A 72,089-nucleotide genomic window follows, 5' to 3' on the forward strand; every position below is an offset into this window, starting at 1 on the left:
CATAATGTGGGGCTCCTGGGTGGCTTAGTCGGTTAAGTGTCCGACTTCAGCTCAGGTCATGATCTCACAGTCTGTGAGTTCGAGCCCCGCGTCGGGCTCTGTGCTGACAGCTCAGAGCCTGGAGCCCATTTCAGATTCTGTGCCTCCCTCTCTCTCTGCCCCTCCCCTGTTCATACTCTGTCTCTCTCTGTCTCAAAAATAAATAAACGTTAAAAAAATAAAAAATACATAATTTTCATTTGAAGACATCTTAGAATCTTTTGGTACATTTAAAAGTCTTTCAATTTTTTCTTATAATATGTGCAAAATCAGATTTTCTTAGCAAGGAATAAACGCACATGACTCTTGGATAGACCAACAACATTGTCTGCCACAGTTACATTGCTGGAAATTAGAGAAATAAACATATTCTAATTTGCAATGAGACTTTCACACCTCCTTACAAGGATCATTTTGGAGGTAAATGGTGAAACAGGCAGTTTTGGCTGAGGCAGAGAAAGCCTGGTGATTTGTCCTTAGTCTAAGCCTGAGCCTGCAGTGGAATGGAACAGCAACTTGGTATCTTCATTACTGAGGAGTTAGAATTGCACACTAGGAATTGCAGCCAGAGACACTTCTGCCATGAGGGACTGGGCCATGAATGATTCCCTTTTGGAAGCTGCAGAATTTTAATTTTTCTAATGTGCATGACCAGTCTTTTCTCCAATTCCACCCTCTTCCTTGGTTCTTTCTGCATTTAGTGTAAATTGAATTCCAAGGGAATTATACCAGGGATCACATACTATTCATTTCAGTCTGTTGACAGGCAATTTTTTCTGTAGTATCCTGCTGGGGATTTGATAATGAGAGGGGGTGGTGTGAAAATGTGATATCTGGTATTCTTACAGCTTTTGTCCCCAATCTGGTGTTTATGGGCTGCTTTATTCCTGTGTCTTATACAGTTTGGAATACTATATTTTTGTACCCTAATTAGTTTCAAAATTAATAAACCTTTATTTTTTTTTTTAAGTTTCAAACCACCCAGTGTGCTTGTTAGTGGCTCAGCAAGCCTGTCCTGTCATGGGAAAGAAATCTAGTCAGGCTTTTGCTAACTGCTGCATTTCATACATATACATTTCACACATATACATCAGATTTTGACTGTAAGTAAGTTGCTGCTTAAGAAAGAATTGCTCACACTTTAGAGGGATAAAAAAAAATTCACTCTGTTTTATTACAACTATATAATGCCTGTTGACCATTTCCAAGCCAAAGTCTAGGTCTACCTTTGAAAATACTGATTTCTCTAGGCTAGTGGTTCTCAAACTTTAGCCTGCATCATAATCACATGGGGGGGGTGGTTATTGACACATAGATGTCTGGGAGTTTCTGACTCAACAGGTCAAGATAGGCTTAAGAATTGACATTTGTAAGAAGTTCCCAGGTGATGCTGATGCTGCTGGTTTGGGAACTACAATTTGAGAACCACTGTTTTAGAACATGTACCTTCAAGACATTCTTTCAGTCTCAGAGGCATCCCAAATGTACATTTGAGAGATAAGGGAAGTAATTTTATTATTTGTAAGAAATCTTTTTTTGCCCTTCAAAGGAGCGTATGTGACTTTCTATTATTGTCATCCATGAAAGTATTGATGTGAATAATCAAAAATGGCAGACCATTAAAAACTCATTGGATAGAAATCGCTCTAGTACTTCGAACTCTCTGTCAATGCATGACATAGATAGGTGAAAGAGTCTAACTGAAAATCAGCAGACATATAAACCTGAGTACTGTTCTTAGCATGCATGGCTGTGTCACTTTGGCCCATCACTGATTGTCTGTAAATTTTATCTGTAGACAAAGATTGTGGATGTGTTGATTGTTAAGTTCCCTTCCAGGGTGAATTTCCCATGAATCTGATCTTAAGCAGGTCCATCTGCTGGTATGAACATCTAGAGTAAAGGAATCCAGCAGGAGAGGGGCAGTACCTGTCTCAGAGTCCACAGCTATGGTTATGCCAACCCTGATAACAGAGAGTGAAGAGAAGAGCCCAGTGGAGTTACAAAGGACTCAGGTAAAATTGATATGATTATCATGATATTGACCTGCTCATTTGATAGAGCTGTCATCGGATTATCAATGATCTCCAACTGCCTGACACAGTTTTACACCTTCTTACACCTGTGCTCTGAGAATTGTTTCAACACCAAAGCTCTTCAATGGAAGGAAAATCACCATTGCTTCTTTTCAGTAGAAACTCTGGGGGATTTCCTAGGAAGTGCTATGGATAACTAACAAGACTGCCTGTACTTCACTTTAGGCATCTGAAGGGTCACAGAAGAAAGGCAGAACACCTTCGGTTTCACTTCAGTATCCTTGAGTTCCATGTACAACCTGTTGTGAGTAGACAGGAGGTCAGAGACCCTTTGAAAGGATATGTATTGTGAGTCTTGCAGCTATTGCATATATGTGTATATGTGTTTCCTTTGCAAAACTGTGGGCTCTTAGGCTGCTGGCTATGCTTCCTCCATCACTGAGTGTGTCTATTGACAGAACCTGGAGCAGAAGTGCTTTATACAGGTATGCTGAATGGATAAACATATGGATATACATGTTTGCATGAATAAAATGCTTTATGTGTGGAGGTAAATTTAAAGGTTGTTTTGTTGGTTTGTTTGTTTTTCTCAGAAAACTTTTCAGAATCAATAAAGCTATGAATGAATGAATGAATGACTTTTATATGAAAACAGAAAGTTACATCTAAGGCAGAACATCTGTTGCCTCAATAAAGAGTTATTGAATGGATGGATGAATAAATTCTTCAATAGAAGTTTTGATGAAAACGGGATTTTTTTTGTGACTTGCAAAGCTAACATCTGCATATCTAAGTCTTGATAAACTTTCAGTGGGTCCCAAGATAACTATGCAATAAAAAATAAATAAGTAAACAGCTTCTCCCTGATCTTCACATGAATCATACATATTTTTATGTCTCTTCATTTTTTGGAATATTAATTTTATTAGGAAACCGTTTGATAGTTGTATTAGATCATTTAATCAGTCACTTAATTTTAATGTGGCCTGAGGACATCAATTAAAATATGGATTTTTCATTGATTCCATAAACATGTGAGCATCTCCAAGTGCTAGGGAATGGAGATTCAGGCTAAGATCCTTGCTCTCAGGGAGCTTACAGTCTAGCAGGGAAGCAATATTAAAGACATATTTATGTTTCTCATAAATACATAAGACAGAGAAAATGGTTGGTGCTTTTCAAGAGCACATAGTGTCTAACCCAGCCCATAGAAGTCACAGAGACAAAAAGTAAGTGTTTCAGAGAAAGTACAGGCAGAGGGAATGTTAGGTGGTGGACCCTAAAGTGGGAAGGACTGTGTAGGTTTGAGGAGCTAGAAGTCTAGAACAGATGGAGCACTGAGTGTGGGGAAGAGTCAAGGAGATGAGACAGAAGAGGGGATGTGATGGTCACAATTATGGAGGGCATGAGGGGTCTGGTACTTCTACAGGGAACCCATGTGACACTGAAGCAAGGGAGCAGCATGACCAGGTGTGCACTTAGAACGGTCATCCTACCTCACAGTGATGGAGAGGCAAGACTAGCTAAGACTAGAAGCAGGTAGATCACTTCTAAGTCCTTTGGAGGTGAAAGACAAAGATAATGGGGAATTTAAGAGATAGTGAGGAGGCAAAATCAATCAACCTTGATGACTGAATCTGAGGTTCCTAAAAGACCACCAGTGCAGATATCCAGTAGACCCAAAAGATACACAGGTCTAGAGCTCAGGAAGAACAATGTCGACACAGTAATCATCTGCATTTAGATGGTTTCTGAAGCCATAAGAAGGGCTGAAATGACCAAGAGGGAATAAACCTAACCATGAGTAACATATACATTTAAGAATGAGCCCGGGTGGCTTAGTTGGTTAAGCATCCAACTTCGGCTCAGGTCATGATCTCATGGTTCATGAGTTTGAGCCCCACTTCAGGCTCTGTGCTGACAGCTCAGAGCTTGGAGCCTGCTTCAGATTCTGTGTCTCCCTCTCTCTCTGCCCCTCCCCTACTCAAGTGCTGTCTCTCAAAAATAAAAACATTAAAAAAAAAAAAACTAAAAAAAAAAAAAAAAAAAAAAAAGAATGAGCAAAGTGCCAGAGGAGGGGAAAGAGGGCATGCAGAGTTACTATTCAATAACAGAGTTCTGTTTGGAATGATGAAAAGTTCTGGATATGGATGGTGGTGATGGTAGCACAACGATGTGAATGGACTTAATGCCACAGAACTGTACACCTAAAAATGGTTAAAATGATACATTTTATGTTCTATATATTTTAACACAATTTTTTAAAAACAGAACGAAGGGATACTTTCATGGTATCTTTGTATCTTTTAGAATAACGATCTATGTATGTTTTGCTAATGAAAAATCAGGACAAATAGTAAAGGGAGTAGGAGAGAAATCATCAGAGGAACAGGGGCAGGCCAAGGGAGATGTAACAAGAAGGGCCAAAGAGGTTGGCAGGAAACCTAAAGTTTCGGTCTGGAAGCTAAGGACAGCATGGCAGGAAGGAAGTATTCAACTGCACTGAATGCCTCAGAGAATTCAGTCAGATAAAATCAGAAAAGAACCCACCGAGCAACATGGAGGTAAACCTTGGAGAGGGCTATTGGCAGGGGAAGGCAATGAGGAGAGGGATGGAGAGATAATTGGTAGGAAATAGACCCCTGAATGCAGACAACAAGTCTGACTGTTAAGGGAAGGAGTAGTGGCTAAAAAGATGAGTAATAGATGCTTTTAAAAATTGTGTGTGGTAAAATATCACCATGCATAATCAGCAAAGCAATCATTTCAGAAGAAAAATGACTTTCTGTTAATAATCTCAATCATACCTGCAGTGTATAGGTTATGGGACTTTTCATGCTACTTGTGGGTTAGAAAGGATAACCGAAAGTTATTCTTTTTTTTTTTATGGGTGGGAAAGCTGAACCACAGAAAAGTTTCTGGAAGAAATAGACAAGGAATTGAAGTTTATAAATAAATATCTTCATTGATTTTTGTTTAATGCAGAAAAGTATGATGCACTGTGTTAAGAAAACAATTTTGCCATAATAGTCACATGTTGGAAAAGTCTAAAATTTTAAGGCTACTCGTATATTAATTTTGGCACATGTCCAATGGAAGATGCTTCACACTCCAGTAACATCCTCAAGATACTGAAGTCAGTCTTCTGGATTGGTGCGTTGAAGGCTGGACTAATACTGAGACCCAGGACCAGTCTGGTGTCCACTGGATCAATAATCCTGTCATCCTACAGCCTTGCACTGGAATAGTAAGGGTTTCCTTCCTCTTCAAACTTCTTAATGATTGGCTCTTTTAAAGCTGCTTCATCTGCACTGGAGAATTGTTTTCCTTCACGTGCTCTTTGGTCCTTTGCTACTGTGGCCAACACATTGGCTGCCTGCTCTCCTCCCATCACTGAGACATGAGCGTTTCGCCACAGGTAGAGGAATCTTGGGCTATATGCTCTGCCACACATCCCATAGTTTCCAGCCTCATAGGATTCCCCCAATGATGACAGTTATCTTAGGCACATTGGCACCGGCTACAGCAGCCACCATCTTGGCACCATCCTTGGCAATTCCTTCTGCCTCATAGTCTCTACCAACCTAAATCTGGCAATATTTTGAAGGAACAGCAGAGGAATATTCCTTTGGCAGCATAACTGGATGAAGTGAGCACCCTTTTTTGCAGATTCAGAAAAGAGAACTCCGTTATTTCCGATGATACCTATAGGGTATCCAAATATTCTAGCAAATCCTGTAACTAATGTGTCTCCATATAAGGCTTTTGAATCTACTTCCATCCATGATTCTAGCAATGACGTCTTGGATATCAAAGTTCCTCTTAAGGTTAGTGCCAACTATTCCATACAATTCATTAGCAGGAAGCAAAGGCTCTTTAGAAGACTCAATGGAAACATCCAATTTCTTCTGATAATTTAGATTCCTCACAATTTTCCTAGTTATGTGAAGGGCATGAGGATCATCCAAAGCATAGTAGTTAGTTACTCCAGACTTTCTGCAGTGCAGATTGGCACCTCCAAGATCCTCAGCTGAGACCTCTTCTCCAGTTGCGGCTTTAACCAACTGGGGTCCTCCCAAGAAAATGGTACGCTGCTTGCGTACAATGATGTTTTCATCAGCCATTGCAGGCACATAAGCACTACCTGCCATACAGGAGCACATGACCACCGCTATCTGTGCAATATTTTGAGAAGACATAATTGCCTGATTATAGAATATACGGCCAAAGTGATCTCGATCTGGAAATATTTCCGCTTGCCAATGTAAGTTTGCGCCTCCTGAATCAACCAAGTAGATGCAGGGGAGCCTGTTTTGCATTGCAATTTCTTGTGCCCACAAATGCTTCTTCACAGTCACGGGATAGTGGGTCCCTCCTTTGATGGTGGCATCATTGGCAACAATTATAATTCTACTCCTGATACTCTCCCAATGCCTGTAATAATGCCACTGGCACGCACCTCCTCATTAGCATATAACTGGTAACCTGCAAACGGATAATTCCAGAAATGGAGACGCTGGGACTATAAGACTGTCCACTCTTTCTCTGGCTAAAGGTTTTCCTCTTGATATGTGGCGTTCTCGGGCTTTCTCACTGCTTCCTAATCTTATTTTCTGTGCTTGTTCATGGAGCTGATTTACAAGTAGTTTCATCTGTTCATAGTTTTCCTGGTAGATGGCAGAACCTGAGTCCGGCTGGGTACCCAGTGTGGCCACTGAGTCCCTGTAATAAGTGCGCGGGCCCGGGACAAGGGTGCAAGCGCACCGCTGCAGGGCTAACCTCAGGGAAGCCCACCTGACAGCCTGTCCGGACGGAAGAACTAGCGCAACACAGCGGCCCGCGCAGGTTCAGAGTTGGCTATTTCCCAGCCGGCTTCCCTGATTCGGGATACAGCTCAGCTCACGTCCTTACAGGCCTGAAACACCGCAAAGTCTCAGGCCAGCCACAGTGTGTGTCTCTTCATTTGTAACAATAATAACAACAAAAATAATGAGTTAACCCTAACTGGGCATTGTGCAAGCCTTCTTTTTTGTTTAAAAGTCATAGCAATCTGAGAAGTAGTCACTAGAATTATCCTCAGAAAGACTGTATAACTTACTCAAGGGCATCTAGCCATTGATGGGGGGAGGCAGGATTTTTGCCAAGGAAGTTTGACCACAGTGCCATGCTTCTCACTGTTGCACCATACTAGTAGCATTTATGATAAATGAGCCTGTGGGGAAACAGCTTGTGGCAGACCAAATAATGGCCCCCCAAAGATCTCTATATCCTAATGCCTTAAACCTGTGAATGAATTACCTTACATGGCAAAAGGGACTTTACAATGGTAATTAAATTAAAGATATTGAGATGGGGAGATTACCTTGGATTATACAGATGATCTTAAAATAATCACAAAGGTTCTTATAAACTGGAGGCAGGAGGATCAGAGTAAGAAAAGGTTATGGATAACAGAAGCAGAGGTCAGAGTGATGAGCAGAGGGGCCATGAGCTGAGGAATAGAAGCAGTCTTGAGAAGCTGGAAAAAGCAAGGGAACAGATTTCTCTCCTAGAGTCTCCAGGATAAATGAAGTCCTGTCAACGTATTTTGGACTTGTGACCTCCAGAGCTGTGAGATAATAAATTTACATTGTTTTAAACCACTAAGTGGTAATTATTAGCAAATATTTAGTTTTGGCAATTTGTTACAGCAGTCATAGGAACTAATACACAGCTGATGTAACCTGATGATAGTTACACCCTGCCCTTGTTAGGAAGATACCTACACAAGGCCTCAAATCTGCTTAACTGCTCCATAGACCTTACTCTGGAGTGAAATGCCCTGTTGGTTTTGAGGCTCCCAGATTTGCTTGCTGCTTTATTTATCAGTACATAAATACATGCCATTTCAGAAAGTGGATGCCATTCCCCAGCATATTCACAGCAATCAAAATAGCAAACAGACTGAAAATTGCCATAATAGCGCTTATTCTTGTCCTCACTTTGACTTATAAAATGACATGCTTACAAGATTTGTAAAAATCTCAGTTTTGCTTTGCTCCCTCCCTTTTTTCTAGATCTTTCTTTTCCCTCTCTGCTAATAAATTTAGCCTCTTAGCATAAGGTTTCCTTACACTGACATATATTGTGAGCTTTGTTTTTTTCTTTTTAAGTGAGCATATTTTTCTCTTTTAATTATTTTTATGACATGTGTTGGGTTAGCAACAAAAGGGAGCTTTGAAATGGAAAACATAAACATGAGGAATGCAGAGTCTAAATTAATTTCCCCTCTGACTTAGGGGAAACCATTGTTAGTCTCTATTTGAGTATATCAAAATTATGTGGTAAAGAAAGCAGGATTATTTTAAACTTTAAAAAGAAGAGAAGGACATTAATATCCTTTGGATACCTACTATATGTCTAATGCCTTATGCATGCCATCATATTTACTTCTAATAATTTGTAAAGGTTAGGTATTTTCCCCATATTTTGGATGTGGAAGAGCAAAATAGTTTACACAAAGTCTCACAGATTTGAAAGAGAAGAGCCAGATATTACATGAGGCCTAGACTATTATAAACCCCACAAAGAACGGTTTTCCTTTCTGTGCTGCCTCCAAGGCAAAGAGTGCATTTCCCTCATGGGTCACCATCAAGTAGCTTTCAGAGAATTTCCTGATACCTGGGAGCAGATGTACAACTATGGGTCCTACTTCTTCTGTTCATGCCATTTTCCTCCTACTTGGAAGTTTCCTGTCTGCCTTCAGTATCCCCTCCACTTCAAAGTCATCCTCCTGTTCTCTGAGTTCCTCATTGACTCAAATCTTTTCTTTCATTCTTTCTTTTCATGAGCTTGTAATGTTTGATAGAGACAGAATGTTTGGCAGAGAAGGCCTTTGCAATATTACTATGGCAAACCTAGTCTATCCACAACACACTTCACCCCAAAATATCATGGTCTCCCATACACTTGGAAAACTGGATTGTTCCCTTGGCCATTAATTTCAAATGCTGGTGTCTGTTACAAATAAATCTGGTAAAGATGACACTTTTGTAATGTTATCTGATATAGGTAATATACAAAGAGGCAGAATATAAATTTGGATAATCAAGTATAAGGGGAGAGAAACAGAATAGTGGGATGAAGAAAGATCATAAATAGGCACCTTGGAAAAAGAAAAGCTTCCATGATTTTATGTTAGGCAAAGCTAGATAAGTTAAGACTGAGACACTTGGAGTTGTGGCAAATAGTCCCTTGACAAGCATGGGGTTTTACATTTCCACTGCAGTTTGCTGGTGTAGGCCTCAGTGTTGCTTAAAACCAAAATACGATCCTGCTGAAGACAGGAAAAAGAACATTTGGTGGACAATAGCCTGCCTCAGCATACTGTCTGTTTCCTTTTTTTGTCCTCCCACATCCCCCTGATTCATGTTCTGCTATAACCTGAGCTCCTGCAGACTGAACCTATGGGGCACATCATCCAGGCTCCTTTGAACTCTCTTCTCATTGGGTTCAGCCATTGAAGGCACCAGCAGGAGATTTTAGCTTTGGAGGGCAAAGAAGTTGGGGCATTTCTTTCTTGCTGCTTCCTGTTCCATGCTATGGTTCTGGTAAGGTCTATACCTTTTCATTACTATAGATACTATAGATAGGGACCGGTATATGAAGTCTCACTGGACTTCAGTAACACACTTTTCTTCCTTTGCCCCATCATATGTAGGAGCAATAATGACTCTCCACTCTTGCTAACTTCTGGGTGCCTCAACCTCTTCACTGGTCAGTTTAAATCACCCACTCTTAATATGAATAGTCCCCTCATCAAAACCTCTTCAACTCAACCATCTGTGTATAAGTCTATTTCCTGATGTTACCCTAACTGAGGACAATTTCCTTTTCACGACCTCCTGAATAGAGAGCTTCCCTGAAACCATGATTATTTCATTTTTCATTTTGTTCCAGTACCAGAGTCACCCATGTTTTTAAATCTCAAGATCATTTGTTTACTTGTTTTCCTTTGTATATAGGGAAATAATCTCACCTGTTTCACAGGGGAAAATAAAGTAAAGTAGTACCTCCTTAAAAGTAGCATGGGTTTGTTCCTTTGGAGGATCAAATTAGTGCCTCCCTAGAAATAAAATCCACTGTTGAAACAAGACCCCACTTTATTTCCTTAGTGTAAAGTCTGACAATGTTTTCCTTATCATAGAACATTGGAGTCACAATGGGGTTCCACTGTGCTTGTTTCTGAACCCTACAATGTCACTCTATGGGTGCACAATATCTATGTCCCTATATGTTCTAGACATTTTTAGAAAATTTAACATAGCTATCTGCAATAAAATGTTATGAAGAGTTGGAGTCTTACTTCAACCAGGCAAAAGCCTGATTAAAAAGATCTTGTGCTGGCCCTGAAGGTCAGTATTTATAGCACTATATTATTTATAAATAATGTGAGAATTATTATAGCAATAAAAGTTGGTGTTCCAAAGAATGGGCATATTAGGGATGGCTAAATTATGGTGACATTGAGACCATAGGTCACATCTGAAGCTTCCTTTCATACCAGTGGAAAATTACTACCAATTTGACTGCAAAGCTATAGGAAAGTCTTGAAAGACATAGAGAGCAGTGGGGAAATTTATATACATTTAACTAGGGGGAGAAATGAGGAAGACTAGGTGGATCCAAGGGGGCTGGAAGACTTGAATGATCCAGCATTTTTGCTCAGTCTCAACGTTTCTGCCTAACTTATTTTTTCCTCTGAACCTGACTAAAGTCCTGCTTTCAAATAGAAATATGCAGCTGAAGAAACTCCTGCGAGAGGATGAGATTGAATACTGTGTCTTCTACTCTCTCAAAAGAGAACGTGTCAGGTTAATCATAAATCATGAATCAGACCTTAATCCCCAAGCCCCTCCACCCCTTCCATAAAAGATCAGACAACCTTGTAGTTCCCTGTTCAAACCACTGCATGGCCAAGGCTCAGACAATTGACAAATTTAAGAGACAGCTATAGGAAAGTCTCATTCTCTTGAAGGAAAGTTTTAGAACTCAGAATTGCTGGAGCACTATCAGGAAATATCCCTATGGAGATAGGGTCCACTTGGTTGCCAGTGAACACAATCTTATCACAAGACCTGTAACTTTTTTTTTTTTTAATTAACACTCATTTTTGAAAGACTGTATTCTATATGATGTCCCTACCTCACCCCTTCTCTGATTTAAATGCCTCCTCCTCTCTCCCCGGTATCTCACCGCTGAGTCAGGGCAGTTAGGCATCAGCAAATTAATGAGAGGAGAGAGGAGGTCCCTGCTCTTGGGCACCCGCAGGAACTTACTCCAGCTCCAGACACACCGTAAACACTTTCATCTAACGGAAGATAAGCTGTGAAATCGGATTTCTGAACCACAAGACACTTGTGTAAAAACTGCATTCCATGCCAGGCCTGAAATGTTCCAAAGTTCAGTTCGCTATCAGCATCCCAGGTGGTGCAATTAATAAAGAGCTAGCGTGGGGCCACTGGCACAAACAAGGCAGCTCCTTAGAACCTGAACTTCCTATTTGTTCCATTCCTTGGGTAGATAACGCCTGTTAATTACTCTGGAGGTTTTGTTAGAACATTCTATCTGGTCTCGCTGGATCAAGCTCTCCTCTCCAGATCGCCCTATATGGGGAACTGAAAATAATCCTCGTTTCAATGAAATTATTTTGGCGAGGAGAGAGGGAAGATGGCGGCGTAGGAGGACGCTGGGCTCACCGCGTCCTGCTGATCACTTAGATTCCACCTACACCTGCCTAAATAACTCAGAAAACCGCCAGAGGATTAGCAGAACGGAGTCTCCAGAGCCCAGCGCAGACGAGAGGCCCACGGAAGAGGGGCCCCTCCTGAAGTGGATCACCTAAGGAGAAGCAAGCTAAGCCTGCCCCTCCTGCCCCCGTGCACCTTGCCTACCCACCCCAGCTAAGACGCCAGATCCCCAGCATCACAAGCCTGGCAGTGTGCAAGTAGCCCAGATGGGCCACGCCGCCCCACAGTGAATCCCGCCCCTAGGAGAGGGGAAGAGAAGGCACACACCAGTCTGACTGTGGCCCCAGCCCTGGGCTGGGGGCAGACAACAGGTCGGACTGCGGCCCAGCCCACCAACTCCAGTTATACACCACAGCACAGGGGAAGTGCCCTGAAGGTCCTCACCACTCCAGGGACTATCCAAAATGACCAAGCAGAAGAATCCCCCTCAGAAGAATCTCCAGGAAATAACAACAGCTAATGAACTGATCAAAAAGGATTTAAATAATATAACAGAAAGTGAATTTAGAATAATAGTCATAAAATTAATCGCTGGGCTTGATTTAAATGCCTCTTAAACTGGAAGATCAGTTTTCATTCAAAAGCTGAGTTAGCAGGTATTTATTACTCTAGGAATCAATCCACTTTTAAAAGTTCAAGTCCACTTCTGGCTAATTCTGAAACATTTGAGATGGGAAAGAGCTCAGAAAACGATTTTCAAAACCAGTCGTCTAATCATACATACTGTTTCTGGCTATGGGCAAGAAATTGATTTAGTGAAGAAAAACCATTCTGTGGCATTTGTAATATAAGAACTACCAGGAGAGTCTCACTCTGCTGGAAGATCTCTTTGTCCAAAAAGTATCAAAGATGCAAGTACACTTCTGGGCAACTGGGGGGAAGTAAAATAACCTTCCCATCCTTTGATAGACTGCCATCTCTCTCTCTCTTTTTGTTTTGTTTTCCCCGTGTTTTAGCACTTTAAGTGTTTACTTTTTTTCCTTGAGGTTTGTTTCATATAGCATAAAATTTGTGTAAATACTTTTTTCTTTCTTTAGAGAAAATTCATTCTTCTGGAGGTCTGTTAAAGTTCTTAGGCAACCTTCAAACGACTAATTATGTAGAGATTATACTGGGAAGGAAGCAGATTCTATTCAAGGGTGATTACCATGTAATCCAGACAGCATAAATAGTAATGTACTTAGTGCAGAAGAGTTTGCAAAATGCACAACCATTTTTTGGCTATGTGGCCTGGGGAAAGAAGAAGAACCCACACACTTGTGATTTATGATTCCTTCATTTCTGTTAGGAGCTATCTTATTTACATTTCTAATCTTTTCCTTATGAGAATAAAAATAATCTTTGGTATTGCATGTTTCTTCTTCCCTTGACATTCTGCATCCTTGGGTCAGTGTTGGACTGCTTAACCCTGGAGTTTGTAGGACAGCATTGTGGAAGTAGAAGAAAAGCCACTAGATTTAGTTGGCTGGAAGGCAAGTTTTACCATGTATTTCTATAATCTGTATTCCTATATTATTTTCAGTTCCTGCCACACAAACTTTTGCACTTTGGAAAAACATAAAGATCTAGTTTTCCAGATTCAAGATTTAAGATTTCATGTTTGAAAATTCACTATGTACTTTCCTTTGGTTTCAAATTCCTCTACTCTTAAATTAATAGTGGATTGAAAGATACTAACAAAAGGTGTTTAAAAATTGACATTTAATTGAGACTTTTCCCCAAATGGAACCTGAAGAATTCCAAGGCACTTCCAAAGAGAAAGTTGGCATGTGTCTCAAATACAGACCAAATTTTATGAATTTGCCAATCTTAAGTATTATAAATAGTCTATTCCATCTCACTTAATTAGGGAGGATAAAATATGTCTTCTATTATTCTTCATTGTGGTGACATTTAGTTGATCTTGAATGTATGGATTATTTCTCCAGTTGCTTCATATATTTATTAACCACATGAACCATATCATTTAATATTTTGTCTCCACCCCAACACTGCACACATATTCTTATGTACTCAAAACTGACACAAACCTCTGAAGCTAAAGTTCATTGTAATAATTCTACAAAAGCATCATCAGTCAGAATAGACTAGAATATGCTGCAGCAACAACAAATGAAAATATCATCAACTTATTGCACCCTGGGATTCAAGCAAATACAGCATTCTCTAGATGGCATAGTGCTTATATCATGGCAGAAAATGAGAGATATTGAACCACGTGTGGGGTCTTAAAGCTGCTGCTTTGAGGGGACATGCATTGCTTTTGCCCACATTTCATTGCTCAAAGTCTTATGGCCACTCACTGAAGAGAGAAGAAGTGAAATAGTGGGCAAACAATAACATAATCTCCACAGGAGACATAGGGGTTAGAAAGAAGACATATTGGAGCAATGTTTAGTCTGCATATCCTTCCAGCCTTAGGCCAAGCACTTAACAGCCATTATTCACCACTTCCCTGTCTCTCCTAACCTTGGGTATGATTAAATTAATTGGTTAAGGAAAGCTGGTATGTATTTCATGTGATTAATGCCTTGGAAAACAATCGCCATAGATTGCATTGATTTGTTTCATTTTACATACTTGAAATTAGAGGCTTATGAAGTCTACATGCAAATTTATGCAAAGTGGAATGCAAATTCATATTGTGAGCTATGAGTCCTGGCACTCCCCCCTCCCCCTAGAAAAAGAACTGCACCATTGAATATGCATGTGCTGCATATGGTGCTGCTCTTTTCAAATACCGACTCAGAGCCAGCAGCCAAATAAATCCCAGTGACATCGACTGAGCTACAAACAAAAGTTTAAAGTCATTTAAGAACAAAAATTGAGCTCCAAAGTCTCAATATTTTTAGGGTCAATATCTTCAAACAAGATTTGAGTTAACAAATGCACTATTCCCTGGACTGAGCTCTGTGTAGATGGGCAGAGGCATATTGTTGAACAAAAGAGGTACTGGCGGAACCCATCCTAGAATTTCATTCTCTTGATTACTTGCTTCTGGTGATCACTTGGCTGACTGGATCAAATAAATCTTCATTGCCACGAGCCAGTGCCCATGTGTGCTGACAATATTTCTCCCTCATTTGTACCCATCAGTGGGGGATTCTGGTTCCAAGATTCAGACAGGGAGTGATTATTAAGATAGTCTCAAAGAGAGGAACAAATTTTGCACCTGAGTGCTTTCAAGTCAGGCATAGGGGAAAAATTAACCACTTGTAGGAATGCCAATTAGAAACAATATTTTGATTGGCCTGCAGGTGGTACTCAGATGATTCTTTGGAGCTCATTCTGTTCTTGTGAGACCCCCAATTTTGCTTTGATACTAAATACATGTAAAATATTTTTGGTAAATGTTTATAAATAAACTGATAAGGGGCACAGTCTCAAGAGGGTTCTTCTAATTTGATGCTAATGAATTCAGTTATTTAGTTATTCATCCATTTATCAAATACTATTTTGGTTACTCTCCAAGTACCAGGCAGGGACCTGGGGGTACAAGAATGAATGACAAGCATCCCCTGTCCTTGAGGAGTACCAACCAACCTACTGAGCTACCTGAAGCTTTTCATAGTGTCAAGGACACTGTCTTTGGGTGGCTTTTAAAACTAAAGGCATATGAATCACATCAAGAAATATACTAGGTGGGAGGAGGAAGCAATGATAATTTTTTCATGTGATGTTTATGAAACAATCCTCCATTACAGCAACTGTTTTTATAAAAATCTATTCAGGAAAATATTTCTCAGCCACAGTTTAGGTTTCAAACAATATTTAGTACAACAAAATTTCAGTACAATAAATGTGTTTCAAATGTCCCCTGGAGTTTGTCATAATAGGATTTGATCTATGAATTTAAAAAATATGCCCAGTGGTTTAGATATTTTACTTATAAATAATTTCCTAGAGAGAATGGAAAAGGGAAATATAAGCTATGTTGGAAGCATAAAATGACCTAGGGGTTAAGGGACATACATCTTCTCTATTTACCTTCGGACTGTGGCCTTAAGACAATCATTCAAGGGGCACCTGGATGGCTCAGTCAGTTGAACGACCAACCTTGACTCAGGTCATGATCTCATGGTTTCTGAGTTCGAGTCCCCGGTTGGGCTCTATGCTGACACCTCTGAGCCTGGAGCCTGCTTTGGATTCTGTGTCTCCCTCTCTATCTGTCCCTCCCCCACTCATGCTCTGTTTCTCTCTGTCTCAGAAATAAATACAAAAAAACAAAACATTTTTTTTTAAAAAGACAATCATTCAAAATTGGCATACCAGTGACAAATGTGGCACAGTCCCCTACAGAGATCAATTCAGGAGTGCAAGTTAAGTCATATAAGCTGAGAGGCAGTCTGATGAAAGAAACAATCAAAAGATGGCTATTTTTTTTAAGTTTATTTATTTTGAGAGAGTGAGGGATGGGGAAGGAGTAGCAGAGAGAGGGAGAGAGAGAGAGGGAGGGAGAAAGAGGGAGGGAGGGAGAGAGAGAGAGAGAGAGAGAGAGAGAGAGAGAGAGAATCCCAAGCAGGCTCCACACTGTCAGCACAGATCCTGACATGTGGCTTGACCCCACAAACCTGTGAGATCATGACTGGAGCCAAAAATCAAGATTTGAACACCCAATAGACTGAGAGAACCCGGTGCCCCAGGCTATTATTAACAAAAGGAATAATAATCATTATAATGGCACCAAGTCATAGTGTTTAAATATACAGTAAGTACTGAGATAAGAGCATTTATTTGTTACATCAACTCAATATGTTCATTTTATAGGTTATGACACTGAGGCTCAGACAGGTATATAAAGCCTGGTATTCAGTTTGGATCCACATCCTCTTTTTTCCCCAGGTGTTAAACCTCTTCCTGAGGAGATCTCTCCTTCAGCTGAGAGCCAGGGAAGCTGTCAGAACAGGAAAGTACACATTAGCTTAACCTCAGTGAAGGGCAGTTTATAGAAGTCTGCTCATATGTGGCCTATTCAATAAGCTCAACTAATCCAATCAAAGGACCAAAAAGACTACTTCTTCTTTTATTCTTTTTACTAGAAAAAAATCATAGAAGCAGGAGAATGGAAGTGACCCCTTTCTGGTTTCCCACATCTTAGCATGTTTCAAGTTTGTGGTTACCACATATAGTAGGTTGAACTGTACAAGTTCTAACTCCAGTACCTGTGACTGTGGTCTTATTTGGAAACAGAATTGTTTATATAGTTAACTAAGATGGGTTCATGCTGGAGTAGAGTGAGCCCTAAATCCAATGACTGGAACTTTTATAAAAGGAAGAAGATGGAGATTTGGACAAAGGGACAGACTACATGAAGATGGAGTCAGGGATTATTAGTGATGCAAGATATAAGCTACAGAATACCAAGGATTGCTGACAACAACCAGAAACTAGGAGACAGTCAAGGAAGGATGCTTCTCTAGAACATTCAGAGGAAGCACAGACCTACTGACACCTTGATTTTGGATTTCTACCCTCAGAGCTAGGAGAGAATAAATTTCTATTGGTTTAAACTACTTGGTTTGTGGTATTTGTTATGGTAGCCCTTGGGAAGATAATCTACCACATTTCTTGTCCCTCTCCATTATATCCTCTGTATAGCCACCATCTATTTCAGACTTTTGTCTCCATCACTTGAACTGTTGTGGTGGGCTTTTCTCTGCTGTGGCTGCAAAGTATTCTTTCCTTTTGCAGTGTATCCTTCCCACCACTGCCAAAGTCATTTTTCAGAAATCCAGGTCCAACTATGCCATACCTCTACTGTTCCAAGTTTTCAGTCATCCCTCAACATTTGACATGCCCATCTGTGGACTCAAAACTCCCCATGAGAAGGGTCTAACTCACCTGCATATTATTGTGGTCTCCCATGTCTTTGTCATCTCAGTCCTATGAATCAATGGTTAATAGAGTTACTATTATTTCTTAAATATGAATTCAGCCCAAATGGAAGTTTTGCATGCTGTTTCTTTTAACGTTTTATTTATTTTTGAGACAGAGAGAGACAGAGCATGAATGGGGGAGGGGCAGAGAGAGAGGGAGACACAGAATCGGAAGCAGGCTCCAGGCTCTGAGCCATCAGCCCAGAGCCGGATGCAGGGCTTGAACTCACCGACTGCGAGATCATGACCTGAGCTGAAGTTGGACGCTTAACCAACTGAGCCACCCAGGCGCCCCTTGCATGCTATTTCTATGCCTCTCATTTTTCTTCCTTGTTACTTTCCCATATTTACATACTACAATCTTGCTGAAGATGTCACCGTCTCCTTCTCTTTCAACTCTGAGGCCCATGGTTGTCCTTCCTGCTTCACAAATGCTATTTCCTCATAGCCTTTCCCAGTTGTACTAATTTGGTGGTCCCTTCCCACTAATGACACTCTCATAATTTCCCCCTCCATTAATAATAATTAAAATTTACTGAATTCTTCCCATGTACCAACCACTGTGCTAAGAATTTAACTTACACAGATTATTACACTTCATCCTCACAACAATCCTACTTGTTAATTTTACAGAAAAAGAATTAAGGTTAGAATTAGTAAGTGTCTTAGTGGAGATCACATCTTCCTGTAGTTGGCTTAATCTCTGGGCTACTGAAATGCCAGTCCCATGCTACTCGTTATTACCCAATAACACCTCTGTGATAGCTTTCTTGCTCTTTAGTTATTGTGATATTTTGGCTCTTCTTGTCTCATATTCTCTACTAAATTTTCAGCCCCTTAAGAGTGGGGTCTACATCTAATTTATGGTGGTTTCTCTACAGGGCTTGATGTAGTGTGGAAGACTCTGGATTAGGAGGTAAGACATATCAGTTTTAGACGAAACTCTGCCATGAAGCAATAGTATGACTTTGACCAATCATATCACCTCTGTAGATATCTCTGTGGGCCACTCTGCAAGATTCAGTAATTACCATGGCTCAGAGCTTGGGCTGTATTAGGAGAGCAATATACATTGATTTAACTTAATTAAGAGCATGTCTAGTCATGACTGAGACCTTTAGAAAAACTGCAAGGCAAGAGCCCTTGGATGAAATGCTCATTTGACTAATTGTTCTTTTGTCTAAAAACATTGCTTAAAGCTTAAACTAAACACTTTCATGAAAGATCCCCTTAAAACAGAGATGAATTATTTGCTAAAGGCAAGCCTGCTTAGTTTTTTCTATTGTCACCTTAAATCAGATGGATTTTCTATTTGTAACAAGTCTTAATTTATTAAACAGCTTGCAACATACAATGTAAGGCATAATATTTAGTAGTAGATTTTAAAGCCATTTTTAAGGCATCTAGGGTAGTATCAAGATGTTTAAAGATAATATTTAAATTGAAACATTAAAAACAAAAAGATTTCTCAGCTCTTCAACCATCAAAACATTTGGCATTGCTTACTTTCCTAGGCCTCAAATAGCCATGTAATCATCGCTCTGTGTTTTACATGCAATTCTACAGCTAAGTACATCATTATTTAGACTCCACAGATTATATGGTAATCATAGATTTACTGTAAACCCAATTTAATTTCTACAGAATTACTGACTTTAAGGTTGCAAAACAATATTGTTTACAAGGCAGTATAATAGCACTCAGAATGGTGCTGATTAGAACTAATAAACAAAGGAATGAATAGCTTTCAGGACTAAGCCTAAATAGTTATAGTGATCGATATGGCAATCAACACTTTTTAAGAGCATACCTGTTGAGCACCTGCTCTGCAGTCTCTGTACAATTTTACTAAGGATATGGACAAGAAGAAAAGACTATTTCATTATAAAATTCAAGAATAATCTTTATAATTGGTCAGCTCATTGTCTATTAGCTCATTCTAACTAATGACACTGATCCTGTGCTTGAGTTCTTGGTTGGGTTAGTATTTGAAGAATTTCCTTAAAACCTAAATGTTGCATGTTTAATCCATTACACCCTAACCTTTCTCTCACTATAATTTTCCTATGACCAAATAAATGTGTCTAAATTTAGATGCACAGGTGGGAACATGAATGAATAAATTAATACTCATCAACTCAACAAACTTTGGGATGTATTGGACAGGAGTAAGGATATGGTTTAAAGTTAGTGGTGTTTATTGGTCATAATCTCTGGTGAATAAATTTTAATTGTTGCACAGAGATGAAAATTAGCTTAAGCAAAAGTCAACCTGTGTTGGCCTTATTTAAGGGTGGGGTAGAAAACATGTGGGGAGGTTCCATGCAAACTATAGGCCAAATAAAACCTTAGCAGACTTTTGAGAAATCCAGATTGCAACCTAAAGAAGAAAGGTAGTAGGTCTCAAAAGAAGGTGGTGGGGGGAGGGCAGGGGTACATTCTATAATTTTTCTAATATTTCCTATGATAGGAGTTATATTTGAAAGTATCAAGCTACTAGGAAATTCTGAGACTTTTTAAATTTAATAAGGATTGCATATGGTAAAAAGAAGTTGCAAACTGGTCAGGAATGGAAGGGAAGAGGATAAATTAGATCTTTTTTGTAAACAAGTGCCCCCTCAAGCTTTTTCACTCATCAGGCTAAAATATCCCTAGAAATCAATGGCAACAATCCAGCTGCATTTGAGATAGTGAATCAATTCTAAGCCAAAACATCCTTGAGTATGGGTATTCTATTTTTTTTTTTTCATGCATTTACTCAACCAATACATAATGAGCTTCTACCACATATCAAGCGCTCTGCTAGACACTGGGGATTTAAAAATCAAAAGACAGATGTGATTCCTTCAGTCTTCAGCCTCACGGAGAAGACAGATATCCATTGTTATCTGAAAGAAAAATTATAAATGTTGCTTTAGTCAAATTCTTTTAGTTATAAGAGACCAAACAAAACAAAACCCCAAAACCTTGGCTAAATTAGAGAATGATTTGTTCACAGATCAAAATGGCCCAATCTGTTGGTCATGGCTAAAAGCAGGGGGTTTAGAGTATATATTCTGACTTGATCTCATTCTTTCCATTATTCTTCTGTAATGGTTTCAAACTCAGACAGACTTTCTCCTTGTGTTGACAGAATGGCTGCTAGTAGCTCCATTCATGGCTTTTATCTTCTTAGTGTCCTTATAAAAAAAAAAAAAAGGCTTATTTCTTTCCCTGCAGTTCCACAGAAATCTTGAACCTAATTTGTGTTGTTCAAAATTGGTTCAGTTGCTCATTCCTGAATCAATCATTGTAGCTAACAGGATGCATATGTTTATTGGCTCAGGCCAAGGCTCACCTTGCACTAGGGCAGGATAAGCTCCAATCAAATCATATGAAATGAGAAAAGAAGGGATGATTTCATAAGGAAAATTTGGATGAAGTCCTAGGCAGGCAAAAATGATGGACATCTACCACAAATCTTATGATGGCAAAAAAAAAAAAAAAAAAAAAAAAAAGTCATTCTCCATGCTCTCTCCTCTTTCTCATACAAAGCATCTTTTCAAATATGGTTATATTAAAATAATTTTAAAAGGTATTTTGAGCACCTCTTATAGTGTGTAGTGGTTAAATTTATGTGTCAACTTGGCTGGGCTAAAGGATGTCCAGACAGCTGGTAAAACATTATTTTTGGGTGTGTATGTGAGACTGTTTCTGGAAGAGATTAGCATTTGAATCAGAAGACCAAGGAAAGAAGATGATCCTCCTCTGGAGGAGGTTACTGAGAGGACTTGACAGCTGCACCTGCACCTGGGCAATTGGAGGTCCTCATCCCTCCCCATTCTCGAAATGTGCATTCTGCTTGTCTTCCCTGCACCAGAAACTGCCTTAAGGACTGCACCACAGCTGTCTTGAGTGAGTACCATGTTGTTGACACCATGTGGACAGTGTATGTGAGTAAACCCAGTTAAGCCTTCTATTTAACTTTTAACATTCTGGCATGTGGGTGCAGAGATCTACTCATCGTGAAGTTGTTCCAGTAAGTTCCCTCTCTGGCTTGTTAAAACTGCTACCTACCAATCTGGAGTGGCCTGCCTCTTTATTCATCTCCTTGCCCTCCATGCAGTAGGGCTAATTTGTAAATTAATACCCTCACTAATGTGGATGACCATCATCAAATCTGTTGAGGACCTGAATAGTACAAAAATAAAGAAGAAGGGCAAATTTGTTCTCTGCTTGGGTTGGGGTGCACACCTTTTCTTGCCTTGGGACATCAGTGCTCCTTGTTTTCAGGTCTTCAGATATGGACCAGGACTTTGTACACCATCGATTTCTGGTTCTCATGCTTTTGAGTTTTAATTAGAATTATACCACTGGCCTTCCTTGACCTTCAGCTTACAGACAGCAGATCATGGGATTTCTCAGCCCCTGCAATCATTGAGCCAGTCCTTCATACTAAACCTCTTTCTAGTTATTAATGTATACTCTACTCATTCTGTTTCTCTGGAGAACCCTGACTACTATACAAAATATTATTTTTTAGTTTATTACCCAAGAAATAAGAGCCAAGGATCTTGGGGTCTATTTTAAACATTAAATATGCTCAACTAAACAATCTAAGAAGTTCCAATATATGTATAACATGATACATTAGAATTTAAATGTTTAAGTGCTAAATAAGGCATGAAGACATTATGTTCTACTATAATAATTAAAAAAGACAACTTCTATTTGTCCTGTATTTTGTGTTTTAAAAGCATTTTTTTGTGTTCTTTCTCAGTTGATTTTAAAATCATCCTTGTCAGTTTGTCAGGGAATATATTTTCATGACCCACATTTTCCACAGGAGACAACTGAGACAGGAAGGGGCACCAAATTCCAAAATAGAGGTTAACAGGTGAGAAGGGTATTTCAGTCCTGGATGTAACTTTTCCTCTGGTCTCAGGTGGGTCTACTCTCAGAAGTTCCTTGCAGTGGAAGTTCCTGGGTAATCACAAGCACAAGCCAAAGTGGCCTGTCATAGAAAGTCTAGCTAGCTATGTGCAGTTGTTTTCTATTCCATAATATAACTGTACTTCTTTTAGTGCTAAAGACTTTTTGCCTCTGTCTTTGAGTAACGCTGACCCTAGCTTATTCTGTGACTGTGAGTATCCCCATCACACTTCTGACCATGGGCCCATCACCTGAATTCATAGAGCACAGCACAAGGTTGCAGGGATACGGAGACCTGAGATGTGATTCCTGGAACTGTCATTTTAAGGCTTGAGGAATTCTCTCTTTAGGGGACAGAGAGTGTTGGGTCACAAAGTAACACTCTTCTTTGTGAACAACAGTGACAAGAGAATTATTCAAGTCTTCCCCACCTCAAAAATTCCTTGAAAAAGAAGCATAGCCTCAGTGAGAAAAAAAATATATATATATATATATATATTTGGCAAGTTTCAGATATTATGCACAGAAAACCCATGTGCTTCTTTGTGTGATCACGTGTTGAGTCCCTTTCACAAAAATATGAATCATACAGAATGGTTCTACAGGTTTTAAGTTTGCTAAAAACAAACACAATTTCATACCTTTCCAAAATACTTTTTTGTTTAGCATCTTCCATGACTTTGTATTCACTAAGTACCTTACAGTTTATTCCTTAATCATCACAGAATCCTTGAAACAGTTTGGCCTGATATATTGCTGTTTTATTCTTTTTTATGGATGGGGAACCTAAAGGGAAGTCATGTTCAAAGTTACACACAAGGACCAAAGTTAGAACCCATAAGTCTTAATTACAAATATATTCCAATGAGTCTGGCTTCCTCTCTGCATTTAACCTTGGGTCATTTCATAACCTCTTTAAGTCAAGTGAGAAAAAAAAAATGTCTGTGTCTGATTTTGCCCACTCTTTATTCTGACCTTGTCACTTAGTAGTCTGGTGATGAAGGGCATATCACTGAACTTGGACAAGCTTCAGTTTTCTCACTTGTTAAAAGGGGAAATTAAGCCATGTTTTGGGTTGTGATTACTTATAACAAATGTAACAAATGGTAATTGTTGCCATTAAGAATCTTCCCACTCTTCATTCAGCTATTTCTAATCAACATAATTTATCCAATTTTCTCATTTTACTCTGTATTGTTGTTGATGATAACCCCCTTGAGGACACAGGCTTCCCCTTATAAATTGCTTTAAAGAGTGGTTCTCAACCTTAACTGAACCTTAGAGTCAGCTGGGCAGCCTTCTGAAATTATCCACTCTTTTCTTTCACTCCAGAGCTATTAAAGAAAAATAAATAAGGGGTGGGTCTCAAGCATCATACTTTTTAAAATCTCCCCAGATGACTCTACTGTGCAAGCCAGGTTGAAAAATCTCTGCTTTATAGACATGCCTGTCATTCCTACCACCTACTTGTAAAGCCATAGCTCTCTCATTATCCAAGATGTGAGTCTTCAGCAGTTCTGGACCTATTAAAAGATAAATAAATGCATAAATTAAGACATATACACTAAGTATAACTCCTGTCAAAGATTAAAAAAAAAAAATACTAAACACTCCCGGGATTAGCTCAAGAACCAGAAGGAATGGAAGCCATCCTGAGGACTTGTTTAAGCTGAATCTTTGCCACATAGATTCCTCTAGATCTCAAGATTTCCTTATTTGCAATGCTTTTCCAGTAAATAAGATTCTACCATTAAGAGGTGTTTTTAAATTAACAACAACAACAACAAAAATCTATACCCTAAAAAAAAAATATGAATGATTTAAGATGGGCTTATGAAAGGGACAGAGAGTGATCTTACATGGGGTAGGGCTGCCTGGAGCCTCAGGCATGCTGGATACCCCCTCCTCCACCACACCTTTCTGAGGTGGAGACTGGCCTGCCACCCCAGTGGGTCTGGAAAGCAGAGCATTGAGCCAAACAGGATTATTCTTAAGAGTTCAGGTAATTGGCCTTGGGGGTTTTAGACTTACTTGGGATCCATTACCCCTTCCTTCTATTCTACTTCTCTCTTTTGGAATGGGAATGTCCTGTGCCTGTCTCAGCACTGTATTTTTGTGGAAGCACATAAATTGTCTGGTTCCACAGGTTCACAGCTGAGCAGTTTGCCTCAGGATGAGTCTACCTCACTCTCACCTATATCTCATTTAGAGGATATTTTGGATGATACTTTGGGCTTTAGACTTTATAGTTGATTTTTGTTTAAGCAGAAAAAAAAATAGTAATCTGGGAATACTGGGCCCTTTGGTGGGATTAGGAGGCCTGTAAATAAAACTTTAGTCTCTACTTTTACTCATTATTTGCTTCATGGGACTTTTCACACTTTGTAAATATCATGCAAGTTTATTTTACATTTACTTATTCCTATACTCTGGTTTCTCTTCAGATCGCATAAATCTTTCGCCTTTTACTTATTCCTCATCTCCCTCACCAGTGGATGCTCAATGCCTTACACAGTGCCTGGACACAAATTAGTAGCTAAATATATATTTATTGAATGAATAAATGAGTACATTAATGAATGAAACCAGTGAGCTTGAAGGGTTAATGAATTAGAAGACTCATTTATCTTTTGTCAAGATCCCTCTCACTTCTGAACATACTGAGAAGCAGTCAATCACTGCTCTAAAGCTAGTGAGGCGATGTTCCCTTTGAATCCTTCATCCTTCAAACCCTTGAGGCTGGGGAGCAACTTTCTACAAGTTCAGAAATATCATAAACACCAGGCATTTGTAAGGCATTGTTTCCAGGCCTGAAGGTGGGGAATAAAACAATCAATAAGTCAGGATATTTGTTCAGATTTTTTTTAATGTATTTCAAGAGTCAAGAAAGAAACTGAAAATAGCTTAAACCCAAGGCATAATATGAAACATAGAATAGGGCATTGAGAAATACTTTCCTGAGGTTTTTTTAGTTTTGATGATTGTTTATTAATCCTTATTCTGATGATGTACTATCTTGTCATGGATCAGGCTGATATACGGTGTGCAACAAAAAGTCTCACTCTTCCCTCTTTTCCTTACCACCCACCAAAACTAAACAAGGTAGTCTCATGTCCTTCTAGAGTTTCTTTCTGCAAATCCAAGAAAAAAATGCAAATACATGTATTCTTATTTTTCCCCTTTCTTGCTCAAAAGTGGCATATTATATATAATTTTCTTCATAGTGCTGTTTGCAAGGAACAGTGTATCTTAGAAATCTTTGCATTTCAGTACACATAGAACTTTAGAGTTTGCTTTCAAGCTGACTCTTGTAAAATAAGGAGTCTTCTAAAAAGCAGGGGAATGGGGTGCCTGGGTGGCTCAGTCGGTTAAGCGTTCGACTTCGGGTCAGGTCACGATCTTGCGGTATGTGAGTTCGAGTCCCGCGTCGGGCTCTGTGCTGACAGCTCAGAGCCTGGAGCCTGTTTCAGATTCTGTGTCTCCCTCTCTCTGACCCTCCCCTGTTCATGCTCTGTCTCTCTCTGTCTCAAAAATAAATAAATGTTAAAAAATAATTTAAAAAAAAAGCAGGGGAAAGTCATTTCAGAGGAATGGCTTGGAGCCTTGGAGGCTGGGAGAAAGCAATGTCATCCTGTTTAGTGGTCATACAGAGTAGGGGAAGGAAAGTTATTTTAGATAAAGCTAGTGGGAACACCTCACAGGTGCTGCAAATACCCTGGAAGGACATTATAAAATGAACAAGGAAGTGATGGATCATCAGAATTATGCTCTAGGAAGATTAATCTACAGCCAGGTCAACAGTGGGTTGCAGATGGGACAGAGAATAGAGAAAAGAGTCAGAGATTTCAACTAGGAAGCAAAATTGTCTAAATCCAAACCAGGCATAGTGATGAAGAGAATGGAAAGGAAAAGATATAATTATGAGAGACTTCATGGAGATTCATTCTATAGCCACGGTTCTCTCTACCCTTTCTGTCCAGCTCTCATACATTACAAATAAAGTTCAACTGTACTACTTAATCCTGTGGGCATATTTAGTGATATATACAATTCCAAGTGTGTTAACTTCACTTCCATCTATTTCTCTATCATTAAAGGGAAAAAAAATCAGAATTCATATGAGTGAGAGTGATGACTTCTATAGAGTTGATTTGTACCCCCTCTATTGTATATACTAGTTAAGAAGTAAATTACTTATAAACTTTGGCATTGTATCATTATCAATAGTGAATTATTTTGCAGCTGATTGACAGGACAGTTTAACATGTTAATTCAATTGGCACCACTGAATTCCAGAACTTGTAACTAACCCTGAGTGGGGTTTGGGAAAAAAGTATGGGCAGAAGAAAGGAGTTGATGCAAATCTGAGCACCTAGATGCATAAGATGTAATTAATAGAAATGGAAAATGCAACAAGAACAGGGTTTTGTAACAATGAAAGTATAGAACAGTAGGCATAACCAACTATGCCTGGTTGAGTGATATTTAGGAATGGGGATACTAACATGCTCAGAGTAAAGCTATGAATAAGCACATGACTGACACCCCTTTATTTATTGTCTATTCAGCAAAACACAGTGGCTAAAAGAATAATTCCAGAGTCAGACTGCTTGGGTTTAAGTACTATCTCTGCCACTTCCTAGCTTTGTGACACTGTATAAACTACTTACAGTTTCTTTACCTCAATTTTCATATCTTTCAAATGGGAAAAGTATAGTAACTGTTTTCTAAATTACTGGGAGAAAAAAAATGAGCTAATTTATGCAATGTGCTTAGAACATTCCCCTTCATATAGTAAGTGCTCAATTAGTCACTACTTGTGAGAGGAATATTTATTTAGTGTTTACCATGTACTATGCACTGTACAAGAAGAGCCTATGCACAGTGCTAAACAAAGCACATTTATTTCCCTCATAGAAGTTTGAGAGGAATGATGATTGATTCTGAAGAGGAAGAAGTGGGAAGTATTTGTATTACCATATAGGGAGCTCTCTGATGACTTCATATGTTTTAAGATATATAAAGATGCATGTATAGAGGGAGAGGAGTACACATAATAAAGGCAGATGCATAAAGGAAATAGTCAAAAAAGCTAAAGTCCAGAATAAGGTAAGAGTTGCAAAACTTGCAAAGACAACTGAAAGGACCCTTAGTAACATTTTCAGAGCAAAGCAACTCACCAAATACAGTATAGAACAAATACCAAAGCCAGACAAAGATTCTACAAGAAAAGAAAACTACAGACAAATATCCTATGAATACAGATACAAAAATCCCCAACAAAAAAACTAGGAAATGAAATCCAGCAACAAATTAAAAGGATATTATATAAGGGTGCCTGGGTGCCTCAACTGATTAAGCATCCAACTCTTGATTTGAACTCAGGTCATGATCTTATGGTTCACGGGATCTAGTTCCATGTCAGGGTATGCTGACAGTGCAGAAGCTGCTTAGGTTTTTCTCTCCCTCCCTCTCTCTCTGCCCTTCCCCGCTTCTCTATCTCAAAATGAATAAACATTTTTTTAAAAAGGATATTATACACCATTATTAAGTAGGATTTATTCCAAGAATGCAAGTGTGGTGCACCATAAGAAAATCAAGCAATGTAATAAACTGTAAAAGGAAAAAAAAAAAAAACCACATGTGATCATCTCAATAAACATGGAGAAAACATTTGAAAAAAAACTCAACACATTTTCATGATAAAAACATTTACCAAACTAAAAATAAAAGGTAATTTCTTTAACATGATAAAGGGCATTTATGAAAACCCATAGTTGATGTCATATAAAATAGTGAAAGACTGAAAGCTTTTCCCTTAAGATCAGGAACAAGAAAAGTATGACCATTTTCACCACTTATTCAACATTGCACTGAAAGTCCTAGCAAGAGTAATTAGGCAGGAAAAAGAAACAAGAGATGAAACAAAAGAAATTCAAATTGGAAGGAGGAAGTACAACTATTTTCAGATGACATGATTCTGTATATGAAAATTCCAAAGAATACACACACACACACACACACACACACACACACTACTAGAACTAATAAATACATTTAGCAAAGTCGTAGGGTAGAAAGTCAACAGACAAAAATCAGTTGTGTTTCTATACCCCAGCAATGAGCAATTCAAAAAGGAAATTAAGAAAATAATTCAATTTACAATAGCATCCAAAATAATAAAATACGTAGGAATAACTTTAAACAAAGAAGTATAAAATTTGCACAATGAGAACTATAATACATCGGATGAAAGAAATTAAAAAAGACCTAATTAAATTGTAAGACATCCCATGCTCATGGATTGGAAGACATATTATTGTTAAGATGACAGTACTCCTCCAAATAATCCACAGATTCAGTGCAATCCCTACCAAGATTCCAATGGTGGGTTTTTCCCCCCTGAAATGGAAAAGCCAATCCTCAAATTTATATGGAATTGCAAGTAGCCCAGAATAGCTAAAACAATACTGAAAAAGAAAAACAAAGTTGTAGGATTCAGACTTTTCAATTTCAAAACTTACCACAAAGCTAAAAGAGTGCGGTACTCGCATAAGGATAGACATATAGACCAATGAAATAGAATTGAGAATTAAAAAATCAATTTAAATATTTATGGCCAATTCATTTTTTATATGGGCACCAATACCATTCAATAGGGGGAGAATAGTCTGTCCCTTTGAAACTGGTACTGGGGCAACTGGATAAAGACATTCAAAAGAATGAATTAGGACATTACTTCATTTACAAAAATTAACTCAACATGGATCAACAACCTAAATATAAGAGGGAAGGAGGAAGGGAAAGGACAGCTACCTGAAAGTAAATAGTATCAAATTAACAAGGAGTGGAGAGGTGGAGAGATGTCAGGCCTGTTCAATTGTAAAGCATAAAACTGAGGTTTCTTTTTTTTTTCTTTTTTGTTTAAGAGAGAAATGGAAACTGATCATAAGATATTGCCTAGTTTCTTAAAGTTAGTTCAAGCTGTCAAACTCAAGAATTACCTCCCAAGTAACCAAAAGAATTGCCTGATGTGATATGGGACCACTGTTGGTTGTCTCTGAGAAATCATGGACAATGAGAAAGGTGCTGGGACAGTGGGGACAGACAACTACAAAGTTTTCAGAGGGGGAAAATTGTCCCTGGATTTGAGGCTGCTAAACTAGATGGTGTTTCCCAACAGAATTTTCCAACAGATATTATATGAGCAGTTTATACAAGGTGACATGAAGGAACCAACATAGACTCCCTACATAGAGATAACAAGTCAAACCATAATTCACATTTTGCATGTAGTTACCAGGCTAGGAAATTAGGGGATGCTATAAAAATGAGGAAGCTAGATTTATGAAGGCATTAAATAGAGACTTATCTTGCTAATAAAATAGAAAACTGTGGATTGGGATAATAGGGTTAACTGGTTTGATTGCTGGTTGAATGATTGCTAGTTTAATTGTTTGCTGAATATCCAAAGGATTGATTAATGGATGTGTACCAGTCTGGAAGGAGACCTAAATGATCACATTCTAGGGCCCTATTGGATTGCTTCTTCCAGTTCAACTTATTTAAATTTAAATCCAAAGAGTATAGAATTCTAGTAAGAGAACTTTGGAAGAATAAAAAGAAAATTTTTAGCTTAGTTGATCGAAAAACTGTTAGTGAAGTTACAAATGGGAACGATTTAGTTTGATAACCTTTCTTGTGAAAAATGTGGTCAAGGTCAAGATGCTTTCACTCCTTGCATGTCAATTGAGTGCCTGCTATTTGCTAGGCTAGCTGGTGATCACATGAAGATATTGTGGTCACCCCAGGAGCATACAGCAAGTTAGCTACTGCAAAATCCTCCCCCAGATCTTTGTGGTTTGTGTCTTGCTGAAGCCCCAGAACAATGTGGGTCAGTAGTGAGAGACACTTTTTCAAGTAGGCTTCCAGGGATCTAGGCTTTACCATCTCTAGAAATTTGGAGTTCTCCGCTGTTTCTGCATCTGGCCAGCAGACAATGGAAGAGAGAGCACATGGAGGACTATGCCTCCTCCTGTTTGGTTAATATCACTCTATGGTCATATCTAACTGCAATAGCACTGTGTGCCTAAGTGAAAATCTGTTTGGGCAGCAACTAGCCAATCCCTGCTACAAACAGGGAAAGACAGACATATAAAAAGACACTTGTAAAACAACATAAAAAATAAAATCAGTATTCGAGATATATAGAAGGTGCTATAAAACACCATGAAGGACCACTGAAGAAGCAGCCTGAGCCAGAGTGGTCAAAGAAGATATCCAAAGGAGATAATGGCTTGTGTAGAGTCTCTGAAGATGAGTTTGAAATAATGAATAGGGGTTAATCAGGAGAACAGTAGAGGGCGTTAAACACACACACACACACACACACACACACACACACACACACATAAAAAATGTGAAGGAAAGAAAAAGAATGAGAAGGAACGTGGAGGGACTCTGAGCCTAGAGAGAACTGGCAGCCTGCCAGGGGGTTTGGATGCCTCCCTTGGGGATCATGTAAAACCTGGCAATTGAAACACATGTCTGCTTGAGTAGGCAGGGGACATCCTCTTCTGTTCCATGAGCCAGTTTACAGAGCTCCTTTTGGAGACAGACACAAGAAATTAGTCCCTTTTTGTGCTGCATCTTACCTTATAAAGTGTCATGTAACTTCTCCCAAAACCTTGCCTTGTAGGTTTCAGTAGCTGCTGTTCTATCAGCCAAAGCTGTGAAGGCAACTTGATACAAACCCACCATTGTGTTTCATTTAAGTCAGATGCATTTTAATTCCCACTCCCCAAGGAGAAGCAACAGATGTTATTTGCATCTCAGTTGAAAGCCATCATATCAGGGCACTTTGGTGGCTTGGTCAGTTTAGCAGCTGATTCTTGATTTCAGCAAAGATCATGGTCTTGCAGTTTGTGAGATTGAGCCCGGTGTCAGGCTCTGAGCTCACATTGCAGAGCCTGCTTGGGATTCTTTTTCTTTCTGTCTGTCCCTTCCCCACTCATGCTTTCCTTCTCAAAATAAATAAACATTAAAAAATTATAGAAAAATTAAAGACAAGCCATCATATCTTTGAGGAAAAAAAGCATCTGAAAGCAGAGGAGTCTGCACTTATCTCAGATTCAAGGTTTGGCGGGAGGACCTCAAAGTGATGACAGAAAGTACACTGTGACTGTCCCCAAACCCCAAGAGAAAAACCCAGGGCCCACAGGAGCTCTGCCCAGTCTTGGTACAAGCCCAGAAGTCTATTATGCTCAAGCCCTCAGACAAAAGACCAAAGCAAGTGTTGTACCCATGCTAGGGTGGTCTTACTAGCAGCCAGCTATTAAGCTTACTACCAGACAATCTCCCAAACCACTGGTTTTGAGCTTATTTCTAGATCTTTTGTCCTTGGTCACTTGGCTGATTGCTAGGTATAAAGATATTTTAAGGAACAGAAAGGAGCAAACCAGCCTCAAACTGTTTGCTCAGGCTTTCATTTCCCAATCCCACTGGTTTCCACGTGGAAAGCCAAGATCCTGACTGCTGAGGAGTGCTCAAACTTTTTGTGTTTCAAAACCTGTAATGCTGATTCTCAGCTCTGTATTAAAATAAAATATAAATAGTATGTTTGTAGAGAATGAGGACTATAAGACTTGATGCTTAAAACACAACACATGTGCAGACCTCAAGACCTTTTTTTTCCCCCTGACAAGGCAGACAGAGTATTGTGGGAAAGACACACATCTTGATGTCAAGGTGATGTATATCCAAATCCAGGTCTTTTGATCTGTGACTGAATTTTCCTCCATTTTGATTTCCTGTCTATGAAATGGCAGTAAGAATACTTACTTCACTATAGCATTTACTGAGAATGCTGATGAAACATGCCTGCTTCAGATATGGCATGAACACTAGTAAGTGTTCATGAATAATACTCTGCTCTTTTGCTTTTCAAGTAAACCTTTGGCTTCCTCTAATCGTCCAGCTGTGGGAAATTCCCAAATCTCTGTCTTGTTGGTATTTTAGATTCAATAGGTCTGAAAGCAACATAATTTTGTTTAGTTATAAATCAGCTCTCCCTCTCAGCATCCACTCACAAATAGCACCACCAGTTTCTCAATTAACTAGACTCACTTCTTTGACTCTCCTTCTTTGACACTTCTTTGACTCTCCTTAGCCTACTGGGTTAAGGAGTATTAATTTATTTCCACCTTCCACCCCATTTAATATTTGAGAATGCTGGGGCGCCTGGGTGGCTCAGTCAGTTGAGCGTCCAACTTCAGCTCAGGTCATGATCTTGCAGCTTGTGAGTTCGAGCCCCATGTCAGGCTCTGTGCTGACAGCTCAGAGCCTGGAGCCTGTTTCAGATTCTGTGTCTCCCTCTCTCTCTGCCCCAACCCACTCGCATTCTGTCTCTGTCTCTCTCAAAAATAAATAAACATTAAAAAAAAATTTTTTAAATTTGAGAATGCTGAAGCTCCAGGAAGTAAAATGCCCTGTCCAAAGTTATCTAGTAGGTCAGCCAATAATGCTTTGGTTGCCCTGTTTCTTCTCTCCTCAGAGTTTTGCTCACTGCAAGCCAATCTACAATAAATTGATGTCATCAATTTCTGAGTATATATGAACATTAATGCCCAAATTTGAATGAGTGATATCCCCAACCTAAACAATTTGTAGAGGCTTTGCTGACAGCCCCAGAAGGCTTTACTGGTTATCTCCAAGAGGACTAAGGAGAAAGAGTCAGCTTACAAATGTGCAGAGGCAAATCCATTCATGCCTGTGTCAGACTTCATTAAACTGCCTACCAGGCATTTCAGGGAGTCATGGCCTTTCTGTCACTGCTGGGTACTGCATTCCATCCTGCTCTTGCCTTCCTGAGCCTTTGGGATTCCATGTCTGCAATGAAACCTGAAGTGGAGTATGGATGGTGGGAGAAATTCCCTTTTCTCCAGCTCAATTTCACACTAGCTTTCCTCAGCCCTGAACTAAGATGACTGTGCCTAAGATCTTACATGTTTTCCAAGAAACTTCCAGATTATGGCTCTAGTCTCTCCTCCCTGTCTTCCAATTGAAACAAATAAGCAATCTATCAAATAAACAAATGCCAGTCCTCAAGAAAGAACAGATACCACATATCCCATTGGCACCATCTCTCCTCCATGTTCTTCAAAACAAACAAGTTATTTTTTTCCTTTTTTCCAGATACATACTTGAACAGAGAGGTGTCCCCAACTCCCTCTTCAGACACATTTAGATTCTCAGCTCCAGCTCAGCCAGGATTCCTTATCATGTTGCAAAACTTTGGTGTGAAAGCAAAGATGCATGATCATGGGTTAGTATTTGCTATTCTTTCCCAATGCTAAGCCCAGTTCCTGCCCTACACATAGTAAAAGCTCAACAAAGACTTGCCTCTGAGAAAAGGTCTCCTAGTGGTACCATGTCTTGCAAAGGAATATCATTATCTTTGGTATTTTAGTTCCATAGAGACCAATCATGTAGACAATAGAAAACCATGAGTCGGAAGCCAGATCCCACACTTTTACCAAAGTATTTGAGTAGGCCTGTTGGGATGGACAATTATACATGTGAAGTGTTGTGATATTGTGACCTATAATAAGAAATATATATTTTGTCCTCATCCCTGTTTCTGGCACAGAGTTCCTAAAACTCTTAGAATTTCCTAAATATTGAGATTGTGATAAAAGTGTCTTTTGTTAATGAGGTGACTTTTGGAAAACACCTAAGGATGGGAATTGGCTGCCAGTGGAGCCAACCATGTATTAGAGATTTGGAACTTTCAGTCCCTACTCCATGACCTCTAGAGAGGACTGAAGATGGAGTTCAACACCAATGGCCAATGATTTAATTAATTATGCCTATGTATTGAAGCCTCCACAAAAACTCAAAAGGAATGAGTTTAAGAGCTTCTGAGTTGGTGAACATGTGGTTATTTCCCTGTATGTCTGGAAGGGGCATGGAAACTCCCTGCCCCTTACCATATACCTTGTTCTATGTATCTCTTCCATCTGTCTATTCCTGAGTTGTATACTTTTATAACATATTCATAATCTAGTAAGTAAAATGTTTCTCTGAGCTTTGTGAGCCATTCTAGAAACTTAATTGAACCCAGGAGGAAGATAGTGGAAACCTCTGATTTATAGCCAGTTGGTCAGAAGTACAGGTAACAGCTTGGACTTGCAACTGGCATCCTGGGTCCCAGAGGTCGTTAGAATTTATAATTTGTAGTTGGTCCATCAGAAGCACAGGTTACAAACTGGGTTTAGGACTGGTATCTGAAGTGAGGGGGCGGTACAGTCTTGTGGGACTGAGACTTAACCCATGGGATCTGATGCTATCTGTGGATAGATAGAGTCAGGATTGAGTTAAATTGTAGGACACCCAGGTAGTGTACCAAGAATTGCTTACACTTGTGGGGAACCTGCTCCCCTATGTGATTGGAATTGGGATCTGGACAACTTTAGATGTGTACACTTGACACCCTGTTCAGGTAGTACTTTCTCCAAGCCTGGCATGACCTTCCAGTATAAGTTAGGAGACCTTCACAGCATTCCCACTGTAATCTTTACTTGTCTCCATCATAGTCCTTATAGTTCTGTGCCATGATTATTGTTTAAGCACCCATTATCTCCCATTGGGCTGTGAGCCCTTGTCATTAAGGAAAGGATCTACTTGCCTTTGTCAGTGCAGAAACTTATGTAAGACTTACCACTTGAGGAATTTGGCTTTCATTGATTTTACAAGAAATTAAAATTAAAGCCCCAATCTGGATTATAAATTACCTATATTCTTATTCTTGCCTGCTCCTCCACCTTCATCTTCCTCTTTGCTCATTTTTTCAAAGCTCAGTTATATTGTCTTCCTTCAGATCCTTGATTATGCCCTGGGCCCTCCTGACAAAGAATTTTTTTCCACTTTTGTCTCCATCAGCTAAGATCTCAGCTGACGTTTTACTTTCATGAGAAAGCCTTCTCTGACCCCACCTCAGTCCAACCCATACAACCTTATTGCCTCTTGTCTCCTAGTGTGGAAGAAAACTTTCTTCTTCTTCCCTTCTTGGTTCTTTGGCTGGTCTTATAAGTAAATTGACAGAGACAACAGAGAATAGCAAATTCAATTTTGTATGTAGGGGAGCCTATAAGAGATATGAAACTCAAAGAAGTGACCAAAGCTGGTAGCTTTTACAACATCCATGATGAGGACAACAATAACAACAACAAAAACAAAACAAAACAAAACAAAAAAAATAAATTTGTGAAGAATTAACAAGACAAAGGGGTTTGGGCTTGGATTAATAAATTAGTGAAGTAACAGTTTTGTTTATATAGCATTTCATCCCTGAATTCCCTACCTCTGCCTTTACCGTCCTCTTACAGGGAGGGTTCCTTCCACATGGGAGATATATTTCCTGTTTCCAAGGGGCCAGAGGAGGGCTGCAGTGTTTTTCTTGCACTGTTTCTTTAAAAACTTTAATTCAAAATAATCAACATGCCAAAGAAGAGTGGCATATTTTGTTTCCCCTCATTTCCCTTCATTTCTGATCCAAATTTGTTTCCCTTCATTTCTGATCCAAAATTAAGTTTCTTTGTGATGAGAGTCAGAGAACTATGTTCTTTTCCTTCTAAGCACTCACTTTGTAACACTGCACTTACTGGTATGCTTTTGTGATAGATCCATCTGCTACCCCCCCCCACCCCATTCAATTGTAATTCCCCAAGAAGAGAGAATTTCATAGTATATGCTAAGTGATCAGCACAGTGCCTGGCATACAGAATATATCAAATTATTACTGTGCAATATGATTTGTTTGATGAATGGGTGAATGAATGAATTAAATTCAGATGGAGTATACTAGGCGTCTGAAGGCAGACAGAAAGATTAGAGCTCAGAATACACTGGGTTTCACCATATCATTTTGCTAAATCCAGATAACTGACCTTTGATGAGCACTGAAAGCAAATTTGCTTAGTTATTGTAGTTGCACCATGAAAACATTTATGAAATGTATTTTCCAGGATGAGAAAATAAAACTCAGGTTAATTTTTGAATTAATATCATGACTAAAGCAAGGACCTAATATAGTTATTATCTACATATAAATATATGCAAAAAGTGTGCAGATAGAATTAATGGTGTGTTCATGATTTTCAAATGCTTCCTATAGGTACATGCAGACAAAATGAAAGAACATTTAATTGGATATAATTAAGCTACTAAGATACTTAAAGTCATGATACTTTAAGAATAAAGTCACAGAGGTATCTGAGGAGCCAATTCAAAGAAATTACAACTTGGTGATTATATTGGCAGAGCTAATCCTTCATGACTAAAATAAAATATGTGTATTTCACACAACAAAGACCTATAATACCTGGGAGAAACTCATAATTTGTTAGAAAGACAGACTTCAGTGTGAGACACACCCAGATTTGAATCCTGGTTCCATTACCTTCTGGCTGTATAAATTTGGGCAAGACAGCTATATTAGCTTCCTTTCTTTTCCTTGAAATTTTAAATCTCCCCCTTGGCTTCCAGCCTTTTTGCCTTTCTTCTCTTGTACGTAGCTGGCTTCTTCTCATCTTTCAGATTTCAAATCATCTATTCTCTCTGAGGAGAGGCTGTTTATAGCCATGTTCCTTGGGCAGCAGATTCTGACATGTAGGTGCATGTACAGAATGATGATTGGGGAATGCCCTTGGGAATAATACCCATGAAGTGTGATGGAAATCAGGTTGGACAGAGGTAAAAACTGAGCTGCGATACAGTCATGACAGAGGCCACAGCCAATCTCCAAGGGACTCAAGAGCCAGAGTGGCCCTTCAGAATTGTCCTATATTAAGGAACAGATCTGGACCTCTGTACCCCACATCAGTCAGGTTTTGGATGCAGAATGATCCTGGGAAGGGGGAGTAATGTGGGTGAGGCAGCTCCTTTCAGCCAAAGACAGTTCCTAGAGTGACTCAGCAATAAACCCATGGCAGAACATCCCCACAGATGGGGAAATGAGAGCTCAGGTCCTGGAAGGGGGTGTGAGCATCCACTATACACTGCAGAGGCCTTGACTAACCACACTATACCAATTCTTATAATTATGCTTGTACATAGCATTCTACCAAGCCACATTGTTCATCTCTATTCTATTACACCATAAATTTTAAAATTAATTTGTTCTTTTGTTCATTTTCTGCCTTCTTCCCTCAGGTAAGGACACCTCTTAAGGGTAAGATATTGTCTGTGGTAGAACAATGTGTAGTTGATAATGTGTACAAATAAAAGTACTTAGTAAATACTGATTGAATAAATGAAGATGTGAATAAATGATGCAAATTGATAACATAAGCTTGCTGCAGTAATTAGGATATCCAAAGTTACTGCATAGAATGAATGGTCATTTAAATCTTTTTTTTAATGTTTTTATTCATTTTTGAGAGACAGAGAAAAAAGGGCGTGAGCAGGGGAGGGGTAGAGAGAGAGGGAAACACAGAATGTGAAGCAGGCTCCAGGCCTGAACTGTTAGCATAGAGACCCATTGGGGCTCAAACCCAGAAACTGTGAGATCATGACCTGAACTGAAGTTGGTTGCTTAACTGACTGAGCCATCCAAGTGTCCCAGAATGAATAGTCATTTAAAAAGGAGGTAAGTCTGCAGTGTTTGGAAAGAATAAAAGAGTATTACGATCCCATCTTCATTCTGAAGGTAGGACAAAATATGCTCTCAAATTGTAACATCAGATGTATTAAAATTTCTAACCAAGCTTTTCAAACAAACCAAAAAAAGTTAAATGTTTTGTTCTAATTACTATAGTAATGATATTTAATGTGGAAAATGTATACTAAATATGACAATAAAATTCATCTATGAGCACAACACAGAAAATGATTGCCACTGTTAGCATATTCTGGTATGTTCCTTTCTCCATTCATGTTTTATACATAATTGAGATCATATTGCTGCTATACTTGTATCTTGTATTTTTTTTTTCTACCTCAGTATCATGGCAAGTTTTGAGGTCAACAAAATCCTTTAGGAAACTTATTTTTAAAGGACTGTCATAAAGTTGCAATATTATTTTTTAACCATACTATCATGATTAGATAATTAGATTGTTTCTAAATTTTGTGTGATTATAAACATCTCCACATAAAGGTTTTTTAATAATAGGATTTATTAATGATTATCATTTTAAATACTCAGATGATTTAATTTGCTAATCATATACCTCATTTGTCAGATCAAATCACTTTTTTTCATTAAAGTCTTTTATCAGAAATAATTGAGTAGAACTAGTCACTAAGCTAAAAGTAATAAATCCTGGGTTCCAGCTCAAGTTGGCATTTTACTAGTGATGTAGCCTTGGGAAAGCAATAGGCTATTGTACCCTGAGCCTCAGTTTCTTTGCTTTTGAATGGAATGGTTGGGCTAGATAATTTTTAAAATGCCTTTAAGCTCTAGTATTTTATACCATCATGACTGCTTCTTACTTTTCTCCAGGAAATGGCTTCATGGGCTCAATTTCAGCCTCTTTGACATTCTGAGTTTCCTACAAATCTTCTCTGATTTCCTGTATTTCTGATTTAATTTCCTTCCCTTTATCCAATTTTGGCTATTCCTTAATCTTCTTATCTGGGTCTTACTTTTGTTCCTTCTTTAACTGCCATCCATTAAGTTGAGATGAACACTCTCTTCTTGATCTTTTACTCGCTCAGTACCTGATTTTCTTTTAAATCTTTTCTCAACACTTAATTCTTTTTCTGTTAAACCTCTTGATTTTCAGTACTCACAAAGATTGCTCAGCCCTCTTCTTTCTCTTTTTCTGTAAAAAATAAATGGAAATAATAGGTTGGGTAAAATAATGAAAGTGAAATTAAACCCAGTAACATGATATAGCATACATATGGTGTTATCATATATTTTGTCTGTAACAGACAGTATGGGGTTTGGTGGTGTGGAGAGGGCAGTATGGGCTAAAGACTGGCTGAAAGGCCAAAGATTATTGTCACCAACAAGGTCAATAGAGACTCATATGCCACATTACTCTTAATCTCATAATAAAAATGATGATAGTAATCCGTAATTAGTAACATTTTAAATTGCTTTTTATGTGGCAGACATTATAAAAGCATATTAATATACAATGTCTCCTCAGATGTTTGAAAACCCCTGTGAGGTAGAAATTATTATTATCTCCAATTTGTAGATAGGGAAACTGATGTATTGAAATCATCTTGCTATATTATAGTAAACAAATTTACAATAATTATGTCAAATCCCTGGAAGGTGTTCAGTGTAATAGTTTGGATTTATCAGTTAGGATGTTGCAAATTGCCTTGGTTTGGTTTTGTCCAAAATTCAGAACTTCAGACAAGGATTTAGCAGGTGATCCCAAAAATCGAGAAGGAGGGAGTAAAGAAAGCAACCATGGAGTTTGTTGGAGGGTGCCTTACTGGGCAGCTGTTTGGATATCACTGGAACTGAGATGTGTTTTTAGTATACAATTAGTTCATAGGTCAGCTTTTTTAATACTTTGTGGAATTTGTCCCAAGTATGAATTTTGCACACTAACCACTGCACTCCTGCTCTGTGCTGGTTGCCCTCATCTGTATCTTTCTTCTGTCTGGGCTAGTCAAGGGTCAAATACTTCTTGTCACATCAGTGCTTTTCAAAAATCTACAGGGAAAGGAACTCCTGAGTAAATAATGGCAAAATCTGTCATATTCCTTTCAAACTAGCTTCTATATTAAAACTTACCTGATTTATTTTTATTCCCAGATGTAGAGAGACATGGGTGTCTCTCAGATGCTTCTCAGATGGTCCAGAAATACCATTTAGGGCCCTGATTTCAATTTATCCTTGGCCAAAACTTGAACTGAGTTGGCTAACCAGAAAACCCCAAATAAGCTTGAATTTCACTTTCTTCTTTTCAGAGAGAGTGGGCTTCAGACAAAGTTAATCATGATTTCAAATCCTAGCTCTGCCTATGACCTGTTGTATAACTTTGGGTAAATTAATTAAGTTTTCTGCTTTGTCAACATAAGGCGAGGATAAAATGGTAATGTTCATATTTACTTGAAAGTGCTTCTTTCTGAAGATAAAGGAAGCAATGTGTATTCGGCCAGTTTCCTGTCGCCAACAGATACTCAAAAAAGTTAGCTTCCATTCTGCTCCCTTTAATCTTTGCCCCTTATCCTGATGAAGTAGATAATAGATTTTTAAGAATGTGTTTTTAAGGGGTGCCTGGGTGGCTCAGTTAAGCATCCAACGTCAGCTCATGTCATGATCTCATAGTTCAGAAGTTCAAGCCGTGTGTCAGGCTCTGTGCTGACAGCTCAGAGCCTGGAGCCTGCTTCAGATTCTATGTCTCCCTCTCTCTCTCTGACCCTTACTGGCTCACCCTCTATCTCTCTCTCTCTCAAATAAGTAAACATTTAAAAAAAATGTTTTTAAGACAGTAACAATGACTTTAAATTTTTACTGTGCTAGATTTTTGCTGTATGGCTAACATTAATGCCCAGATTAGGAATAAATTTCGGTGAAGTAAAAATCCAACTCAGAGACTCAGATTGTTTGTTTCTGGGACAGAATTGTGTATCTTATTACATACCAACTACCGTGCTATTCTCTCTGGAAAATCATTGGTTGAATTAGGTGGCCAGGAAGTAAGAATTGAATAAAGTCAGGAAAACAGCTGTGTCTGGATGGGGACAGCAACTTCTAGCTCTTGCTGATTCATTTCTCTGGCAGTTTTTACCTAAGAGAACCATCCATAATGCATGGCTGCAGGACTATATTGAAGGCAAATCACCCAAACTGTGAGCATTACAAGCATTGCACATTGACTTTTCCAATTCTTGGAAACTGCATGATGAGCTACCTACAATTTTTCTAGCAGGAGAATGAAAGCAAAAAGAAATGTAACTATTCAAACAAAAAAAGAGAGAGAGAGGGAAAGAGAGAGAGAGAGAGGGAAGTGAAAGTCAGTGATTTGCTCTTTTAGTGCAACTTCATTATCCTTCCAATAAGATAATTGTTACTCATTTATCCTACAAACATTTGCTAAACATCTACTATGTAGCAGGTACCAGATTAAGTCTTGGGTATTCAGAGGGCAGCTAGATTACCATGATCCCTGCCTTTCATGGGGCTTGCAACCTAGAGAATCCAATAAACATGTCACTAAATAAATAAATAAATAAATAAATATGTATTTTCAATTAGATGAAAGTGCTATGAAGATAGTAGATAGTGGAAACCTGTTTAGAGGTGCCAGGAGCCATTTAAGCTGAGACTACAAGATGAGGAGGACCCAGCCACATAAAATGCCAAGAACAGGACACCCCATCAGAAGAATGTATAAAGTCTCTGGGAGGGGAAGAGCTTGGCTTGTTCTGGGAACTAAAAGGAAGGAAATATGGCTAAAGCAAAACAAGCAAGGGAAGGTGGCATGAATGAGAAGTTGGGGAGGAAAGCAGGGGGCTGGTAGACCATGTATAGAATATGTTTTTTATTGTAAAGTTACTGTGAAGTCATTTAAAGTTTTGACTAAGAGGAAGAGCATAATGAGATTACAATTTAAAAGATTATTTTGGTTCCTTGGTAGAAGAAATCTTGTGCAAGGAGAGTACAAAATGATTCATAGAAAAATACTAGCTGTTTTATATTTCAGATGTGGAATTATGGTGGGGATGGAGAAGAGATGGGAAAGTTATGACAGTGCAGGTGAAAAACAGAACAGTGAGGGATGCGCACTAGAGGTAGAATTGACTTGGATGGTATGAAGGGTGATTAAGCATAACTTACTAAGTTAAGAAATGGTTTAATGGAATGGATGTGTGATGGTGCCATTTACTGGGTTGGGAAAGACTAGGAGAAGCAGAAAGACAATTCAAAGTTCCTCTGGGCTCCTTGAGAACCTTGTACATATCTTTGTTATAGAATGAACTAAATTATGCTTTGGCTTGTTGTCTGCATGACTGCCTTCTCTGCCAGCTTTTCCATTCTTTTGGGCAAGAAGCACAAGGATTGATAACATGGACTTCTGAATGGAAGAGAACAGGGGTCAAACTTTGGTCTGTCACTCACTCACTGTGTGACCTTGACCCAGTTACTTGACCTCATAGAGCCTGGGTTGCAGTACTATGTAGCACTTTGTAAATAGGCTCTAATAATACCTATCTCAAGGGTTATTAGATGAAATGAGATAAATTATATAATGCGTCCAATGCTAGTGTAAAATCAATGAATGTTAGCTATTGTTTTCATTAGTGTTGTTTCTTAAGGAGCTTCTAAGTGTAAAAACTTCTAATAATATTTTAGTTCTTTGTTTTAATGCATATATGTGCTTAATAATTCATTAAGTGTTCATCTGCTTTCTCATTTGATGCTCACAATAACACTCAAATAAACAATAGTTCAGACGATATAACTCTTGTTTAACAGGTGAGAAAATTGAGTTTAAATGACATGTCCATGGTCATTACTTGAATGCAGACCTCATAACACTGACTATGATCATTTTCCCACCATACCACATGGCTTCTCAGAGTAAGTAGTAATCCTCAGATGCTTACATGGAGAATTTATTTCTAAGAACTGTATTATCTTTCAAACCAACCTCTTAAAAATGTTGAGTCATCCTAGGCTTAATATCCATTCTAGAAAATAATTCAAATGGGATTTCAGAGCCATGAGAAATCCAATAGACAGCAATTCCAGTGTGCACTTACTTAGATCTTCTTGTCTCTATTATGTTGTCCAATTGAAATATAACATTTTAAGATTTTCTAGTAGCCACATTAAAAAGTTAAAAAGAGAGGTGAAATTAATTTTGCTTTTATATTTCATTTAATCTCACACTTCCAAAATATAAACACTTAACTATGTAACCAATTTAATCATTATTGATGTATTTTACAATCTTTTTTCATTCTAAATCTTTTTTTAATGTTTATTTATTTATTTTTGAGACAGAAAGACAGAGTGAGTGGGGGAGAGACAGAAAGAGAAGGAAATAGAGAATCCGGACAGAGAGGAGACAGAAAATCCCAAGCAGGATCTGCGCAGAAGTCTTGAGATCATGACCTGAGCTGAAATCAAGATGCTTAACTGACTGAGCCACCCAGGTGCCCCTAATTCCAAATCTAAGTTTTAAAAATCCAATGTGGTTTATGTAAGCGGTGAATCATGGGAATCTACCCCTGAAACCAAAAGCATACTGTATACACTGTATGTTAGCTAACTTGACAATAAATTATATTAAATTTTTTAATTAAAATATAAAAACCCAATAGGCATTTTACACTTCTAGGATATCTCAATTCAGCCTAGCCACAGTTTAAATGTTCACTAGCTAAATGTGACTCTTGGCTACTGTATTGGATGACACAGGATGTACAACCAGTATAATCACCCAATTACCAGTCAAACTTTTAAATGTTTTCACATTAACCTTTACAGTAAAAGCCGCATTGTGTATATGGCCTACCAGTTCCTGCTTTCCTATCCGTCTTCACATTCATGCCATAGTCCTTTGCTCACTATTTCTCTGAGGATTAATCAGATCAAAGTTGGGGTGCCTGGGTGGCTCAGTTGGTTGACCGTCCGACTTTGGCTCAGGTCATGATCTCACAGTTTCTGAGTTTGAGCCCCTCATCAGGCTCTGTGCTGACAGCTTGAAGCCTGGAGCCTGCTTCATATTCTGCGTCTCCCTCTCTCTCTCTGCCCCTCCGCCGCTCACAGTCTGTCAATCTCTCTTTCAAAAATAAATAAACATTAAAAAAAACCAATGAGATCATAGAATGGTGTCATAGTCTTATAGCATCCTTGGGTTGTAAGGTGCATCAGTTAATGTGACTGTACTTCTTAAAAAAGATTGATTTAGCTGGTCAAACTTGGCATTTTACTTCAAACGGGTTATATCAGTCCATTCTAGGATTATATTAGTCTGTTCTGTCTCAAGTTAAGTTATATGAAAAATATTTTCATTCAGGAAATCTAAAGGTCAGTAACAAAACACTGTGCATAGTAATTCTGAATATATGTACCTCCCTGCAAAAAGACCCTTAAATACACTCATGCATATATTGCTTATATATACACAGAGAACATCTGAAAAAAATTTCAAGCAACTGGTCTCAGTAGTCAACTTGGCAAAGAAGACAAACATGATGGATTGGAAGAAAATTTTTTTTTAATTATATATGATTTCATAGTGTTTGAAATGTTTACCAGAATTTTCAACAACAGTGATAAAAGTTGGTTTTTCAATCAAAATTACTACAATATAATAGAATTACATTTTTAGCAAAGGTAATTATCAAATAAAAAATATAAATATGCATCAGAGAGGAGGAAGATTCCATTGGTTATTTACTTTTTATTTTTCTCAGCAGATCCCATTCTTCAGCCAGAAAGTTGGAATTTGCAGTGGCATATTATCAAAGGTTATAATCAATATAAACCCAGATAGGGGTCAACCATATCACTGCAGTGTAGGAGGCAGACATAGTCTGTTGAAAAGTTCCTGTGAATTTGATGGGATTTGTAGCTCTACATCACCCATGGGCTTGGCTGTCAAGCAACCACAGAAAATCAATAAAGACTCCTTACTTGTACTCTGAATTGTAGGGCATGTTTTATGTGTTATCAGCCACCTGGCTTGAACCATATTCTGGCAGATTGTGATCATGCCATTGCACTGATTCTAGATCAAATCCCTCTTTTTTTCTTTTTTTATCTTTTTGAGACAACGTAGTTTGGTGTAGTATTTATTTCCCAAAGTGAGTAATTCACTGAACACTAATTATAGAAGTTACTCTTAAAAAAAAAAAAAAAAAAAAAAACTAACAAAAGTTTCCGCTTACTATATTCTTGGACAATGAAAGTCAACCTCATCATATTAAAAACTCAGAAAGTCCTATAGTGAAGAAACCTTCTTGGTGTTGTTTAACCCAGCATTTACCAAGCTTATGTGATAAAGCAACTAATTCTTTCGGACAGACTTAATTGACACATCTAAGCACACTTTGGAAACCTATGGTGTGGTTATAACTGGACCTCTCATCATTTATGTGATCTTGGTCAAGTAACTTAATTTTCTTAAGCTTTCTTTATGAAGTGGGGATAATATATAAAGACTAAATTAATTTAAAGAAATAATATATGAAGGAAAGACCTCCATAATGGGTCTAGAAGAGGCACATAGGAACTCAACTGACATTAATTCTATTCTTTTCTGTTCTTCTGCCCTTACTTGTTTCTCTTTGTTATTAAGCAAACTCTTGTAGAAAGGATGTGAATATTGCTAAAATATGATCATTAGAAAATGAGAAGACTTTTTTTCTTAGACTATGACACACATTTCCAGTAAGGCTAAGACACAGAGGGGTGCAGATGAAACAGAAGAAAGGAGTGGCATAAAAAGTGAACTACTCTAGGAATGCCTGCGTGGCTCAGTTGGTTAAGCATCTGACTTCGGCTCAGGTCATGATCTCACAGTTTATGAGTTTGAGCCCTGTGTCAGGCTCTGTGCTGACAGCTCAGAGCTTGGGGCCTGCTTCAGACTCTGTCTCCCTTTCTCTCTGCCCCTCCCTTACTCATGCTCTCCGTCTCTCAAAAATAATAAAATAAACCATTATTTTTTTTTTTTTAAGTGAACCACCTTTGTATGTGTTGCTTTAATCAGGTTTTCAACACACAAAAAAAGATTTTGGTCTATAGAAACTCTTTAAAGTAGGGATTTCTTTAATTTTATACAGTTTTCTTTCTCTCTCTTTTTTTTTCTTTGTTTTTTAACATTACAATTAGAAATCCCTAAACTAAATATAAGAATATGAACTCTATGGGGGTGCCTAGGTGGCTCAGTTGGTTAAGCATCTGACTTTGGCTCAGGTCATGGTCTCACAGATTGTGAGTTCAAGCCCCACATCAGGCTCTCTTCTGTCAGCACAGAGCCCACTCCAGATCCTCTGTCTTCTTTCTCTGTCTCTCCTCTGCTTGCATGCTCTCTCTCTGTCTCTCTCAATGTGGATAAATAAACTTAAAAAAAAAAAAGAATATAAACTGTATGGAATCCTGGATTCATTCACTTGGTCTTAAACATTTAGTGGAAGCTCTGCTTGTTACTGTCATAAAAAGCCTAGGTCCCCAACAATGTTTCCAGCCTAAATTACCAGACACTGTCTTCTTGTGTGATACATACCCCCTTTTTTTGAAGTTAAGTAATATGTGTATATTTTGGGTTTAAACATAAGTTTAAAAACCAAATGTAGGTTTATTTATTTAAAATTGAATACTCATCAGTTGGAGTCACTGTTTCTTGAGATCTAAGTAAGATCAATTCAAACCCCCACTGTGCATTCTGTGGAAGATGCAGTGCCATCAGAAAATGCTTTTGTGAATTCCTAGAAAGATTTGCCTTTCATGGCCACTTAGGTTCTTCTTCTGCTAATGTAGTTCAGTTACACATTTTCCTGTCATGCCAAATGTGCTGTTCTTAAGACTCACTGTATCAATCCAGATGTAAAATGCAATCTCTTTACTTGATTTTCAGAATATAAACAACAAATAAAAATTAAAAACAAAATTTGTTATGAAGCTTTTATGGATATAAATGAATATTTAGGGAAAAGTAGAGGATTACATTTCAGAAATGTAAGCTATATAAAAATTAAGGTAGGAAATTTTTTCTTAAAGTCTTATAGCTATTTCTGCAAAACAGGGCTTCAGGCTTCCTCCATATGGCTGAATTCTGTGCTTTCATGGTTTACTCCCTCATTCTCTCTGTTATTTCTCCCTCAGAAGCAAAGGAGAAACAAAAGTCCCTATGCCCTCAAAATATCCTAGTAAATATTAGGTGTTTTCCCTATTGTTCAGGATGATAAGTAAATTCCTATTGTCATTTGCACTACTTAAAGGGTCCTATGTGAGCAGCTTCAAGTTAGAAACCAACCCTTGATTATAGCATTTGTCCCTTACATTTGTATTTTCATCTTGGGGTTCATATTTGAACCCATTGCCTCTGACATGTCAATATGGAAGCTCTGTCTGTACCAAGAAGCAGTTTTAGTTTGGAGACTAATTATTTAACATGTTCCCCAGGGGCCTTCACATTGAATTGTATATGAGTCACATATAGTTTAGGCTAGACACAATCCCAAATTTACTTTTTCAACTTGGTGAAAGTCTATCCAAGTTTTTTAAGATGATACAGACATAGTTGGAAATTTAACTATTATATTTATATTTGTATATATTAATGTGTAAATACTAGAATTTAAAAAATTGTTATTTAATTCTGTTGCATGTTTTTTTTTTTTTATATTCCTATTTTGTTTATACAAACTTATTTATCTGGCATCATAAAGGAATGAGGTATTTATTGCCAAACAATGAATGTTCCTCTTCACTGGAACATGACAAAATTTTATTAAAACATGTTAAATAAAAGCATTTCTAAAAAACATGTGTCTCTGGCAAAATACATTGATCATATTGCACTCTAAGTTGGGATAAAAACAAGGAGAAATGGAGTGGGAGACATACCATTTGAGGAATCATACAAAGGAGCATTATTTAAATGTGCAGGCAGGAAGTCAATTTGGTGAGTCTTGACCAGTAATGAAATATAATGGCATAGAGTAGAATAGAAAAATCGGAGTATATCACATATAATGTGAATAAGTACTTTTCTGTGAAGTTTTGTTGGGGGTGTTGTGTATGTGTGTGTGTGTGTGTGACCTTGGATGTAATGTAAAATATAATTCTTACTGTGGGTGACAAAGGCATTTGAAAGTCACTAGTATAAAGGCCAACCTGTGCTGTGAGTGTTGGTCACCACAGTACAGAGTCTGGTCCTTCCCCTTGCAGGTAAGAAATTGAATGTTTGTATTGCAATGATTCTCAACTGAATCCTATTGCTCCCTGAATAAAGGCCTAAGGTCAGGCTCAAGTTGGGAACTAAATGAATCAGACCTTTGTATCTTTTTGTTTGGAATTGGACAACCATGTTTCAGATCTTGGCTCTATCATTTACTAGTTGTATGACCTTAAGACACTTAACTTTTTCAAACCTTGGATTCTTTCCTGGAAGATGGAGATAACAATAATTCTCATTTCCAGGGGTTACTGTGAGGATTATAGAAGATCATTTAGCAAGTCTGCAACATAAAACCTTCATATATTAAGCTATGTTAACTATGATGATAATTTTTTTACGTTCTACAGCCGTATATAATAATAAATATTTGTTATATTTATTATATTTATTATATAAATAATAAATATTTATCATATGAATGTTGATCCCTACTCTGTGTGTGTTGAGGGGTGTGATGGAACAGAGGTCTTACTTACTTAAGGAGGTCTTACTTAATAGAAAAAATCATAAAATTACATAATTTTAAAATTATAATATTTTTATATAAAATTAGGTCTAAATTCAGTCATTTTTCTTTGAAGATCTTATATATTCAGTGATGATTCTTTCTTTGGAGTTGACCAAGCTATTGATTTGGGGTCAGTGGGGAAATTGTGACTCATTTACATTAATCAAGCTTACAAAAGTCATAATTGTAAATATATATTTCTTAATTATTCATATTAGATATTAATTTTTAGTGATCAGAATCTTCATGCCCCCTAAAGAGGACATTCCTCCTTGATTATTAAGGTGTCTGAGATGTCTCAAATCCTAATTGAGAAATTTATTGTTGTATGAAAGAATAACTGTGCAGGGATTATTTAAGCCTAAACTCTAAACCTCCAAAATAACACTAATGACAGAACATTTCTCTGAAGAAATTTGTCTTATCTTTAAAATTTAGGATATCCTTTGAAAATGTTATCTACTGATAAAGTTGGCCAATCTTGGACGGGTTCCTTTATAGTAATCCCTACCTCCCTTGACAGTTTTTGTATGCATATTGATATCACTAATTGAGCTATGGTCAAGCCCAGGATAGATAAATATACAGAGGCAGCCCCTACTAGCTCTGAAACCTGAAGTGTACATTATTGATATGCATTAACGCTCTCTTTTCTTAAAGTATAGAATATAGAGTAAGCCTTAACACAGTACTTAACACAGTACTCTCCACAGTTTATGCCAATATATTAGAGCTGGCATCACAGATGAAAATTATTTCCTATGACATGTGAAAAAACTCTTCTTTTTTTTTTTATTTATATATGAAATTTATTGTCAAATTGGTTTCCATACAACACCCAGTGCTCATCCCAAAAGGTGCCCTCCTCAATACCCATCACCCACCCTCTCCTCCCTCCCACCCCCCATCAACCCTCAGTTTGTTCTCAGTTCTCAACAGTCTCTTATGCTGTGGCTCTCTCTCACTCTAACCTCTTTTTTTTTCCTTCCCCTCCCCCATGGGTTCCTGTTAAGTTTCTCAGGATCCACATAAGAGTGAAACCATATGGTATCTTTCTCTGTATGGCTTATTTCACTTAGCATCACACTCTCCAGTTCCATCCACGTTGCTACAAAAGGCCATATTTCATTTTTTCTCATTGCCACGTAGTATTCCATTGTGTATATGAACCACAATTTCTTTATCCATTCATCAGTTGATGGACATTTAGGCTCTTTCCATAATTTGGCTATTGTTGAGAGTGTTGCTATGAACATTGGGGTACAAGTGCCCCTATGCACCAGTACTCCTGTGTCCCTTGGATAAATTCCTAGCAGTGCTATTGCTGGGTCGTAGGGTAGGTCTATTTTTAATTTTCTGAGGAACCTCCACACTGCTTTCCAGAGCGGCTGCACCAATTTGCATTCCCACCAACAGTGCAAGAGGGTTCCCGTTTCTCCACATCCTCTCCAGCATCTATAGTCTCCTGATTTGTTCATTTTGGCCACTCGGACTGGCGTGAGGTGATACCTGAGTGTGGTTTTGATTTGTATTTCCCTGATAAGGAGCGACGCTGAACATCTTTTCATGTGCCTGTTGGCCATCCGGATGTCTTCTTTAGAGAAGTGTCTATTCATGTTTTCTGCCCATTTCTTCACTGGGTTATTTGCTTGAAAAAACTCTTCTAACATGTCATCATTTAATTACATTGACTTTTGGAATTTTAGGAATTCTATTATACTCTAGGGAGCATAATAAAATGTCCTTGATGATTCAAGGTCACTATCATTAATCACTGCAAAGATTATCATTCAGTCAAGTCTTACACTATGACTGATATCTATTACACCTATGCTAAATGACTCCAAAATCTTACCTTTTAAGTTTTACTTACTTTTTTTCTCCCAAAATATTAGAAGTCTTCCCATCCACTGAGGCTGTTGGTTATCACTTGTTAAATCACTATGGTATGACTATTTAATTATTGACTGAATAATTAAAAGACTATCTCCTCCAGTGTCTCTTTTCCCAATTTGTTGCTTCTTATCAACTTTGAACTGAAAAATTAGAGCTTGTTAGATTGTGTCAAGGAGAAAAGTAGGTCCAAAATAGCTTATCTATTGGGATTTATGAGCCTTAGCCTATTAAGCTTATAAACTTTCTGTTGGGTTTTTCCACCTTTATACTGACTACATTCTAACAGTTGGAAAGGCTTTTCAGTACTAACTCAGAAATGCAAAAATGGCTTTTATTAGAAGACTCTCTACTAAAATGTTAACAGTGTTACATTCTGGATACTGGGGATGTAGGTATTTTGATTTACTTATATGTTCTTTTTGTGTTTTACAAATATTTTGGTTATTTGCTATATTTATTACTCTATTTAAAATTAATAGCATTTATAATGACAATAAATATTTAATTAGGACTTAGTAAATATAAGGTACTGTGACTAGATTCCTTTAAGTGGTTTATAACTCAGTAATTCTTCATAGTAACCTACTAATATTGGTGCAACTGTTATCTTCATGTTATTCATGAAGAAATTATTTCTGGAAGAAGTACCTTAACTTGCTAAAAGGTCACATAGAAAATATGTTAACGAGCCTGGATTCAAACATGGATCTTCCTTAACATTCTCTTTCACTTCCAATCTCTAGTAGATACTTTTAGAGAATATCTACTCAACTTCTAGTGACCTCTTTTTGTGAGAACTTCTTACCTCTCCCCATACACCCACTCTTTTATCTTCCTAAAGTTATAGTTCATATTTGGCTTTCTTTTCCCATGCCACATCCATTACATAGGTTATTGGATAAGAAGAATATGCCTGATCAGAGCCAGGTAAACCAGATTCTTCTTTCCTTCTTCTCCTTCTCTTCATTCTCTTTCTCCTTCTTCTCCTCCTTCATCTTTTTAAATTGGATCAGTATGGAACACTTGTCTTCTTACCAAATAAGTGAAGTGTCAGAGAAAGCCACTCTTTTGAAAAAGAGAGAGAAGTGAACAGAGGCACAGAGCAAAGCAAACTCAGGAGACAGAGAGAGAGAACATGTGTTGGATTCCTGGCAGCCTTCCCGTGCTTGGTATAGTCCAAGTGGCTTTTGGATTTCATTGACTCACATTCATTGTTATAAAGTTGTAATCATTATAATAATTTTCCCATTTTTCCTTAAAAAAATCAAGTTAGATTCAGAATGTGTCCATAATTCACACTAGAGTTATTTTCCTAAAATAATTTTTTATCATTCATTACTCTGCATTGAACCACCACCTTGATGTGTCCCAGGTTTCCCTTTGTTCTCGAGATGTAACCCTAACTCCTTAGTATGATTTTCCCAGCCCTTAACATTTCCCATTCTGCTTTTTGTTTGAATTCCCACCACAAACCTAGGACTCACCCTAGCAAACTACTTGTGTCCTAATATACCATGATCTCACAACTTCTGCAGCTGTTATACCAGCCCCTGACAACCTACCTCCTCTGGACACAGTTAGTAGTGAGCTTCTATATCATTTTGTTAGTACCTTTTCAATGGTGTGCTAGAGGTGACTTATGCTACCTCCTAAGGACTGATTTTTAAGTGTTTAGAAATTTTGTAGCTAGTTGGTGCAATATTGGTTACTTGAAATCAACCAAATGGGAGTATTTACACCATGAAAATTGGCAAGCACTACAAATCAGGGCACCTACATAACCCCCAGAGTTATTAAACATTTACTGGCAAACCACAGCCTATGGCACTTGTATTTTGATCATCTGTCTTCTGCTTTCAAGCACTGTGAACTTCGGTGGGGCAGACAGATGGCAGACGGAAGCTGGAAAAAGAAGGGAATAAGGACTAAAAGTAAGGATTTTAATGTCTTACATCAAATACTCCATTCACACAATGAGTGAAATCAAAGGATCAATGAAAAGCAAACCGCAGTTTTTTTTTTTCTTCTGTTTGGAATAGACCATTTAAGAGATAATTACATATTGAATGTTGTCATAAGAAGAGTTGTACATTCTTTCCCATTACCTATTGCAGCTTTGACATCCAGTGCAGTCCCTGTTAAAACTAATTTCAGCAAATAGAGAACATTTGCTCCCATGCTAAAGTTAAGATTAAGTCCAGATGAAATTCATCTTTAAAAAAAATCACTTTATTAAAATAAAGACCATTATTTGCTCACTTAACCATTTCTATAATCTAACTACTTTGAGTTTTCCCTAATGAGCTCATTTTCTCCATTTCTCATTTATTGAGGCTCCTTCCTCAATAAATGTTTAAAAAAATGTTAAAGCAGAAATGACTTCAAAAATCTTATAGTCAAATGTTATCGTTCATACAGGAAAAAAATAAAACTCAAAAATGGAAAAATTTGCCAAAATTACATAGCTAAGCTATTGGCAGAGCTAATACCAAAACTCATGCTTCTTGAATACTCAATTTAGTGTTATTTCTGCTTTTCTCATCTACCTTCATTTTAGGACTGTGGTAGTTAGAAAAATTAAGAAAATATTACTTTAAATCAGTCTTTTTTTTTTTTTACTATCGCAAGCCATACATATTTTATTTTATTTTAACATAATTTATTGTCAAATTGGTTTGCATACAACACCCAGTGTTTCTCCCACCAAGTGCCCTCCTCAATGCTCATCACCTACTTTCCCCTCTCCCCAACCCTCCATCAAGCCTCAGTTTGTTCTCAGTATCCAAGAGTCTCTTATGGTTTGCCTCCCTCCCTCTTTGTAACTTTTTTCCCTCTTCCCCTCCCCCATGGTCTTCTGTTAAGTTTCTCAAAATCCACATATGAGTGAAAACATATGGTAGCTGTCTGTCTCTGACTGACTTATTTCACTTAGCATAATACCCTCCAGTTCCATTCATATTGCTGCAAATGGTCAGATTTCATTCTTTCCAATTGCCATGTAGTATTCCATTGTATATATAAACCACATCTTCTTTATCCATTCATCAGCTGATGGACATTTAGACTCTTTCCATAATTTGGCTATTGTTGAAAGTGCTGTTATAAACATTGGGGTACATGTGCCTCTATTCATCAGCACTCCTGTATCCCTTGGGTAAATTCCTAGCAGTACTATTGCTGAGTCATAGGGTAGTTCTATTTTTAATTTTTTGAGGGACCTCCACACTGTTTTCCAGAGTGGCTGTACCAGTTTGCATTCCCACCAACAGTGCAAGAGGGTTCCCATTCCTCCACATCCTCGCCAGCATCTATAGTCTCCTGATTTGCTCATTTTAGCCACTCTGACCAGCATGAGGTGGTATTTCCGTGTGGTTTTGATTTGTATTTCCCTGATGAGGAGTGACATTGAGCATCTTTTCTGGTGTCTGTTGGCAATCTGGATGTCTTCTTTGGAAAAGTGTCTATTCATGTCTTGTGCACATTACAAAATATTTGCTTCCCTAAGGCACCTGGCTGGTTCAGTTGGAAGACTGTATCTCTTGATCTCAGGGTCATGAGTTCAAGCCCACATTGAGTGTAGAGATTACCTAAATTATATATATATATATATATATATATATATATATATATATATACACACACACATATATATATATATATTTGCTTTCTGAAGACACCATGTTTCTTTGCTCTCTAGGAAGAACTGTTGGGGGCTTCTAGTCTCCTTGGAGTTTTCCCACATAAATAGTGTTGTCCCAGTGCCGATTTCTGTTTGTTGTCTGTCCTGCTGGTTCATTTTGATTTCACCTTCATGTTTTGTGCAGCTTACATGGTTGTGCTTTAGCCAGTAGGGTTCTGCTTTCAACATTCTGGCAAGAAAATGCAGGGATAATCTTAAGTGAGTTCTGTTAAGGGTTAGTAAAAGGAAGGATGAGTTGTTGTGGCAGAATAACTGTGGCTGCTGAAAACGCAGCTGGATGAAGAGTGTCAGGTCACAGACAGTGCACAATTGCACACATATATTCATTCTTATTGCAATGGAGGGTGGTGGTTCTTCTGTGGTAGGAAGTGTGTGTGTATAGGACAGCTGAGACATGTGGGCATGTGTGGCTGGCATAGAGAAAGGTGGAGACCCTGAGGATGGCATCTGGGGCTCAGTCTGTCAGTAGCATTTAAAGCAAAGACTTGGGAAGTGCAATGACAGAAAAGGTAGCAGAGGACAGGGAGAGCTGAAAAGGCAATTGGATTTATTAGTTGTGTTATTCTTCTGTCTACCCTATTTTTAAAATTCCACTACTATTTTTGACTTAATAAGTGGTGTTTATTAATTTAAACCTTTCTGAGCATTGTTACCTGTGAGACTCTTTGCCTCTACGTCAAAACCTTGTAAACACTGTAAAAGATGTCACAGACTCCACATGATATTACAGGAAAAGGAGGCATTTGCTGTGGGTATATTTTCTATAAGGTCATAATATATAAAATGATCAATATCCAACTTTTTTAAACTATAAAAATGACAATATCATATCATTTTCCCTTTATTTCTCCAAGGTTAGTGGGATAGACAATACCTGCAGTGGTTGCTGTGTGGGAAGCCATTTAAAAGTGACTTTTATTTTTATTGTCCCCTTTCCAGAATATGCATGTATAGTAAGCAGCATAGGGCTTTGAAATCTAAAAGAGTTCCGTTTTAATCCAAGCTCTCACACTTATTTTCTTTGTGGTCTTGAGCTCGTTTTATAACCTCCATAAAACTTAAAATTCACCTATAAATTGGGGATAGCAGTAGAAACAACTGTATTAGTTCTCTTTTGCTGCATAACAAATTTCCCAAGAATCAAGTGTGTTAAAAAAAAACCCACAAAAATTATTTCATAGTTTCTGTTGGTCAGGAATTTGGAATCAGCTTAACTGGATGGTTCTGGTTCATGTTCTCTCATGAAGCTGCGGTCAAGGTGTTGGCTAGAGTTTTAGTTATCCAAATTTTTGTTAATGTTTATCTTTATTTTGGAGACAGAGAGAAACAGAACATGAGTGGTGGAGAGGCAGAGAGAGAAGGAGACACAGAATCTGAAGCAGGCTCCAGGCTCTGAGCTGTCAGAACAGAGCCCGACGCTGGGCTCGAACTCATCAACTGAAAGATCATGACCTGAGCTGAAGTTGGACGCTCAACCGACTGAGCCACCCAGGCGCCCCTGGAGTTTTAGTCATCTAGAGGCTAGACTGAGGCTGAAAGATCTGTTCACTTTTATACATGATGAATTGGTGCTGGCTGTTAACAGGACATCTCAGCCTTCCACTGTGTAGACTTCTCTGCAGGGCTACATAAGTGCTCTTACAACATGCAGCCAGTGTCCTCGGGAGTGAGGAATCCAGGAGAGGGCAAGGTAGAATCTGCAGTATATTTTATGGCTTAGCCTCAGAAGTCATACATCAACCTTTCTAAAATGTACTGTTGGTTTCATAGGTCAGTTCTATTCAGTGTGGGCAGTGACTATACAAGAGTGAGAATACCAGAAGACAAGGATCACTGAGGTCATGTTGGTGTCTGGCTACCACACCAATCCTACTGGGCTGTTGTGAGGAATGACTAATGTACATAAGTACTTAGCCTGGCATGTATCAAGCACAATTTAAGTTCCAATTAACTTATTATTAATATTAATTTATTAAAAGCAATTTAAAAGTGGGGCACCTGGGTAGCTCAGTTGATTAGGCGTCCAACTTTGGCTTAGGTCATGATCTCACAGCTCATGAATTGAAGCCCCAAGCCGGGTTCTGTGGTAACAGTGCTGAGCCTGTTTGGGATTCTGTCTCCCTCTCTCGCTGTTCCTCCCCCCCTCTCAAGAATAGAGAATAAACTTAAAAACAAATAAAAGCAACTTAAAAGTTAATGCATAATTCCTGGTTAAAGTTTGGCAAATGCAAAAAAAAAAAAAAAAAAGCACAGAGAAGAAATTTTAAGTAAATAGAAACACCCACTTCTTACTTGTTTTTAAACTTCTCATCTAGAATACTGCATATAACACAAAACATGCAGTGAGGTTTGTCAAAATAAAATAAAATATTAGAATCCTTGTAGCTCCATATGTAGTTATGTGGCTATTTGAAAAAAGTTTTATTAACTACAAAGTTTGTTTGTAGACACCTACAGTATAATCTCATATCTAGTTTACATGGTCCTTTTGAGAGTATAAATCAATAAGGAAGAAATTAGGAACAAGTTCTTTTCAATATAGTACATGCTCTTCATTGGTCTATTATTTTATAAATTCCTCATGTTCTGAAAACAATTAGAGTTTGTTTAAAGGTATCTTTTTGTTCTAAGTGACAGAAATGAACTCAGTCTCTTTTAATACAAAAGGGAAGGTTTAAGCTGAAACTAATAAGTGTGGAGTGGAATAGTGTGTGATATAGACCTGGGAGTTCAAATGATATCTTCAGGTCATTTTTCATCTTGTCTTGCTTTCCCCCATGTGGTAAGCAGCATGGTCACCAGTGTACCCTACCTCCTACATTTATAACATAGCATTAAAATAGAAGAAAGATCATTCCCTCCCAGCACCTCCTTATCAATCCTAAGTCACATGCTCACTCCTGAGCCAATCACTATATTTAGGAAGATGAGTACTTCGATTGGCCTGCCTGATGTCTGTACCCTGAGATGACAGTATTGACAGTGGTAGGCAGTAGAGTGGGTGGGGTTGGAGTCAGGAAACACCATGAATTTTAGTCCCATCAGCTCACCATAGGATCCAGAAAAAATCTGGTGGGAAAGTGTGTAAAGAAAAGGAAAATTATAGCTAGTATAGTCTACTATGAATAAGTAAAATTTATGATAGAACCACTCTGTAAAATTAAATTAAAATTAAATGTTTAGAATGGCTTTGTTTCCTATTATAATATTTTATTTTGGATTTTATAAAGGAAGAAAGCACAGGGTGTACATTCTATAGATAGAAAATTTAAATATTTCTCACCTGTGAGGGAAAAAAATAGGCTACACAAAAGTTAGTTTTTTTTTAATGTTTATTTAATTTTGAGAGAGAAAGAATGTGAGTGGGGGGGGAGGACATATATATATATAGAGAGAGAGAGAGAAAGACAGAATCTGCAGCAGGTTCCACGTTCTGAGCTGTCAGCACAGAGCATGATGGAGGGTCCGAACTCCTGAGCCTTGATCATGACCTGATCTGAGGTCAGACACTTAACCGACTGAGACACACAGGTGTCCCTAAAAGTTAGTTTATTAATAATCCATGATACTAAAGTATAAAATACAAAAGTATAAAAAGCTGCCAAAGTATCTTGTGAAGATTCTACAGACCAATAGTTTTAAAGTAGGTTAAAAGGAATTGGTTCATGCGCAAACACCCAATGCTGTGCTTCTGCAGATCCATCCCTCCGGCGGGTCTGACTCCCTCCCAGTGCCTCAGGGCCCTTCCCGAAGTGGATGTCCAGAGGAAAAGCGAGCTGAACCTGCCCCTCCTGCCCCTGCACTTTGCCGATCCACCCCAGAAATACGCCAGATCCCCAGCACACAAGCCTGGCAGTGTGCAAGTAGCCCAGACAGGCCAGGCCACCCCACAGTGAATCTCGCCCCTAGGAGAGGGGAAGAGAAGGCACACACCGGTCTGACTGTGGCCCCAGTGGTGGGCTGGCAGCAGACATCAGGTCTGACTGCGGCCCCACCCACCAACACGAGTTATTCAAGACAGCACAGGGGAAGTGCCCCGCAGTCCCGCACCACTCCAGGGACTATCCAAAATGACGAAACGGAAGAATTCCCCTCAAAAAACATCCCGGAAATAATGACAGCTAATGAAATGACCAAAAAGGATTTACACAATATAACAGAAAGTGAATTTAGAATAATAGTCATAAAATTAATCGCTGGGCTTGAAAACAGTATCAAGGACAGCAGAGAATCTCTTGCTACAGAGATCAAGGGACTAAGGAACAGCCAGGGGGAGCTAAAAAATGCTATTAATGATCTGCAAAATAAAATGGAGACAACCACGGCTCGGATTGAAGAGGCAGAGGAGAGAATAGGTGAACTAGAAGATAAAATTATGGAAAAAGAAGAAGCTGAGAAAAAGAGAGATAAAAAATTCCAGGAGTATGAGGGGAAAATTAGAGAACTAAGTGATGCACTAAAGAGAAATAATCTACGCATAATTGGTATTCCAGAGGAGGAAGAGAGAGGGAAAGGTGCTGAAGGTGTACTTGAAGAAATAATAGCTGAGAACTTCCTGGATCTGGGGAAGGAAAAAGGCATTGAAATCCAAGAGGCACAGAGAACTCCCCTCAGACGTAACTTGAATTGATCTTCTGCACGACATATCATAGTGAAACTGGCAAAATACAAGGATAAAGAGAAAATTCTGAAAGCAGCTAGGGATAAACATGCTCTAACAGATAAAGGGAGACCTATAAGACTCGTGACTGATCTCTCTTTTGAAACTTGGCAGGCCAGAAAGGAATGGCAGGAGATCTTCAATGTGATGAACAGAAAAAATATGCAGCCGAGAATCCTTTATCCAGCAAGTCTGTCATTTAGAATAGAAGGAGAGATAAAGGTCTTCCCAAACAAACAAAAATTGAAGGAATTTGTCACCACTAATCCAGCCCTACAAGAGATCCTAAGGGGGACCTGTGAGACAAAGTACCAGAGAAATCGCTACAAGCATGAATCCTACAGACATCACAATGACTCTAAACCCGTATCTTTCTATAATAACGCTGGATGTAAATGGACTAAATGCACCAACCAAAAGACATAGGGTATTGGAATGGATAAAAAAACAAGACCCATCTATTTGCTGTCTACAAGAGACTCATTTTAGACCTGGGGAAACCTTCAGATTGAGAGTGAGGGGATGGAGAACTATTTATCATGCTACTGGAATTCAAAAGAAAGCTGGAGTAGCCATACTTATATCAGACAAACTAGACTTTAAATTAAAGGCTGTAACAGATGAAGAAGGACATTATATAATAATCACAGGGTCTACCCATCAGGAAGAGCTAACAATTATAAATGTCTATGTGCCGAATACAGGAGCCCCCAAATATATAAAACAATTACTCACAAACATAAGCAACCTTATTGATAAGAATGTGGTAATTGTAGGGAACTTTAACATTCCACTTACAGAAATGGATAGATCATCTAGACACACGGTCAATAGAGAAACAAGGGCCCTGAATGATATATTGGATCAGATGGACTTGACAGATATATTTAGAACTCTGCATCCCAAAGCAACAGAATATACTTTCTTCTCAAGTGCACATGAAACATTCTCCAAGATGGATCACATACTGGGTCACAAAACAGCCCTTCATAAGTATACAAGAATTGAAATCATACCATGCATACTTTCAGACCACAATGCTATGAAGCTTGAAATCAACCCCAGGAAAAAGTCTGGAAAACCTCCAAAAGCATGGAGGTTAAAGAACACCCTACTAAAGAATGAGTGGGTCAACCAGGCAATTCGAGAAGAAATTAAAAAAATATATGGAAACTAACAAAAATGAAAATACAACAATCAAACGCTTTGGGATGCAGCGAAGGCAGTCCTGAGAGGAAAATACATTGCAATCCAGGCCTATCTCAAGAAACAAGAAAAATCCCAAATACAAAATCTAACAGCACACCTAAAGGAAATAGAAGCAGAACAGCAAAGGCAGCCTAAACCCAGCAGAAGGAGAGAAATAATAAAGATCAGAGCAGAAATAAACAATATAGAATCTAAAAAAACTGTAGAGCAGATCAATGAAACCAAGAGTTGGTTTTTTGAAAAAATAAACAAAATTGACAAACCTCTAACCAGGCTTCTCAAAAAGAAAAGGGAGACGACCCAAATAGATAAAATCATGAATGAAAATGGAATTATTACAACCAATCCCTCAGAGATACAAGCAATTATCAGGGAATGCTATGAAAAATTATATGCCAAGAAACTGGCAACCTGGAAGAAATGGATAAATTCCTAAACACCCACACGCTTACAAAACTCAATCAGGAGGAAGTAGAAAGCTTGAACAGACCCATAACCACCAAAGAAATTGAATCAGCCATCAAAAATCTCCCAACAAATAAGAGTCCAGGACCAGATGGCTTCCCAGGGGAGTTCTACCAGACGTTTAAAGGAGACATAATACCTATCCTTCTCAAGCTATTCCAAGAAATAGAAAGGGAAGGAAAACTTCCAGACTCATTCTATGAAGCCAGTATTACTTTGATTCCTAAACCAGACAGAGACCCAGTAAAAAAAAGAGAACCACAGGCCAATATCCCAGATGAATATGGATGCAAAAATTCTCAATAAGACACTAGCAAATCGAATTCAACAGCATATAAAAAGAATTATTCACCATGATCAAGTGGGATTCATTCCTGGGATGCAGGGCTGGTCCAACATTCGCAAATCACCAACATGATACGTCACATTAATAAAAGAAAAGATAAGAACCATATGATCCTATCAATCGATGCAGAAAAGGCATTTGACAAAATTCAGCAACGTTTCTTAATAAAAAAACCTCGAGAAAGTCAGGATAGAAGGAACATACTTAAAGATCATAAAAGCCATTTATGAAAAGCCCACAGCTAACATCATCCTCAATGGGAAAAAACTGAGAGCTTTTTCCCTGAGATCAGGAACACGACAGGGATGTCCACTCTCACTGCTGTTGTTTAACATCGTGTTGGAAGTTCTAGCATCAGCAATCAGACAACAAAAGGAAATCACGAAACTCCGCACCCGAAAAACAAATAACCCAGTGAAGAAATGGGCAGAAAACATAAATAGACACTTCTCTAAAGAAGACATCCGGATGGCCAACAGGCACATGAAAAGATGCTCAACGTCGCTCATCATCAGGGAAATACAAATCAAAAGCACACTCAGATATCACCTCACGCCAGTAAAAGTGGCCAAAATGAACAAATCAGGAGACTATAGATGCTGGAGAGGATGTGGAGAAACGGGAACCCTCTTGCACTGTTGGTGGGAATGCAAATTGGTGCAGCCGCTCTGGAAAACAGTGTGCAGTTTCCTCAAAAAATTAAAAATAGACCTACCCTATGACCTAGCAATAGCACTGCTAGGAATTTACCCAAGGGATACAGGAGTACTGATGCATAGGGGCACTTGTACCCCAATGTTTATAGCAGCACTCTCAACAATAGCCAGATTATGGAAAGAGCCTAAATGTCCATCAACTGATGAATGGATAAAGAAATTGTGGTTTATATACACAATGGAGTACTACGTGGCAATGAGAAAGAATGAAATATGACCCTTTGTAGCAACGTGGATGGAACTGGGCTGAGTGAAATAAGCCATACAGAGAAAGACAGATACCATATGGTTTCACTCTTATGTGGATCCTGAGAAACTTAACAGAAACCCATGGGGGAGGGGAGAAAAAAAAAAGCGGTTAGAGTGGGAGAGAGCCAAAGCATAAGAGACTGTTAAAAACTGAGAACAAACTGAGGGTTGATGGGGGGGTGGGAGGGAGGGGAAGGTGGGTAATGGGTATTAAGGAGGGCACCTTTTGGGATGAGCACTGGGTGTTGTATGGAAACCAATTTGACAATAAATTTCATATATTGAAAAAAAAGGAATTGGTTTAGACTCTTTATTGCTGATGGGCGATACAGACAGGAAGAATATTCAACTTCCAATCTCTCAATTTTATTTTTGTCTGTCTTATCTGGAAGGATCCTGCATGAGTTTTTATTTGAAAGGACGGTTCTGTTACTAGAAAAATAGTTTGTAAACCTAATGTCATGTAAAAGATGACTATAAATTTTTAGGGTTGCTATACCCTCACACATTCATTCAGTTATTCACAAACATTTATTTAGTACCCACTATAGAGAAGGGTGGGCAAATAAATGAAAAAAATTTATCTTCCCTTCTGGAGCTAAGGATTTAGTGTGTTGCTATCTTAGGGTTACTATAAGCTCAGACCAAAGACTGTGGCCCAAGTCCACTAACATTTGACATATATTTAGCAAGTTCCTGTAATGTGATAAGTAGTAAGTAGTACAATGTCACGAGTGGATGCTGGAAAGGCAAAGATGGATAGCTTCCTCTGCTCTCAGAAAATCACAAATAAATACTTTGCTTCTTGGTCTCAAGCAAGGATCATGGACTTTTGACCTCCTCTTATGCTTCCACTTGCTTGAGGGAAGAAATATGTAGTGAACGTTGTCTTCCATATTTCTCATTCCTAACAACAACAACAACAACAACAACAACAACAACAAAATTCCTTCTGTAAGTTAAGGAACCTCTATGAAGAAAAATGATGGCAATAGGATAGCTCTTGGGTGGTTGAATCACAACCCATGGACTATTTGTAGATCCCAAGAGGACTATTCAGTATCGACCTCGTTCCTAACTGTGGAACAATTTTTCAAACGCAAAGCCTACTTGGAAGGGAAAGCTACATTTATTTATAACATCTGCACTTTAATGCAGAATTCTTAGAGCAGAGTTTCTTAAAGTGGAACCCACAGATCACCTGTGTTAGAGTCACATGGGGAACCTAGTAAAAATTCAAGTCCCTGGGCCCCAACCCAGGCCTTCATGATGAGAATATGCAGACTCCAGAATTCAGCAGTTTAAATGAAAACACTAGGTGAGTCTTAGGCACATTAATGCTTCAGAAACAATACTTCAGAAACTTGAGTTGTATAAGATCTCAAATGGGTAACCAGTCTTACTCCAGAATTCATTCATTGATTGTGTTAGGAGTAACAACATTAATGAACTCCATTAAAAAACAGCAACCACAAGCCACCAACATACCATCAATCAGAATTTTGCCTGGTAGATCTGAAGGAGTGTCTCTCCACACATCAGTTTTCTGTTCTAACCCAAATTAAAGTGATTATTGTCTTGATAACAGAGAACCCTGTTTTTTCCTTGTCACAATTATCTGGAGATGCAATAAAGTTAACAAAAGAATAGCCGTCTGGCTGGACACCCAGCAATCCCAACTTCAAATGCCTCCCAATGCAACCAGTAAGTCTCTAGAAGGTACTTCATATGTGCTCTCATGTGGTCCCTAGATGGTCTCCCTAGATGGCCTCATCTTTCTTGCTCTTCAAGTTTGCATTAATATTGCTCTGAAACTATCTCGGATGTATCCTGGCTCTGCTACTGATGAAAGCAGCTCTCAGAGCTGCTGTAGTTTTCTTCTCTCAACCTCCCAGACCAGGAACTCAGTTTGGTCCTGCTTTCTTGCTTTTAGTTCCAAAAGGTTACCCTCCCAGTGACCAATATTTTGTTCATCTAGTCCTGTGTCGTCCTCTGCATCCAAAGCTTTAAATGGATTCAACTTCTAGCTGCACTATCTTGCTGGAGAGTAGGTGACATGTTTCTCATTTGGTCATATCTTCCTATGCACAGAAATTTATCAGAAGTCACTCATGATGGAGTTTAGAAGGTTGCTAGGGAGCTAATGACACTCAAATATATATATATATATATATATATATATATATATATATATTTAACTTCTTCAACTTCATATCAAGTTTATTGACTTCAACATGCTCTCTGGTAGTCTAAGATTTTTTTTTTTCCATAGAAGGTTTTAATCGGATGCTTTTAATTGAGTTAACAATGTTATCAAATATATAGATTTCTGTCTTCCTGCTGTTCCAACCAGTTTGTTGGCTAGTTCTCATATTGCTTCATTGTATAGTCACAGAACAGCTACAAGAGTGTCAGGCATCAAATACAGACACAAGAATCAAAAGAAAAGGAGAGAAGGGTTCATCCCTTCCTGTATGTCTGTATCAATACTGAGGAAACCTTTTTCACAAGATTCTTAGCAAATTGACCCTTCATCTCTTGGACAAGAAGTGGATCTCATGCTCACTCCTAATCTAATCACCATCAAGGGGAATAGATTAACCTTGTGAGGCTTTTATTTATTTGTTGCTAGACTATTCAATATTTTCTCCCTCAGGGCTAGACACATAAATAAAGTCGGAGTTATTAGCAGAGAAGAAAGAGGTGGGTTTGGGACAGGGAACCAACTGCTAAAAGACTCCTCACCCTCCATGATGAAAATCTCTGGAAGACTAATGGAATTTTCATATTCTAATCTCTGGCATGTCTACAACTCTTAGATTCCCACTCTGGAACCATAGAACAGCCAGAAGCATATCTGAATTTGGCTTACAATGATGAGGTTTCAATTCAATTCAATTCAATTCAATTCAATTCAATTTTACTGTTTTGATTTTTGATTAATTATCCACAATCTACATTGTCTGATTTTTCAATTTCTAATCAGCTCCTGCCTTTTTTTTCCTTTCAGTAGAAAACAAACCTAAGAAATTTCAACAGCTTTGCAGGTGGGTATAAGTAACATGAGAGTTTAATAATGAAACAATTGAGATAAATGAAACATTGATGTTTGATATCTTTTAGGTTTGCCAGTCATTTCAATTCTGCTGATCAGAGCTCTCTAACTCTCTCACTTTTCACAAACAGCCAACAACTTTAATGGTGCAAATAACATGAGTCACAGACCACAGCCTCATTTCAAATGAAAAATGCCAAAGCACCTGCATCAAATGCTTGTATCAAATGCTTGTATCAACAACATTAATCCTGCATCAAATGCTTGTATCGACAACAATTTAAAAAAAAAGGAAAAAGAAAAAAGGAGGGAGGGAAGGAAGGAAGGACGGACATAAGAGGAAAGAACTCTTCCATATCTCTCAAATGAACAACTGCAACCAACCATTAAAGCTAATTAGAACCAAGTGTCAGAAACAGAACTTGAAGATTTCATTGATGTTTACTCTAAAACCTACTTTCCCCCAAAGCTTCCTTGTGCTTCTTTATTTGGTTTTATTTCTAGGACTTGTGCTCGCAGCAGCAGATGTGGGAGCAAAAATGAAATCAGAAGGACTTTGGTATTCTGGAGTAAATTGCTCTCCACTGCATTAGCGAGAGAGAACAGATTGTAGCTAGGATAAGAGCAGTGTAAATAATTTTAAGTGTGCAATAGCACACAGCATCGATTTAAATGACCTGGTAACTCGGCACTATCCCAGGCAATTATTCCCTAAGCAGGATTTATGTCGTGGGTTGTCAAAAAGCAGTACAAACCTTGGACACAGATATACGTTTAGATATATGTTTAGAAGTTGCTCTTCTCAATTGGAAAAGACCTTTGCATTGCTTTGTTATAAAAAGCAGAAAAGCCATTTTCTCTTTCTTTTCCTTTAAATTTAATAACACTTAGTGGTGTGAGGGAATAGTTCACTTTTCCCTAGTCATTTAAATTTTTTTGAAGATGCACATGCACATTTATTGGAAAAGTATCTGAAACAATGATAACATTTGATATTACTAATATATGAATGAAATTATAAAAATGCTTACACTTTTATTTTTAATGATACCTTTTATATATACTTAAAACTATTTCTGGGCTTTTAGAGAAACTGCAGAAGAAATTAAAATATTTTGGGTTTTTCCCTCTTACATTTCTTTTCTGGGAAGCAGCAAGGCTTGGATTCACATAAAGAACTGCATGTTAATGTCATAGCCTCAGATTGTCTGGGTAAATGCCAAAGAGCACATCAGAGTTAGTAATGAACCTTCCAGTGACAACTCAGTCAGCCTTTTGACTTCACGTTTTATGGCTCCCTACTCTGCCTGACGTTATATTTCAGTACTATAGTTGGAATGCTGAGCACAATGGTTTGCACATTCTAATCTCAGGTGCTCAGATGTGTTGGTGGATTGTTCTTTTCAGTTCACAGCCAATACACCTCATGAACCTTGGGCTTAAACTTGGCTGTAATTATGGCAACAGAGCTGCCAGTCAAGAGCTGATCTAACCCTTGCATTTGCTTTTCTTTTCTCTCACTTATAACTTGCTGAAGCAGAACCAGATCTCTGGGACATTCTCAGGTGGGATTTTGAGCTAATGTACAAAATCTATACACGTACTATATTGACCATAATATAAGAAGAAAAAGCTAGATTGTAAAGCTTTGTCTCTAGCTTCTGTAACTTTTGTTGTTTGTTGTTGTTGCTGTAGTTGTTGTTACTGTTGCTTAACACCCTTGCCTTGGTTTTCTCTAAAATCCATCTTCTGAGCAAGGCTCCTCCAAACCCTCCACCATCTGATTTTGCTAATTGTGATATGATAAACTTATTTCCATCTTCCATTATTTCTCCTTCATGGGGAATAGACACATTAAAAACAGAACAGCATAAAGAGGAATTTGGAATTTGGAGACACAGAGGGAGACCTGAAGCAGGTCATGGGCTCTGAGCTGTCAGCACAGAGCCCAAAGTAAGGCTTGAACTCATGAACCACAAGATCATGACCTGAGCTGAGTCCAATGCTTAACCGACTGAGCCACCCAGGTGTCCAAAAGCTAGTGGCTTTCTTATAGAGCATCTCTGATTGAAACTCTTATTTTACAGAAAAGAAACAGGCCCAAGAGTCTGCATATCTTCATTAATTGACAATTATTCCTTTTGCTCTTAGTGAATACCTGGCACTGTTCTAGTTATTAGGAAAAGGGTTATAAACTTAACAGTCCAAGTTTCTGTCCTCATGTCACTTACATTTGACTGAGGAGTGAACAAGTGTGCATATATGTTTGAGCAGAATGCCAGGCAGTGGTGGGTATTAGGAATAAAAAGAGTGCAGAAGAGAGATAGAGTACTGGGAGCAAATGCGGGAGCTCTTCTGGATTGGATGGAAAACACTCTGAGGGAGTTTGAGCAGATATCACTGATGTGAAGCACAAGCTATGTGACTATTTGAGGGGAGGAGTTCTAGGCAGAGGAGTTCTAGGCAGAGGGAACAGTGAGTGCACACTCTGAGATGAGAGGATGCTATGTGTGCGTTTGAAAAACAGCAAAGTGTATATTTAGAACTCTGTGAGCAAGAGGGAAAGTGTGAAATGAGATCACACAACTATCCAGGGCTCAATCACATAAGATCTGGAAAGCCAAGAAAAGAAGCTTAGAATCTATTCTAAGTGTGGATAGGAAACAATTGGTGATTGGTGGGTTTTTGGAAGGAGGAAGACAGGATCAAATTTACATTTGAATTGGTCATTGTGGCTGCTATGTGGGGTGAAAGTGTAGAAGATATAACACAAGAAGGAAAATCAGTCAGGAGAGGATTATAATTGTCCATAACAGCTGCAGTGGCTTGAAGCAGGATGATGTAGGTGGTGATAGGGGTCAGATTTTAGAAATATTCTGAAGATAAAACTAACAGGACTTATTGTGGGGTTGTGTGTATTAAAAGATAAACTGAGGCTTATTAAAATTTTTAAGAGTTTATTTGAATAAAAATTAATTCAAATCAGACAGTGTTAAAAAGCAAATAGGAGCACTCATGGACAGAAGCCAGGGAAAAGATTCATATAGGAGAAAGTGTGCGAGCAAAGAAGAAATTATTGATTGACTACAGCTTAAAGCATATTTGGCTCCTTGTGATTTGTTGCCCATTGTGTTTTGATTTCATAACCTTGAGGCTTTTACAAGTTTAGATTTTCATTTGTTTGTGTAAGCCACCATGACATTAAAGCAACCTCAGTCTAATGGTCTCTTTGTTTAATTAATTTAACAGGTATGTAGTATAAAAGGAAGGGAAAAGTCAAAGATGATTTCCAGGTTTTTGATATGAGCATCCGAGAGGATGGAGATGCCACTTCTTAGGAAAGGGACAGAGATAAAGCAGATTGGGGAAATAAAAGGAGAAATCATAAGTTTCTTGATTTTGATTTTGGGAATATTAAATTCCAGACATTGATTAGTCATCCAAACAGCAATGTCAAAAGGAAACTGAACATATGAGTCTGGAGGTCAGGAAGAATTGGGGTCCCAAGGTGTAAATTTGAGAATCATTACCATAGATTTATCTAAGATCACTGGTGGTGACCTGAGTCTTGACATCTAAACTTGTACCTCCTGGTTGATCAGAGGATCATGATGGAGTAGTAGGATCCTAGGTTTGTTTTGTCTCACAAACACCACTAGATAACTATCAAATCACTCTAAATACCCCAGAAGTTGACCTTAAGAATGAAAGAGCAAACTCCACCACTAAAGAGAGAGAAGAGGCCACATCAAAGAAAGTAGGAAATGCATAGACATGGTTTAGGGGAGAAACAGATCACAGGTGCTGTGGAGGGGAAGGAGCTCTGGTTGTGAAGGAGTAGAGAGAGAGATTACACAGGGGGACATACAAGGAGACCATTTCCCCAAAGCCATTGGCGTGGAAAATGAGAGGGGCTGAGTTTCATGAGTTCTTGCAACCAGCAGGGCTTAAAGTCTGGAGTTTTAAAGGTCAGCAGGCTGGGCTGGGATAGATCCTGGAGGGCACTTCCCTGATCCTGGGGGCAGATGACATGGAAATAGTGATTTGAAGAATGCCTGGGGCACACAGTGTGGAGATTATGTGTTCTTCTTGGAGCTCATCCCTGAGAGGCCACTGTTCACAGAGATGTTTCTCCAGGAGCAAAGGAGCTGGCTGGCACCATTTCCCTCCCCTACCCCTCAGCATAAATACAGAGCCACCAGCAGGAAGCAGCCCAGTGTCAATACTGGCTGCCTAACTTGCACATGCAAAGCCCCACATCCCTGTGCTCTGTTGGGAATGCTCTTCTCAGTCAAGCTTGCTTCTGTCCCAGTGTGATGGGCCCATACCCAAGAAGACCAGTGCAAACCTCTACACGCACCACATCTCCTGACCAGAGTTCTGCAGAGCCCTAGTTCTGGTGGAGTTGGTGTCAGGTCTCAATTTACAAGTAGACCAGAACACATCTGGTTAAGAGTCATCACATTCAGGCCTTGGGCCAAACGCTGCCTATAGCAGGCAAGGAGAGCCTCTATAGACGATTGGCCTGAAGGATACAGCAGCCAAAACACAATAGCAGAGTACATGCAGAACACACCAGAGACACTCTCTGAAGTTCCAGGCCCAGGGTACTACATGACCTCTTCTTCATACAGCCATTACTTTCAGGAGCTTCACTAATTCCAAGAAGAAGGCAGAGACTTTTACAAAATGTCAAGATAGAGGAATTTATCCCAAATTAAAAATACAAGATAAGGCCATAGCCAGAGATATAAGTGAAACAGATATAAGTAACATGCCTGATGAAGAATTTAAAGCAACAATCATAAGGGCAGTTCAATAAATGAGATTAGAAACAGACCTGATGCAATGAACGGCAGGCTGGAAGAACCAGAAAAATAAATTAGTGACAAAGCAGTGGAATACAATGAAGCTGAATAAAAAAAAAAAAAAAAAAAAAAAAAGAAGAATTGGGGAACATGAGAAAAGACTTGGGGAGCTCAGTGACTCCATCAAACATAATAAGATTCATATCATAGGAGTCCCAGAAGAAGAAGAGAGAAAAAAGGGGGCAGAAAATTTATTTGAGGAAATAATAGCTGAAAACTTCCCTAATCTGGGGAAGGAACAGACATCCAGATCCACGATGCACAGAGAATTCCCATCAAAATCAACAAAAGCAGGCCAACACCAAGACATATTGTTATTAAATTTGCAAAATATAGTGATAAAGAAAAAATCTTAAGCAGAAAGAAAAGACAAAGTTCTTAATTTACAAGGGAAGACCCATGAGGCTAGCTGGAGATTTCTCAACAGAACCTTTGCAGGCCAGAAAGGGTGGAATGACAAATTTAATGCTGTGAATGGGAAAAATCTGCAGCTAAGAATACTCTCTCGAGGAAGGCTATCATTCAGAATAGAAGGAGGCACAAAGAGTTTCTCAGACAAACAAAAACTAAAGGAGTTTGTTACCACTAAATCAGCCCGGCAAGAAATAAAAGAGAGGAATCTGGGTGGAAAAGAAAGACCAAAAGTGACAAATACAAGAAAGGATCAGAGGAAATCTCCAGAAATAATGACAAACAAGTAATAAAATGGCAATATATATGTATATCAATAATTACTTTGAATGTAAATGAACTACATGCTCCAATCAAAAGACATAAGGTTTCAGAATGGATAAAAAAAAAAAAAAAAACAAGACCCATATATATGCTGCCAACAAAAGACTTATTTTAGACCTAAAGACATCTGTAGATTGAAAGTGGTGGGTGGGCGGAGAAACAATTATCGTTCAAATGAATGCCACAAGACCACTTATATTGGACAAACTAGACTTTAAAACAAAGACTGTAACAAACAAAGACTGTAACAATAGATACAGGAAACTATATCATAATAATCTATCCAACTTTACAACAAAGACTGTAACAAGAAATAAAGAAGGAAACTATATAATAATAATCTATCCAAAAAGAAGATATAACAATTGCAAATATTTATGCATCCAACATGGAGGCACTCAAATATATAAAACAGTCAATAACAAACATAAAGGAACTACTTGCTAGCAATTCAATAATAGTGGGGGACTTTAATACTCCACTTACATCAATGGATAGATCATCTAAACTGAACATCGATAAGGAAACAGTGGCTTTGAATGACATGCTGGACCAGATGGATTTAACAGATATATTCAGGACTTTCCTAAAACATTCCTTCCTAAAACATTCCTTCCTAAAACAGCAGAATACACATTATTTCCAAGTGCACATGGAATATTCTCCAGAATAGATCACATATTAGGTACTAAATCAGGCCTCAACAAATGCAAAAAAAAAAAAAAAAAAAAAAAAAAAAAAAAAAAATTGAAGTCATACCATTCATGTTTTCTGATCACAACACTATGAAGTTAGAAGTCAACCACAAGAAGAAAAATTGGAAAGACTACAGATACATAGGGGTCAAGTAACATGTTATTAACAATGAATGGGTCAACCAGGAAATCAAAGAAGAAATTTAAAAAAAAAATACATGGAAATAAATTAAAATGAAAACACAATGGTCCAAAACCTTTGGGAGGCAGCAACAGTGGTCCTAAGAGGGAAGTATATCACAATATGGGCCTACATTACAAAGCAGGAAAACTCTCAAATAAACAACCTAATCTTACACCTAGAGGAGTTAAAAAAGAAATAGAACCAATTGATGAAATCATGAACTGGTTCTTTGGAAAGATTAATAATATTGACAAGCTTATAGCCAAACTT

At 38.2% G+C, this 72,089-nt stretch overlaps 1 long non-coding RNA gene and 1 pseudogene across 1 annotated transcript; both read right to left on the reverse strand.

Moving 5' to 3' along the window:
• Nucleotides 1-5,136: 5,136 nt before the first annotated feature.
• LOC121020828 (methylcrotonoyl-CoA carboxylase beta chain, mitochondrial-like) lies at nucleotides 5,137-8,032 on the reverse strand (annotated as a pseudogene).
• An 8,342-nt stretch (nucleotides 8,033-16,374) lies between these two features.
• Nucleotides 16,375-24,889, reverse strand: LOC121020825 (uncharacterized). The gene is made up of 4 exons (XR_005786306.1): nucleotides 24,118-24,889; nucleotides 19,550-20,627; nucleotides 17,705-17,746; nucleotides 16,375-16,757 (listed from the first exon to the last, which is right to left on the reverse strand). It is a non-coding gene; the product is annotated as an uncharacterized LOC121020825 (long non-coding RNA).
• Nucleotides 24,890-72,089: the final 47,200 nt, after the last annotated feature.

This window comes from Herpailurus yagouaroundi, unplaced genomic scaffold (genome assembly GCF_014898765.1).
Source record: "Herpailurus yagouaroundi ecotype Mexico unplaced genomic scaffold, PumYag 252, whole genome shotgun sequence".
Classification (NCBI taxonomy): Eukaryota; Metazoa; Chordata; class Mammalia; order Carnivora; family Felidae; genus Herpailurus; species Herpailurus yagouaroundi.